The following is a 72,089-nucleotide window of genomic DNA, read 5'->3' as shown; positions in this document are numbered from 1 at the left end:
GGCAAAATCAACCTGGTTTTGCCATGTAAATGATTGTCACTTAAAAAAACCCAGGAGAAATCTCCCCAAATCTCTAACTTTCTGATTCTTACACCCTATTACATTCCCTAATGTACACCGAGTGAAAAATATTACTACATAATAGTCAGATAATACGGAGATCTTAGTTGCGTATATCTGCAGATATAGGGTTAAGACCCCAGGCCGATCGACAAGGCTTCTCCGTCACTGGGGGTCCCTAATACTAGGTATGGGTCCGGGGTGCAGGACCCCACGATGTCGGCACAGGTCGGCCACCCCAGGTCAGCACACAGGTGAAAATTAATAGGGGTTAAAAAGAAGCACAGAAGTGCTATGTAAGTGGTGTGATTAAAATAATATATACAAAGTGATAGGGAAAATCATAAGTGTTAATAAAGTGTTAGGGTGTGCCGACCAGAAGCAGCCCAGCCATACCGACACAGGGGCCACCGCACCCCACACCCACCCCATGAATAATTACAAATATGTCTGGGTTAAATTCCCAGTGTAAGGCCACATGGTAATGGCTCCTACAGCATCTGAGAGCCAGCTTACCTGGGGATACCCCTGGCTTCCCCTATGGCACTCGGGAGTCAGCAATCCCTCCTAATGCTGACCCATCTATGCCTCTCTAAATACAATACACAAAATGGAAAGCTGCTCAATCAGATTGTAATGTCACTCAGGTGCTAAAAGGGAGGGGTAATTCTGTGTAGGAAAAAACTGTGTTCCCTAATGCACACCGAGTGAAAAATATTACTACATAATAGTCAGATAATATGGAGATCTTAGTTGCGTATATCTGCAGATATAGGGTTAAGCCCCCAGGCCGATCGACAAGGCTTCTCCGTCACTGGGGGTCCCTAATACTAGGTATGGGTCCGGGGTGCAGGACCCCACAATGTCGGCACAGGTCGGCCACCCCAGGTCAGCACACAGGTGAAAATTAAAAAGGGTTAATAAGAAGCACAGAAGTGCTATGTAAGTGGTGTGATTAAAATAATACAGGTTGAGTATCCCATATCCAAATATTCCGAAATACGGAATATTCCGAAATACGGACTTTATTGAGTGAGACTGAGATAGTGAAACCTTTGTTTTTTGATGGCTCAGTGTACACAAACTTTGTTTAATACTCAAAGTTATTAAAAATATTGTATTAAATGAACTTCAGACTGTGTGTATAAGGTGTATATGAAACATAAATGAATTCTGTGAATGTACACACACTTTGTTTAATGCACAAAGTTATAAAAAATATTGGCTAAAATTACCTTCAGGCTGTGTGTATAAGGTGTATATGAAACATAAATGCATTCTGTGCTTAGATTTAGATCCCATCACCATAATATCTCGTTATGGTATGCAATTATTCCAAAATACAGAAAAATCCGATATCCAAAATTCCTCTGGTCCCAAGCATTTTGGATAAGGGATACTCAACCTGTATATACAAAGTGATAGGGAAAATCATAAGTGTTAATAAAGTGTTAGGGTGTGCCGACCTGAAGCAGCCCAGCCATACCGACACAGGGGCCACCGCACCCCACACCCACCCCATGAATAATTACAAATATGTCTGGGTTAAATTCCCAGTGTAAGGCCACATGGTAATGGCTCCTACAGCATCTGAGAGCCAGCTTACCTGGGGATACCCCTGGCTTCCCCTATGGCACTCGGGAGTCAGAAATCCCTCCTAATGCTGACCCATCTATGCCTCTCTAAATACAATACACAAAATGGAAAGCTGCTCAATCAGATTGTAATGTCACTTAGGTGCTAAAAGGGAGGGGTAATTCTGTGTAGGAAAAAACTGTGTTCCCTAATGCACACCGAGTGAAAAATATTACTACATAATAGTCAGATAATACGGAGATCTTAGTTATGTAGTAATATTTTTCACTCGGTGTGCATTAGGGAACACAGTTTTTTCCTACACAGAATTACCCCTCCCTTTTAGCACCTGAGTGACATTACAATCTGATTGAGTAGCTTTCCATTTTGTGTATTGTATTTAGAGAGGCATAGATGGGTCAGCATTAGGAGGGATTGCTGACTCCCGAGTGCCATAGGGGAAGCCAGGGGTATCCCCAGGTAAGCTGACTCTAAGATGCTGTAGGAGCCATTACCATGTGGCCTTACACTGGGAATTTAACTTAGACATATTTGTAATTAGTCATGGGGTGGGTGTGGGGTGCGGTGGCCCCTGTGTCGGTATGGCTGGGCTGCTTCAGGTCGGCACACCCTAACACTTTATTAACACTTATGATTTTCCCTATCACTTTGTATATATTATTTTAATCACACCACTTACATAGCACTTCTGTGCTTCTTATTAACCCCTATTAATTTTCACCTGTGTGCTGACCTGGGGTGGCCGACCTGTGCCGACATCGTGGGGTCCTGCACCCCGGACCCATACCTAGTATTAGGGACCCCCAGTGACTGAGAAGCCTTGTCGATCGGCCTGGGGGCTTAACCCTATATCTGCAGATATACGCAACTAAGATCTCCGTATTATCTGACTATTATGTAGTAATATTTTTCACTCGGTGTGCATTAGGGAACACAGTTTTTTCCTACACAGAATTACCCCTCCCTTTTAGCACCTGAGTGACATTACAATCTGATTGAGCAGCTTTCCATTTTGTGTATTGTATGTAGAGAGGCATAGATGGGTCAGCATTAGGAGGGATTGCTGACTCCCGAGTGCCATAGGGGAAGCCAGGGGTATCCCCAGGTAAGCTGGCTCTCAGATGCTGTAGGAGCCATTACCATGTGGCCTTACACTGGGAATTTAACCCAGACATATTTGTAATTATTCATGGGGTGGGTGTGGGGTGCGGTGGCCCCTGTGTCGGTATAGCTGGGCTGCTTCAGGTCAGCATACCCTAACACTTTATTAACACTTATGATTTTCCCTATCACTTTGTATATATTATTTTAATCACACCACTTACATAGCACTTCTGTGCTTCTTATTAACCCCTATTAATTTTCACCTGTGTGCTGACCTGGGGTGGCCGACCTGTGCCGACATCGTGGGGTCCTGCACCCCGGACCCATAACTAGTATTAGGGACCCCCAGTGATGGAGAAGCCTTGTCGATCGGCCTGGGGGCTTAACCCTATATCTGCAGATATACGCAACTAAGATCTCCGTATTATCTGACTATTATGTAGTAATATTTTTCACTCGGTGTGCATTAGGGAACACAGTTTTTTCCTACACAGAATTACCCCTCCCTTTTAGCACCTGAGTGACATTACAATCTGATTGAGCAGCTTTCCATTTTGTGTACCCTATTACATTCCCCGCGAGTCGTCTGTTGTTACGACAGTGATACAGTGCATCCGGAAAGTATTCACAGCGCTGCTCTTTTTCCACATTTTATTATGTTACAGCCTTATTCCAAAATAGAATAAATTATTTTTTCCCCTCAAAATTCTACACACACTACCCCATGAAAATTTTTTTTTTGAGATTTTTGCAAATTTATTAAAAATAAAAAACCAAGAAATCACATGTACATAAGTATTCACAGCCTTTGCTCAGTACTTTGTTGATGCACCTTTGGAAGCAATTACAGCCTCAATCTTTTTGAATATGATTCCACAAGCTTGGTACACCTATCTTTGGGCAGTTTTGCCCATTTCTCTTTGCAGAACATCTCAAGCTTCATCAGGGTGGATGGGAAGTGTCGGTGCACAGCCATTTGCAAATCTCTCCAGAGATGTTCAATCGGATTCAAGTCTGGGCTCTGGCTGGGCTACTCAAGGACATTCACAGAGTTGTTCTGAAGCCACTCCTTTGATATCTTGGCTGTGTGCTTAGGGTCGTTGTCCTGTTGAAATATGAACCGTCGCCCCAGTCTGAGGACAGGAGCACTCTGGAGCAGGTTTTCATCCAGGATGTCTCTGTACATTGCTGCATTCATCTTTCCATCTATCCTGACTAGTCTCCCAGTTCCTGCCGCTGAAAAACATCCCCACAGCATGATGCTGCCACCACCATGCTTCACTGTAGGGATGGTATTGGCCTGGTGGTGAGCAGCACCTGGTTTCCGCCAAACATGATATCAGGCATTCATGCAAAACAGATCAATCTTTGTCTCATCAGACCAGAGAATTTTGTTTCTCGTGGTCTGGGAGTCCTGCAGGTGCATTTTGGCAAACTCAGGGCAGGGTGCCATGTGCTTTTTTACTAAGGAGTATCTTCCGTCTGGCCACTCTACAATACAGGCCTGATTGGTGGATTGCTGCAGAGATGGTTGTCCTTCTGGAAGGTTCTCCCCTCTCCACAGAGGAATGCTGTAGCTCTGACAGAGTGACCATCAGGTTCTTGGTTACCTCCCTGACTAGGGCTATTCTCCCCGAATCGGTCAGTTTAGACGGCCGACTAGCTTTAGGAAGAGTCCTGGTGGTTCCGAACTTCTCCATTTACGGATGATGGAGGCCACTGTGCTCATTGGGACCTTCAAAGCAGCAGATATTTTTCTGCACCCTTCCCCAGATTTGTGCCTCGAGACAATCCTGTCTCGGAGGTCTACAGACAATTCCTTTGACTTCATGCTTGGTTTGTGCTCAGATATGTACGGTCAAGTGTGGGACCTTATATAGACAGGTGTGTGCCTTTCCAAATCATGTCCGATCAACTGAATTTACCACAGGTGTACTCCAATTAAGCTGTGGGAACATCTCATTGATGATCAGTGGAAACAGGATGCACCTGAGCTCAATTTTGAGTTTCATGGAAAAGGGTGTGAATACTTATCCCTGCAGTGGGGCGAGTGGTATGAGTCCCCTTGCGGGCTAGCTGTGCTCGCCACGCTGCGGCATGGTAACTTGCTGCGCTTGCCACAGAATCTATTCCCATTTTATGGGTGTTGTAGACACTCACGAGTGGGACTAGACCCTGTGAGCTGGTATTTCAGCTGGCAGCATTGCCGGCTGTCAGGATTCTGGCATCGGTATCCTGACTGCAGGGATCCCGACAGCCGACAAATTGATTGTCTCCCATAGGCATAATGTATATTGCCATCTCCCAATATGTCATGGCTGGTAATAATTTTTGGAACCCCCCCCCCACCCCCACCCCAAAAGAAAACAAACAAGGTTCACAGGATTTGATTTGTGGTAACTTAGAGAACATATGTTATTTCTAGGAGATAATAATTGTGATTGTGTCATGTTCTGAAATTGTTGTTATTCCAATATTATTCTAATATTTGTCTTAACATTTACTGAACATCACTCCTCACAATATGACTGTTAAAACAATTTGTGCTAAAGAAGAAAAACAAAAGTGAACTTTACCTTCCTGGTAGTCATGGGACAGACGTCATTTGCCCCAAAATACTGTCCTAACATATAAAAATGTAACCTATGACCTAGAGAATATTAGTGCTTACAGGTTACGTTCAAGATCCCAGCTGCTAGTATCCCAGCAGCTGAAATACCAACACCCATCAGAACACTGATGCCAGAATCCTGAAAATGGCAGGATCCTGACCTTGGAATCCCAGGGAGTAAGAATGCTTAACTCACCCCTGTCAGGATCTTAAGCATCGGGACGAAGGCATCGGTATTCTGACCACCGGCATTCCATCCGCCAGGATCTCCTACCCAACCCGTGCTAACAGCTTCTTCCTACACACAAGGGTTCTTATCATTTTCTTATAATATAGATTGCGGATGACACTGTGTTCTATATGGGGAGGTAAAATGTTTAGAGAGAGTTAGATTTGGGTGGGTTATATTGTTTCTGTGCAGGGTAAATACTGGCTGCTTAATTTCTACACTGCCCCACCTGCAGTGCAATATGGTTTTGCCCAATTGCTTACTTTTTTGGTTTGCGAACAACCCTGAATAAGAGTGCATTAACAGCTACAGTAATTTAATGTACAGCAACTCAAAAAAAGAATTTCTGGAGACCTCCCGTTGTCAGCTGCTAGTTACCTATGGGCTGATCCAGAGAGTGTTCCATGTCAGCTTGCATAGCTTAAATTGCATGATTGTGCTCTATGTAGGACAAGAAACATTAGCGAAAGCATCTGTGTGCAAGCATATTTGCATGACTCAGCCACTTGCATCTGCACAGGCGGGACGGGGATGTAATTACGTAGCCCGAGTGAATGGTGCAACAGGATGTTCGGGATGATTTTGATGACTGTCAATCCACTACCAAACTGTTTGTGATTGGCTGTTTGCAAATGCTCCACTGATGCTGAATGATCCTTTATTTGTCACTTTGGCATGTTGTATGCTGTTTAATGCATTTTGAGCAAAATCTTTTTTTATCTGTACACAACACAGGCAGTTTTTCCTGATTTATGCCACCTAGGTTATGATCAATCTTCTCAACTATGAGGCACAGCCCACTGGGGGTAATTCTGAGTTGATCGCAGCAGAAATTCTGTTAGCAACTGGGCAAAACCATGGTGGTCATTCCGAGTTGTTCGCTCTGTAATTTTCTTCGCATCGCAGCGATTTTCCGCTAACTGCGCATGCGCAATGTTCGCACTGCGACTGCGCCAAGTAAATTTGCTATGCAGTTAGGTATTTTACTCATGGCATTACGAGGTTTTTTCTTCGTTCTGGTGATCGTAATGTGATTGACAGGAAGTGGGTGTTTCTGGGCGGAAACTGGCCGTTTTATGGGAGTGTGTGAAAAAACGCTACCGTTTCTGGGAAAAACGCGGGAGTGGCTGGAGAAACGGAGGAGTGTCTGGGCGAACGCTGGATGTGTTTGTGACGTCAAACCAGGAACGACGAGCACTGAACTGATCGCACTGGAAGAGTAAGTCTCGAGCTACTCAGAAACTGCACAGAGAAGTCTTTTCGCAATATTGCAAATCTTTCGTTCGCAATTTTGATAAGCTAAGATTCACTCCCAGTAGGCGGCGGCTTAGCGTGTGCAAAGCTGCTAAAAGCAGCTTGCGAGCGAACAACTCGGAATGAGGGCCCATATGCACTGCAGGGGAGGCAGATATAACAAGTGCAGAGAGAGTTAGATTTGGGTGTGGTGTGTTCAATCTGCAATCTAATTTGCAGTGTAAAAATAAAGCAGCCAGTATTACCCTGCACAGAAATAAAATAACCCACCCAAATCTAACTCTCTCTGCACATGTTATATCTGCCTCCCCTGCAGTGCACATGGTTTTTCCTAGTTGCCAACAGAATTCCTGCTGCGATCAACTTGGAATTACCCCCACTAAACGGTGCTTACCTTCAGTTGTGCTACTTTTAATATCCAGTTCAGTATGTGGAAAAACTCGCTAAGAACCATAGAAAATAAAAACACTACTTTTACATGGGGTATAGTTGTCCTCTACATACTTTAATGATACAGTGTAATGAATTTAGATTCATCAGAGGAAGGGTGAATTTTTTTAGGCACCAATTAAAAAAATAGGATTCTAGTATGTTCACAAAGAGAAATGTGAAATAAAACATGGTACTAAAATCTAGCAACAAGTCCTTCGTTTTTTCTATATTTATCAATGTTTAAGACCTCAGTGACTCACACTAGGAACTCTCAGAGACTGCTACATTCATGCAGACCCACACAGGCAGTTTCACATTTCAGGTCAATAAAATCTCAGTATTAATATGTCTATTTGCAGTGACTAAGTTTGCTAAAAATGTGTCCTTGAAAATCAGCTTATAATAACATTATGAGGTATGAAAACAGAGCACTCGACTTTAAGCAAATTAATTTATTTGCAACCATTACACTACAACATATATTATTTCTTTTTAATATTTCATGGTTTGTAAAAACAATTTAAGTTGATATCACATAAAATATAGGATTGAGGAATTGACGTCGCTGTATCATGTTACGTGGCTACTGTAATGTTCCTGACAAATGTAGTATAATGCTACAATTATGCTATTGTGGTTGGGCGGCATTCAGTAATGCGCTATTTTATCATAGGCTCAGTGTATCATTACGCTACACTGTTTGCAGTTGTAATGTAAGAAAGGAAATGTATCTGAGCCACCAAAAAAACATAATGGAATAGAAAAGAAGGGGAATATGAGATAGGAAGCGCAAGCTTATGTTTAAACCATTGTTTGACAGCACTAAGTACCAAAGGCTGTTTATTGTGGAGCTTAATAATATACATATTACTGTATAACTGGGTTGTTCACATATACGAGAAAATGATTCTCTGATGCTGGTAAATTGATTGGAAAAAGTATACAGTAGGGGTGTGGTATGATTTGTTAGCAGTTATGATGTTCAGGAGACATTAAGGGTGGGATGATATTTACTAACACACTACCGCCGCGTTTTCGACGTCCAGGGTATCGCCATCTCTGAATGGTGATACCCTATAGAAGCCTATGGGCTTCTTATCGCCGACTGCCGCAACCCGCCGACACTGCCAACATCGCTGCAGACGCCTCCCCCCCTCCCCCCCTGCTTACCTTCCTCCAGGCTGCCCTGGACCCGGAAGGTAGTCTCCTCCTCTCCCTAGCAATGCAGCCGGACGTCCTTCCGGCTGCAGGGGGGAGGAGGAGACGCCGGGGACAGCCTGCTGCTGCTTCCCAGCGCCTAGCCAGTGTGGGGTCCCCTGGGAGGGGACGGAGACCCCCCGCAGACCACCTAACAGGTATCGTGGGGGGCCTCCGTCACCGCATCGCGATGTTGATCGCATATGTTAGTACATATGCGATTAACATCGCTGCGGTAACCGGCAAGGGGCAGCGATGTATCTTAATACATCCCGCCTGTCTACATGGATGATATGTCAACATGATAAACTGTCAACAAATCGTCCCTGGTAGTCTAGTGGTCTCTTTCCTTCTACCGGTGGAAGCAGTTGCTCCAGGTTCTTCTACCGAATTCCATTGTGTGCGATGCAGTCCTGGTTCCAACCTCCGATGCTCCAGAGTTCCAGTGAGTAGTAAATCCCATAACCCTAATCCCTACCCCTAATCCTAACCCCTAACCATCCCCATAGTTCCTAACCCAAATTCCCCCCCCCCCTCCCCCATCCCAAAGCCTTACCCTATCCTCCCCTTGCAGCCAATCCCTAACCCTCCCGGCGGCACCTACCCCTAGTTGTCAGCATCCTGAGAATGTTGACATTTCACTGGGTGATATTTCAGATGTCAACACTGTGAACATGGCCACATTCAGAATATGTCAACATGGAGACTGTCAACATTTTGTCTTCATTCTAGTGTCAACATTGTGTTACTGACATTATGAATGTCAACATGGTCACTGACTGGATACCAAACTATACTCTACCTCTATGAAATGGACACTGCAACTAAATGAACCCTTACTCTTCCATATCTGGGGCTCTATTCACAATGCAGTGAAAAAAGTGTGGAGAAGTGACCAATTGGAGAAGTTGCCCATGGAAACCAAACAGCTGCTATGTATGCTTTTATAGAATGCATTTTATAAATGTTACCTCAACACTGATTGGTTGCCATGGGCAACTTCTTTTCATTGCTTCATGAATAGACCCCCTGAAAAGCTACTAAAGGATAATCCAGTAAATGTATCACAGTTCGATGGTTTCTATATAGCGATGGGAAAAAAACCCATATAGTTCTTATACAAATCATATTATTTCATTTATAAGTGGCATCAAAATAACAAGTGTGGTATTGAAGGTCGACTACACTTAGGTCAACAGTGTCTAGGCCGACCACTAATGGTCGACAGTAACTAGGTCGACAGAGTCTCTAGGTCATCATGGTCTAGACCGACAGGTCAAAAGGTCGACATGAGTTTTTAACCTTTTTTGGTGTTGTTTTTGCCGTACAGTGACCGGGAACCCCAATTAGTGCACCGCTTCGTTTGCCATGCTTCGGGCAAGGTGCCTCGCTCTGCTACCGCTGCGCTCAGCACAGGTTACCGTTCCCAATCATAGTCCACGTGGATGGTAAAGTATGAAAAAGTAAAAAAAAAAGAAAAAAAAATGTGAAAAACTCATGTCGTCCTTTTGACCTAGAACATGTCGACCTAGAGACCCTGTCGACCTAAAAAAACCCTGTTGACCAATAGTGGTCGACCTATACACTGTCAACCTAAGTCTTGTCGACCTAGAGACCGGATACCCAAAATAACATACCATTCCTGTCACGGATAAACAAATTAAAAAAATATTCATAATACCACTAGTTCAGACAGACAATTGGTACTATAAAAGCAATAATTCTGAACCAACCAAATAAAAGTATAAAAAACATGAAATATAAATTTCTCTTACGTCCTAGAGGATGCTGGAGTCCACATTAGTACCATGGCGTATAGACAGGTCCACTAGGAGCCAGTGGCACTTTAAGAGTTTAACAGTGTGGGCTGGCTCCTCCCTCTATGCCCCTCCTACCAGACTCAGTTTAGAAAATGTGCCCAGAGGAGCCGATCACAGCTAGGGGAGCTCCATAGGAGTTTCTCTGTTTTTTTTTTGTTTTTTTTAGAGATAGGCACAGGGAGGCTGCTGGCAACAGCCTCCCTGCTTCGTGGACCTATCTTCGCTGACAGGACACTGAGCTCCTGAGGGGAATGATCGTTCGCCGCCACAGGTGATCGCTCACCCCCGCAGCATGCCGCCACCCCCTTACAGAGCCAGAAGAGCAAAGTGGCGAGTGAGTCACCGACCCCCCTAGCAAGCGTGGGGCCGATGTGAAGATGGCGGCAACAGGGTGGGAGTGCAGTACTAACTGCACTCTGAAGGCTCAGCGGTACTTTGTTCAGCGCTGTGAGGGGCGCCCTGAGCCAGCGCCGCACCCTACACTGGTCATAAAGTCTGTCTGGGACCCTTGAGGCCTCTGCCAGCAAAATCCTCAGGCCAATATAAAAGAACAGGGAGCGGGAAGCAGCGCCATGAAAGGGGGCGGAGCTTCTCCTCAGAGCGGATCCAGCAGCGTTCAGCACCATTTTTCCTGCCTGCAGATCACAGTGGAGATGCTGACAGGGAGAGCTGTCCCTCCTATTCAACTCCAGCTATCTTGTATGGTACCAGGTGGTTGTAGAAGGCAGGGAGGCTGTGTAACTGCTGTGTAACCTGTCAAGGTGCACAGTAAGCGCTGGGTAGTGATTTCACTCTGCCCAAATAGTGCTGCGTGTGGGTTGGCTCCAATCTCTGTGGCTCTCTTGGTATTCTTGGGGGGGGGGAACTGTGTCTGTCATTCCCCTGTGTGTGTGTGTGTGTGTGGAGTGTTTGCTGTTTCCAAGCGCCATGTCTACGGACTCTGTGGCATATGATGCAGAGGATAATTCCTCTCAGGATGATCCCATTCCATGTAATCAGGATTGATCTGTGTTATCACAGATCCCTGCAAGGGAGCCTGAGTGGTTAGCCTCCATTAAGGGTATGATTTCTCAGATTTTTTCTAGGGTAGCAAAGACTGAGACTGCTACTCAGGTTTTACAAAACTCTATGGCGGTTTGGTACGGTGCTGTCCCTTCAGGGTCCCCTAGCGTACACTCTTAAAAGCGCGCTCTTGCCCAAATTATGCAGGATGACACGGATACCGATTCTGACACGGCAGACGGTGATGGGGATGTGCTACGGGGGGAGGCATCTCTTGCTAAAGGGGTGCAGTTGATGATTGAGGCCATTAGAGATGTGTTGAATATTGCTGACACAACTCCTGAGCAGGTTGAGGAGGCTTTCTTCACAGATAATAAGAAAGCCTCGCTAACCTTCCCTGCATCTAAGGAATTAAATGCTATATTTGAAAAATCCTGGGAAAACCCAGAGAAAAAATTCCAGATCCCAGGAAAGGTTCTGATAGCTTTTCCCTTCCCTCAGGAAGACAGAAAGAGATGGGAAACCCCACCCATAGTTGACGCATCTGTTTCCAGACTGTCAAAGAAGGTGGTTTTACCTGTCCCGGGTTCTACCGCGTTATACTAACGGGTTCTACTCCCGTTATATAAATCACTAGTGAGGCCATACCTTGAATACTGTGTACAATTCTGGGCACCGTACTACAAAAAGGATATCCTGGAGCTAGAAAAGGTTCAGAGGAGGGCTACCAAACTAATTAAGGGCATGGAGACGATGGAATACAAGGAAAGGCTTGAAAGACTAGGCATGTTTACATTGGAAAAGCGGAGACTAAGAGGGGATATGATCAACATCTACAAATATATAAGGGGACAACACAAAGAGCTTGCGCAGGACCTGTTTTTGGTTAGATCAACACAGAGGACTCGTGGACACTCGCTCAGGTTAGAGGAGAGGAGATTCCGCACAATACAGCGTAAAGGCTTTTTCACGGTAAGGACAATACGTGTTTGGAATTCCCTGCCTGAGGGAGTTGTAATGGCGGAATCTGTGAACACCTTTAAGAATGGGTTAGATAAATTCCTAATGGATAAGGATATCCAGGGGTATGGTGCATAGTCATGCATTATAGTTACTATAAATAGGGATGAAATGCAACGGCTGACATCAGCATCAGTCAGAAATTTTAGTCAAATCATCATGCATAGGAGACCACAAATAGGTTGAACTCGATGGACAATTGCCTTTTTTCAACCTCAGATACTATGTTACTATATTACGATGTAAAAGAACCGGCAGATCGCAAGGTTGACAATACGCTCAAATCCATTTACACAGCTTCAGGGGCGATACTGCGGCCTACTATTGCCTGTGCATGGATTTTTAAAGCTATAGTAAAGTGGTCAGGCACGTTACTAGAGGACTTGGGTTCAATGGAGAAAAGTGACGTTGAATTGTTTTTACGTAACATACAGGATTCGGCAGGATTTATGGTTGAATCCATGAAGGACCTGGGTTCAATGGCTGTGGGGATATCTTCCATGTCTGTCTCGGCTCGCAGGGGTCTTGGCTCCGCCAATGGTCTGCAGACGCGGAATCCAGGAGAAGTGTGGAGAACCTACCCTACCCAGGTAAGCGTTGGATGCGTGGATTTCCACGGCAACTGCGGGTAAGTCACCTTTTCTTCCTCAGCTGCACCTGCTATGAAGAAATCCTTTTCTCCAGCTGCGTCACAGTCCTTTCGGACAGCTAAAGCAAGAAAGAACAAGCTGTCTAACACCTTCTTTAGAGGAGGTCGGGCAAAATAAAAAAAACCTGCTACGGCAGTTTCCCAGGACCAGAAGTCTGATTCTGGTGCATCAAATTCCTCAGCATGATGGTGGACTGCACGCCTGGAGGAGGGGCCAGTGGGGGCGAGGCTCAGACGGTTCAGCCACGTATGGGTGTCATCCGGCCTGGACCCCTAGGTACAGGATATTGTGTCCCAGGGGTACAGGCTGGAGTTTCAAGAACTCCCGCTTCACCGGTTCTTCAAATCAGGCTTATCAGCTTTGCTGGCAGACAGTGCTATCCTACAGGTAGCCATCCAAAAATTTGAAAGGTCACTGGTCATTGTACCAGTTCCACCTCATCAGCAAAACAAGGGTTACTATTCAAACCTTTTTGTGGTACCGAAGCCGGATGGGTCGGTCAGGCCAATTTTGAACTTGAAATCATTAAACCCTTATCTCAGGGAGTTCAAATTCAAAATGGAGTCTCTGAGGGCGGTGATCTCAGGTTTGGAGGAGGTGGAGTTTCTGGTGTCCCTAGACATCAAGGATGCGTACCTCCACATTCCCATTTGGCCGCTGCATCAGGCTTATCTCTGTTATGATTCCAGTACTCCTGACCGGAGGAGATCTTATGACAATGGCCAGAGTACTGGAAGGTGAATGCTGGTTACGGGAGCAGGAAAGACTAGTTGCCCCTGGCGCCCTAACTCTATTGTCTCACCCGTGCTATCGGAAATCCCTTGCGAGACTATGGTTTCTTGAGCCCCTGGCAGCCACGTTTGAAAGGCGGATTATGTCTGCCAAACTCCGGTGCCCCCCGGTCTTAGTGAGAGACAAAGGGAAATCCGAGGCAGAATGATGACAAGAGGACCTCTGACTAACAACAGGCCAAGGGCAACAAGCTAACTAACCAAACCTGAAGTATGTGCGGAAAAACCGCCAGGTAAAAGGACAACCAAAATCCACTAGTCCATAACTCCTACCCAGCACCGCTGGATACCAGAGTGGATCTGTGGGAGCGGAATCCTCCGCAAAATGCTCCGAAACACAAATAATAAGTAATAAATAATTAAGCGGCCAAGCCACAACACACGGCAACGCCGCGACTCACGAACACCACTGGATGTTTAAACGGTGCTCAGTCAGGACTCCAGGAACAAGATGACGACTTCCGAGTGCAGGACAACTGAGGACTTGAACGACCGGATACAGCAAGACTGGAAACACTCTCAGCAAACAGAGACAGCATGCAGGAAGCTATTACCGGCGTCTGTGTGAGGCACTGCCAGAGCATATAAACTGAAGCCCTCCAATCAACTGCTGACAGGGCTAATTGCATGGATGCCGTGCAGCTGCCTTGCTGCACGGCCAGGAAACAGGTGCCCTACTTAATTTAAATGGACCCAGCAACGGGGAACGCGGTCCGCCAGTGGTGTCCCCGTTGCTAGGGTCCGTGCGGCTCCGTGCACCCGGCATCTAGCGTTGCCAGGGAGCCGGCGGCTGTACGCGTACGGCGTCCCTGGTTGCTAGGCACCGGGCCGCACCAACGAGCGGACCCCGGCGCCTAACAGTACCCCCCCCTTGAGGAGGGGTCAAGGAACCCCTAAAGCCAGGTTTCTGAGGAAATTCCCGAAAAAATGCCCTCTTGAGCCTCGGGGCATGGAGATCCTTATCCAGGACCCAAGACCTTTCCTCTGGACCATAGCCTCTCCAGTGCACCAGAAAATAAAGCCGACCCCGGGACAATTTGGAATCGAGAACCTTCTCCACCAAGAACTCCTGTTGTCCCTGTACATCTACTGGAGATTTCCCCTGAGAGATCTTCCGAGGAAATCTACTGGAAGAAACGTATGGTTTCAACAGGGAACAATGGAACGTATTTCCGATCCGGAGAGCTCTTGGTAAACGTAACCGGAAAGCAACTGGGTTGATTTTTTTAATAATATGAAATGGTCCAATAAATTTGGGGCCCAATCTAGCTGAGGATTGTCGAAGTCTAATGTTACGAGTCGACAACCATACCCTATCTCCCACCTTAAAAGTGCAAGGACGTCGGAGCCTGTCAGAAATTTTTTTCTCTCGAAAGGCCGCTTTTCTGAGAGCAAGGTGCACTTTTTTCCAAATGACTCTGAGATGAGAGGTTAAGGTTAGCGAGGAAACTGAAGAATGTTGAAAAAAAGAATTAGCTCTGGGGTGAAAACCAAAAACTGAAAAGAATGGAGACACATTAGTGGAGGAATGACAAGAATTATTGCAAGCAAACTCCGCCAAAGGGAGAAACTCGGACCAATCATTCTGGAGTTTGGCTGAGTACAAACGCAAATACTGTTTCAATGATTGGTTAACTCGCTCGGTTTGCCCGTTGGACTGGGGATGGTAGCCGGATGTTAAAGACAATTTCATCTTTAATGAAGCACAAAAAGACCTCCAGAATTGTGCAATGAATTGTGGACCCCGATCAGAAACAATATCAGTGGGCAACCCATGAAGTCTGAAAACATGGCGGAGAAACAAAACAGCCAATCCCTGGGCAGATGGCAGTCGGGGAAGAGCAATGAAATGAGCCATCTTGCTAAAACGGTCCACTACCACCCATATGACTCGGAATCCGGCTGACAGAGGGAGGTCTACCACAAAATCCATGGAAATATGAGACCATGGCCTGAGAGGAACATTTAAGGGCATAAGTTGCCCGATAGGCAAGGAACGGGGAACCTTATGCTGTGCACAGACCTGACAAGAAAAAACAAACTCCTTAATGTCTTTAGAAAGACCAGGCCACCATACTGAGCGGGAGACTAATTCCAAAGTCTTAGAGATCCCCGGATGCCCGGCAACTTTGCTATCATGAAACTCAGTCAAAACAGTAGCTCTCAAAAACTCAGGGACGCAAAGACGACCAGCAGGAGTATTTCCAGGAGCTTGATGTTGAAGCTGCTTTAACTGGGTAAATAAATCTTGTGTGAGGCCTGCCCGAATGACTGAAGACGGAAGTATGGGAGTAACAGGACTGTTATTATGAACTGGAAGAAAACTGCGTGACAGGGCATCCGCCTTGGTATTCTTGGAACCTGGCCTGAAAGTGATAATAAACTTGAAACGAGTAAAAAATAAAATAAAAACACAAATGAGATTTCTGCGCACTGATCGAGGGTACAAGGCACTTAAAAATCAATGAAATAAATACCCCTTCCAGGTATTGACGTTTAAAATAAATCTGGTGAACAAAAGAGTCTCAATAAAGTCAATTGTCAAAAAATACTGTGGTTAGTCTTTGTATTGATCTCTCTTAATGATAGTAGATCAGACCAAAAATTAGAAATAATGTCCCAATAAGATGATTTTTCCAACAAAGTCAGACATAAAGTCTTTTATCTGGTCTCGTTCTTGGTCCTCCAATCATCTAAAAACTTGAATGTGATAAAACTTGAATTCAGTCAGCCCCACCGTTATTCAATTCTTTGTCTCTGTCCTCAAGCAATGGTACATGAAAGACAAATGACGGGGGATCATAGTGCAGACTTATAAAAAGTTTATTTAAACACGTATACAATTAAAAAGACTTAGCATGCGTACCCTCAGTGACCTTCGGTGGAAGGCACAATTTTAGGCGTATAGGGGTAATAAAGAAGCTTCCCCTATTAAGCTTTACCTTCACCGAGTCCTGGGCCGCAGGAAACACCAACGCGTTTCACACGGTATGGTCTTTATCAAGATGTGTAAGGTGCATGGAGGACCAGATATTTAAAGGAAAACATAACCACACCCATTTCCTGTTGTAATGGGCGGGACTAGTGGGTGAAATGTGTGAAACCAAAAATACAATGATATCCCTTCATATATTGTGGTGGGATGAATATCCACAATGGTTAAAGTTAGCCAGTTATCTATAAATTGGGCTTTACGGACTTAAAATTGAATAAAATCACTGAAAAACGCCATGCGTTCCAACCCCTGGAACGCATGGCGTCATTTCCGGTTCCGCCGGAAATGTCGCGGCGGCTCATACGTTCCACCCGCTGATCTATGTGGCGTCACTTCCGGTTCCACCGGGAGTGACATCGCGGGTGGCTAGCGGTGGGTGGGAGTGTAGCACACTCTCTATTTTTACCTAAAACAGTGTGTGGGCACACTTAAAATTGAATAAAATTACTCCGGAACCGGAAATGACGCCATGCGTTCCAGGGGTTGGAACGCATGGCGTTTTTCAGTGATTTTATTCAATTTTAAGTCCGTAAAGCCCAATTTATAGATAACTGGCTAACTTTAACCATTGTGGATATTCATCCCACCACAATATATGAAGGGATATCATTGTATTCTTGGTTTCACACATTTCACCCACTAGTCCCGCCCATTACAACAGGAAATGGGTGTGGTTATGTTTTCCTTTAAATATCTGGTCCTCCATGCACCTTACACACCTTGATAAAGACCATACCGGTTGAAACGCGTTGGTGTTTCCTGCGGCCCAGGACTCGGTGAAGGTAAAGCTTAATAGGGGAAGCTTCTTTATTACCCCTATACGCCTAAAATTGTGCCTTCCACCGAAGGTCACTGAGGGTACGCATGCTGTCTTTTTAATTGTATACGTGTTTAAATAAACTTTTTATAAGTCTGCACTATGATCCCCCGTCATTTGTCTTTCATGTACCATTGCTTGAGGACAGAGACAAAGAATTGAATAACGGTGGGGCTGACTGAATTCAAGTTTTATCACATTCAAGTTTTTAGATGATTGGAGGACAAAGAACGAGACCAGATAAAAGACTTTATGTCTGACTTTGTTGGAAAAATCATCTTATTGGGACATTATTTCTAATTTTTGTTCTGATCTACTATCATTAAGAGAGATCAATACAAAGACTAACCACAGTATTTTTTGACAATTGACTTTATTGAGACTCTTTTGTTCACCAGATTTATTTTAAACGTCAATACCTGGAAGGGGTATTTATTTCATTGATTTTTAAGGGCCTTGTACCCTCGATCAGTGCGCAGAAATCTCATTTGTGTTTTTATTGTATTTTGGTGATTGGTGTAAGTCACGTCTGATTTCCGCAGCCTGATTTTAAGTAAGGAGCGCAGGTGATTATTTATTGTTTGAGTAAAAAATAAAGCCCAACGAGCCTGCCGGGCATTCAGCCGCTTAGCTGATTCGATGTACTGAAGATTTTTGTGGTCAGTCAATACTGAAATGGTATGTGTTGCTCCCTCAAGCCAATGCCTCCACTCCTCGAAAGCCCATTTAATAGCCAGTAACTCCCGGTTACCAACATCGTAGTTGGATTCAGCGGATGAGAATTTCCTGGACATAAAGGCACAAGGATGTAGTACCAGAGACTCCGGATCCTTTTGAGATAGGATAGCCCCCACTCCAACCTCCGAGGCATCAACCTCAACAACGAAGGGCAATTCTGGGTTGGGATGTCTGAGGACTGGAGCTGAGACAAAAGCTTGTTTCAAGGCCTGAAAGGATAACTCAGCTTCACGTGACCAGTTGGTAGGATCCGCTGCCTTCTTAGTCAGTGCCACAAGGGGAGCAACCAGGTCGGAAAAAGAATGAATAAATCTTCTATAATAATTCGCAAACCCTAAAAAGCGCTGAATTGCTTTTAAATTGGTGGGTTGCGCCCAACTAAGGATGGCTTGGAGCTTCTTAGGTTCCATGCAGAATCCCCGAGGGGAAATAATGTACCCTAAAAAGGATACCTCCGTGACATGAAACTCACACTTCTCCAGCTTGGCATATAGATGATTTTCACGTAATTTTTGAAGAACCTGACGCACCTGGGTAACATGTTGTTCAATTGAGTCAGAAAAAATCAGGATGTCGTCTAAGTAAACGACCACGAATCTTCCTAGGAAGTCACGGAGCACATCGTTAATGAGATCCTGGAAAACTGCTGGAGCGTTAGACAAGCCGAACGGCATCACCAGATACTCGTAGTGACCCGACTGAGTACTGAATGCCGTCTTCCACTCATCTCCAGACTTGATTCGGATGAGGTTATACGCTCCCCTTAGGTCAATTTTAGAAAAAATCACAGCCGAACGCAGCTGATCAAAGAGGACAGAAATCAGCGGCAGAGGATAAGTATTTTTAACTGAGATCTTATTCAGGGCTCTAAAGTCAATGCAAGGTCTGAGTGATCCATCTTTTTTTTCCACAAAGAAGAAGCCTGCACTTAAAGGGGATTTAGATGGCCTAATAAATCCTTTCCCTAGGCTCTCCTTAACATACTCATTCATGGCCGCAGTTTCTGGCCCGGATAAAGCATATAACCTTCCCTTTGGCAATGTGGCACCAGGAATTAGCTCAATAGCACAATCATAAGGCCGATGGGGAGGCAGAATGTCCGCATTGCCCTTGGAAAACACATCAACAAAGTCCTGGTATTCCACGGGAATGAGTTCAGGAATGGCAGTTGCTATTCTGACGGGAAACGTAATACATTCCTTATTACAGATGGTACCCCATTGTGAAATCTCCCCCGACCGCCAATCAATGGTGGGATTATGAAAGGCCAGCCAAGGGTGACCCAGAACCACTGGAACTGCTGGGCAATGGGTAAGGAAGAACTCGATCTTTTCGGAATGAAGAGCTCCTACCGTAAGTAGTACAGGGGGTGTACAGAGGGAAATAACCCCATTGGACAAAGGACTCCCATCTAAACCATGCATGGTGACACACCTACCCAAGGCTAACTGAGTAATGCCTAAGGCCTTGGCCCAAGTTAAGTCCATAAAGTTCCCTGCAGCTCCACTGTCAACAAAAGCCGACACCGAAGAACTGAGGCTGCCAAAGGAAACTTTAGCTGGGACTAAAAGGGAGTTATTCGAGGAGATAAGCTGCAGACCGAAGTGAACCCCCTCACAATTCACTTGGTCGAGGCGTTTCCCGACTTTTTCGGACAATTACGGGCAAAATGTCTCTTACCCCCACAGTACAAACAAAGACCAGAGTTTTGCCTTCTGGCTCTTTCTTCTGGAGACAGCCGGGAGAGACCCATCTGCATGGGCTCCTCTACGTCCTCAGGAATGGAATATACACATGGAGTAGACCTGACAGGTGCTCCTTTTTCAGCCCTCCGCTCTCTGAGACGACGATCAATCTTAATAGAAAGCTCCATGAGTTTATTGAGAGTCTCAGGAGCGGGATACTGAAGGAGACTGTCTTTTATAGACTCTGATAAGCCGAGGCGAAACTGACTGCGCAGGGCTGGGTCATTCCAGCCACAGTCGTTCGACCAACGGCGAAACTCCGTACAATAAACCTCTGCAGGATTTCTACCCTGTCTGAGAGCGCGCAACTGACTCTCAGCGGATGCCTCTCTATCAGGGTCATCATACAAAAGCCCTATAGACCCAAAAAAAGCGTCTACTGACAACAACACCAAATGCCCAGGTCTGAGGATCCCCCTGGAGCAAAGAAATAATAATCCCGACCCGCTGAGATTCAGTACCTGAGGAGATCGGTCTTAAACGAAAATAAAGTTTACAGGATTCTTTAAAATTAAAAAACTCTTTCCTATCACCAGAAAAACGGTCAGGCAAGTGCATTTTTGGTTCAGGGACTACCCTCGGGGAAGTTCGTAAAAGATCTTCCTGCAACTTCACCCGAAGGGAAAGATCCTGAACCATCTGAGTAAGTTCTTGAATCTGGCTGACTAGGAGCTGACCAGGATTTGGCCCTAAACCTGTGGGATTCATGAGGCCGATAACTCTTACAAAACTGAATAAGGAAAAAATTAAACCCTGTTTTAATTTTAAGTTTTGGTTTTGGCCGGTAATAATGTTATGATTCCAGTACTCCTGACCGGAGGAGATCTTATGACAATGGCCAGAGTACTGGAAGGGAATGCTGGTTACGGGAGCAGGAAAGACTAGTTGCCCTGGCGCCCTAACTCTATTGTCTCACCCGTGCTATCGGAAATCCCTTGCGAGACTATGGTTTCTTGAGCCCCTGGCAGCCACGTTTGAAAGGCGGATTATGTCTGCCCAACTCCGGTGCCCCCCGGTCTTAGTGAGAGACAAAGGGAAATCCGAGGCAGAATGATGACAAGAGGACCTCTGACTAACAACAGGCCAAGGGCAACAAGCTAACTAACCAAACCTGAAGTATGTGCGGAAAAACCGCCAGGTAAAAGGACAACCAAAATCCACTAGTCCATAACTCCTACCCAGCACAGCTGGATACCAGAGTGGATCTGTGGGAGCGGAATCCTCCGCAAAATGCTCCGAAACACAAATAATAAGTAATAAATAATAAAGCGGCCAAGCCGCAACACACGGCAACGCCGCGACTCACGAACACCACTGGATGTTTAAACGGTGCTCAGTCAGGACTCCAGGAACAAGATGACGACTTCCGAGTGCAGGACAACTGAGGACTGGAACGACCGGATACAGCAAGACTGGAAACACTCTCAGCAAACAGAGACAGCATGCAGGAAGCTATTACCGGCGTCTGTGTGAGGCACTGCAAGAGCATATAAACTGAAGCCCTCCAATCAACTGCTGACAGGGCTAATTGCGTGGATGCCGTGCAGCTGCCTTGCTGCACGGCCAGGAAACAGGTGCCCTACTTAATTTAAATGGACCCAGCAACGGGGAACGCGGTCCGCCAGTGGCGTCCCCGTTGCTAGGGTCCGTGCGGCTCCGTGCGCCCGGCGTCTAGCGTTGCCAGGGAGCCGGCGGCTGTACGCGTACGGCGTCCCTGGTTGCTAGGCGCCGGGCCGCACCGACGAGCGGACCCCGGCGCCTAACAATCTCAGGTTTTCACTGTTAGATGATAACTATCTGTTTCAAGCACTGCCATTCAGTCTCTCCACGGCACCGAGGGTCTCCACCAAGGTGATGGCGGAGATGATGGTTCTCCTCTGCAGGCAGGGAAGAACATAATTCCATATCTGGATGATCTGCTGATAAAGGCATCGTCCAGGGAGAAGTTGTTACAGTCCATTGCTCTCACGACTCATCTGCTCAGGGAGCACGGTTGGATCCTGAATCTTCCAAAGTCACATCTGGAGCCGACAAGGAGACTGTCTTTCCTGGGGATCATCCTCGACACGGAGGTGTAGAGGGTGTTTCTACCGGTGGAGAAAGTGTTGGTGATACAGAAAATGGTCCATCAGGTCTTGAACCCAGCCCGGGTATTGGTTCATCAGTGCACTCGCCTTCTTGGGAAGATGGTTGCCTCCTACGAGGCACTGCAGTATGGAAGGTTTCATGCTCAGTCTTTTCAGCTGGATCTACTAGATCAGTGGGCGGGATCTCACCTACACATGCACCAGAGGATATGTCTGTCGCCGAAAGCAAGGATTTCACTCCTCTGGTGGCTGCAACTGCTTCACCTTCTGGAAGGCCGCAGGTTTTGGGTTCAGGACTGGATCCTTCTAACCACAGATGCAAGTCTCAGAGGTTGGGGAGCAGTCACTGAAGAGAAAACCTTCCAAGGAAGGTGGTCAAGTCAGGAATACCTTCTTCCAATGAACATCCTGGAGCTAAGAGCCATGTACAACGGTCTTCTTTAAGCAGCACACCTTCTGCAAGATCAGGCTGTTCAGCTGCAGTCGGACAACGTAACGGCGGTGGCCTACATAAACCGACAGGGCGGAACAAGAGCAGGGCTGCAATGTCAGAGGTGACAAAAATCCTTCTCTGGGCAGAAAGGCATGCAGTGGTGTTGTCAGCAATCTTCATTCTGGGAGTGGACAACTATTTAGCGGACTTCCTCAGCAGGCACGATCTCCATCCAGGAGAGTGGGGCCTCCACCCGGAGGTGTTCCAGGAGGTGACAAGTCATTGGGGTGTACCTCACATAGACATGATGGCCTCCCGACTCAACAGGAAGCTTTGGAGGTACTGTTCTAGGTTGGGAGACCCACAAGCAGTGGCGGTGGACACACTGGTAACACCGTGGGTGTTCAAGTCAGTGTATGTGTTCCCTCCACTTCCTCTCATTCCAAGAATTCTAAAGCTTGTAAAAAGAACAAGAGTTCAGGTGATCCTCATTGCTCCATACTGGCCAATGAGGGCTTGGTACGCGGATCTGCTGGATCTACTACTGGAAGAACCAAGGCATCTACTTCTTCAGGAGGACCTTCTGCAACAGGGGCCATTCGCTTAACAAGACTTACCATGGCTACGTTTGATGGCATGGCGGCTGAGCACCAGATCTTAGCTCGGAAGGGTATTCCGAGTGTGGTTATTCCTACCCTGATACAGGCTAGGAAGGGAGTAATGTCTACACATTACCATCAAATTTGGAAAAAGTATGTGTCTTGGTGTGAATCCAAAAAGTTTCCTGCGGTGGAGTTTCAACTTGGACGGTTTCTCCTATTCCTGCAAGCAGGAGTGGAGATGGGCCTGCGATTGGGATCCCTAAAGGTCCAGATTTCAGTTTTATCCATTTTCTTCCAGAAACAATTGGCTGCCCTCCCTGAGGTTCAGAACTTTTTGAAAGGGGTTCTGCACATCCAGCATCCCTTTGTGGTGCCAACAGCACTCTGGGATCTTGACATGGTGTTGCATTTCCTGCAATTGGATTGGTTTGAGCCTTTACAGGAGGCTGAGGTCAAGTTTCTCACGTGGAAGGCTGTCACTTTGTTGGCCTTGGCTTCTGCGCGACGTGTGTTGGAATTGGGTACTTTGCCCTGTAAAAGTCCCTATTTGGTCTTCCATGAAGATAGGGAAGAACTCAGGACGTGTCAAAAGTTCCTTCAATAGGTTGTGTCGGCTTTTTATATCAACCAACCTATTGTGGTGCCAGTGGCTACTGACTCAATTGCTTCAAAGTCTTTGGATGTTGTGAGGGCTTTGAAGATCTATGTGAAGAGGACTGCTCATCACAGAAAATCGGACTCTCTGTTTGTCCTTTATGATCTCAAGAAAATTGGGTGTCCTGCTTCTAAGAAGACGATTTCTCGCTGGATCAGGTTTACTGTCCAGCATGGATATTCCAAGGCAGGGTTGCCATGTCCACAATCTTGTGAATTTCCATTTATTTTTAAATAAACATTTCAATGCCAGCATTAATATATACTGCGGATGCAAGGTGCATCTTATTACCATAAACGATAATAGTGCGCTGAATGTTTTCAGCACTATGTCCCTTAAGAGTAAGCAAGCAGTCGCACACATGGTATACTGGGGTCCAACGCTCTGAGGTATATATGTATTTGATATTAAAAGTTATGCATACAAAATAACATATGTACAGTATATCATTCAGTATAACATAAATAAATATAAGATTGGGTTACAGTGTAACAGTTACATAAGAAGCAGTTGCAGCCAGCATACATTGCCCTATCCTCTGTAGATAGACTCAGCATATCTTCCCCACAGCAACTGCAACAGCAACTAACTAACTATGCCATAGAAACTGCATGTATGAAACAGTGGGAGTTAACAGGTTGTTGGTTTACGTCTCCTTCCATTGGCGCAGGAGAGGGAAGTTTCTCATTCATTGTGTGTTATTGGTCAGTTCATATGCAAGCAATGTCCAGTTTCAAGTCTCAGGAAGTCCTTTGTTCACTTAGAATGTGGCTTTATATTCTTACATTTGGTTATAACTAATCGTTGCAATGTGCTACAATTTACCCATAGCTATCAAATTAATCCACACATTCTCCTGACCATTTTGACACTAAGCATGATATAATTAACTTGTTCCTTCCCAATAATACATATATATCTGGTTTTACACTCTATTATATAAATACAATATAATACAAGTCTGGGGCTAAACATGTTTTGTCTGTGTGTAATCTATGTGTTGTATGAATATGTGTTGAATATGTTTTTGTGGTTTCTATGTGCAAATGCGTATGATACCGTATATACTCTAGCCGTGCCTTAATATGCAAGGCGCGCGAACCTGTGCACGCTGCATGTGTGCGCATGCACGGCGGTAATGCACACGAACAGAGGCCACTCTGTTTGTAGTTTGTATGTTGTGTGTATGTAATATTTTTGACTTTGACAATCTGTTAAGGCCCACTCTACTCATAGGGTGGTTCTTCCTGGGCGGCAGCCCGGGGTGTCTCGGCTTTGCAGCTTTGCCGAGCGGCTACTTGGTCTGGGTCGATCACGTTTGCTAAGTTTTACAAGTTCAATACTTTGGCCTCTGAGGACCTCAAGCTTGGTCAAGCAGTTTTGCAGGAATCTGCGTGCTCTCCCTCCCATTCTGGGAGCTTTGGTACATCCCCATGGTACTAATGTGGACCCCAGCATCCTCTAGGACGTAAGAGAAAATAGGATTTTAATTACCTACCGGTAAATCCTTTTCTCGTAGTCCGTAGAGGATGCTGGGCTCCCGCCCAGCGCTTCATTATCCTGCAGTGGTTCTTTTATTCAGTACTGCCTTGTTCTTAGGTATGTTCTGCGTTTCTTTACTGGTTTCAGTACTGTTTCAGCTGTTGCTGAGTTTTTAGGCTTGTTAGCCTGGTTTGTATGAGCTGGTATGAATCTCGCCACTATCTGTGTATTTCCTTCTCTCGAAGTATGTCGTCTCCTCAGGCAGTTTCTAGACTGAGTCTGGTAGGAGGGGCATAGTGGGAGGAGCCAGCTCACACTAATAAACTCTTAAAGTGCCAATGGCTCCTAGTGGACCAGTCTATACCCCATGGTACTAATGTGGACCCCAGCATCCTCTACGGACTACGAGTAAAGGATTTACTGCTAGGTAATTAAAATCCTATTATAAAAAATAAAGCATGAACTTAAAAATGAAAGAAATGTGAAATCTCATTGAAATATAAGATGCATCGCACTTCCTGGCTCCTGGCTGCTTCCTCAGGTAGTGGGGAGTATCAATAGGTTTGGAGCTATTCACCAATAAGAGTGCAGGTAATGGTCTACTGTATACAGAATAACAGCTTGTGCTGGAGATGAAGTTTGGCTGTGCACAGCTCCTAACAAGGTGGTGTGTGATGTAGTCACCACAGAGTACATTGCATTGTCCCCATTCATTCTGTTATTCCATCTCTGCACTACAGCAGAGTTGTGATGCTGTCATGGCTACACGGCATGTTACACAGTACCTCTTGTGCTGCCCATGTTGGGCCACTTCTATAAAAGTTTACATGGCCACTTTTAGTTCCCAATCACCACCTGGTCTTAGACACAACTGCAGCAAAAAAGCAAAGGAAGGCCACAACTGCATAAAATCAGGCACTGTAAGGAGGAATCCCGCCCCCTCAACAGACCCCACCCCCTCATCAGACCGCACACTCATTAGGGCTGCTCCCATAAATTTCCCAGGCTTGTTTTCCCATTCCAGTCAGCTCCTGGGGCTAGTGCCATTTCTTGCGGCGGGCGAGCCGTGCAATCGCACGGGGCGCCTGCCGCGGCACTTTGTGGATCCTTTTATCCCCCTCCTCCCTCTTCACGAGCACTCCTGCTCGGGGGGTGGAGTTTCGCGTCATTCCACGAAACCCCGCCCCCCGAGCAGGCGTACTCAGGAAGAGGCAGGAGGAGCAGACAAGCTGGAAGGAGCCGAGGAGGCGGCCGGTGCGAAGAGCGGGAACATCCTGATTGCTGTTCATGGGTAAGTAGTCACGCTCCCCCCTCCCTCTCCCTTCCTCCCCCCCCCCCACTTGACACTTGCCTGCCATACTGAGTAAAATGGGGACACTTGCCTGCCATAATGGGGACACTTGCCTGCCGTACTGAGTAAAATGGGGACACTTCCCTGCTGTACTGAGTAAAATGGGGACACCTGCCTATGTACTATGTAAATTGGGGACACTTGCCTGCCGTACTGAGTAAAATGGGGACACTTGCCTGCCGTACTGAGTAAAATGTGGACACTTACCTGCCGTACTGAATAAAATGGGTACACTTGCCTGCCGTACTGTGTAAAATGGGGACTCTTGCCTGCCGTACTGTGTAAAATGGGGACTTCTGATATATATTTTTTCCCCTGTGGTGGCCGTGACGATATCAGATGAGGCCATGCCCATTTTAATGAGGTCACGCCCCCTTGCCGGGAGCGCGCGCGCCTGAGGCGCGTGCACAATTTTTCTTTTAATAGCTATGGGGGAAGGGGGCGCATTTTTTTTCATGTCAATGGGGGGGGGGGGGGGGGCATTTTGAAATCTCACACTGGGAGCCAAATTGGCTAGAAACAGCCCAGCCTGGGGCTTATAGTTAGATTTAGGGTTAGGGTTAGAGATAAGCACCATGGTTAGGGATAGGCTGCAGGGGTGGGTTTAGGGTTGTTAGTAGCCCCTAGCCTTCTGTTTGTTTTAGCTAGAGGTCCCCTTGTTATTATCCTGTCTCGGTTCACGCCTTGTCTCAATCTAAGACCTGGGGGCATCGGAGTTGGGCAGACCTAATCCGCCCTTCAAACACGGCTGCCGTGGGCCCAAGAAACCATAGTCACTCAGGCGTGAACGGACCACATGGGTGAAACAACGGAGGTAGGGTGCTAGGGGCTATTTCCACACTACACCTCGTTTCAGCGTCACGTTCTGGTGCTCAGGACTCACTACGCAACATCTCACTTGTTCTGAGCACCAGGAACCTAACAGACTGAGACTGCTACTCAGGTTTTACAAAACTCTATGGCGGTTTTGTCCGGTGCTGTCCCTTCAGGGTCCCCTAGCGTACACTCTCAAAAGCGCGCTCTTGCCCAAATTATGCAGGATGACACGGATACCGATTCTGACACGGCAGACGGTGATGGGGATGTGCTACGGGGGGCGGCATCTCTTGCTAAAGGGGTGCAGTTGATGATTGAGGCCATTAGAGATGTGTTGAATATTGCAGACACAACTCCTGAGCAGGTTGAGGAGGCTTTCTTTACAGATAATAAGAAAGCCTCGCTAAGTCTGATTCTGGTGCATCTAAGGAATTAAATGCTATATTTGAAAAATCCTGAGAAAACCCAGAGAAAAAATTCCAGATCCCAAGAAAGGTTCTGATAGCTTTTCCCTTCCCTCAGGAAGACAGAGATAGATGGGAAACCCCACCCATAGTTGACACATCTGTTTCCAGACTGTCAAAGAAGGTGGTTTTACCTGTCCCGTGTTCTACCACGTTAAAGAACTGGTAGATCGCAAGGTTGACAATATGCTCAAATCCATTTACACAGCTTCAGGGGCGATACTGCGGTCTACTACTGCCTGTGCATGGATTTTTAAAGCTATAGTAAAGTGGTCAGGCACATTACTAGAGGACTTGGGTACAATGGAGAAAAGTGACGTTGAATTGTTTTTACGCAACATACGGGATTCGGCAGGATTTATGGTTGAATCCATGAAGGACCTGGGTTCAATGGCTGTGGGGATATCTTCCATGTCTGTCTCGGCTCGCAGGGGTCTTGGCTCCGCCAATGGTCTGCAGACGCGGAATCCAGGAGAAGTGTGGAGAACCTACCCAACCCAGGTAAGCGTTGGAAGCGTGGATTTCCACGGCAACTGCGGGTAAGTCACCTTTTCTTCCTCAGCTGCACATGCTACGAAGAAACCCTTTTCTACAGCTGCGTCACAGTCCTTTCGGACAGCTAAAGCAAGAAAGAACAAGCCGTCTAACACCTTTAGAGGAGGTCGGGCAAAATAAAAAAAACCTGCTACAGTAGTTTCCCAGGACCAGAAGTCTGATTCTGGTGCATCAAATTCCTCAGCATGATGGTGGACTGCACGCCTGGAGGAGGGGCCAATGGGGGCGAGGCTCAGATGGTTCAGCCACGTTTGGGTGTCGTCCGGCCTGGACCCCTAGGTACAGGATATTGTGTCCCAGGGGTACAGGCTGGAGTTTCAAGAACTCCCGCTTCACCGGTTCTTCAAATCAGGCTTATCAGCTTTGCTGGCAGACAGTGCTATCCTACAGGTAGCCATCCAAAAATTTGAAAGGTCACTGGTCATTGTACCAGTTCCACCTCATCAGCAAAACAAGGGTTACTATTCAAACCTTTTTGTGGTGCCGAAGCCGGATGGGTCGGTCAGGCCAATTTTGAACTTGAAATCATTAAACCCTTATCTCAGGGAGTTCAAATTCAAAATGAAGTCTCTGAGGGCGGTGATCTCAGGTTTGGAGGAGGTGGAGTTTCTGGTGTCCCTAGACATCAAGGATGCGTACCTCCACATTCCCATTTGGCCGCTGCATCAGGCTTATCTCAGGTTTTCACTGTTAGATGATCACTATCTGTTTCAAGCACTGCCATTCTGTCTCTCCGCGGCACCGAGGGTCTCCACCAAGGTGATGGCGGAGATGATGGTTCTCCTCTGCAGGCAGGGGGTGAACATAATTCCATATCTGGAAGATCTGCTGATAAAGGCATCGTCCAGGGAGAAGTTGTTACAGTCCATTGCTCTCACGACTCATCTGCTCAGGGAGCACGGTTGGATCCTGAATCTTCCAAAGTCACATCTGGAGCCGACAAGGAAACTGTCTTTCCTGGGGATGATCCTCGACACGGAGGTGTAGAGGGTGTTTCTACCGGTGGAGAAAGTGTTGGTGATACAGACAATGGTCCGTCAGGTCTTGAACCCTGCCCGGGTATTGGTTCATCAGTGCACTCGCCTTCTTGGGAAGATGGTTGCCTCCTATGAGGCTCTGCAGTATGGAAGGTTTCATGCCCAGTCTTTTCAGCTGGATCTACTAGATCAGTGGGCGGGATCTCACCTACACATGCACCAGAGGATATGTCTGTCACCGAAAGCAAGGATTTCACTCCTCTGGTGGCTGCAACTGCTTCACCTTCTGGAAGGCCGCAGGTTCGGGGTTCAGGACTGGATCCTTCTAACCACGGATGCAAGTCTCAGAGGTTGGGGAGCAGTCACTGAAGAGAAAACCTTCCAAGGAAGGTGGTCAAGTCAGGAATACCTTCTTCCAATGAACATCCTGGAGCTAAGAGCCATGTACAACGGTCTTATTCAAGCAGCACACCTTCTGCAAGATCAGGCTGTTCAGGTGCAGTCAGACAACGTAACGGCGGTGGCCTATATAAACCGACAGGGCGGAACGAAGAGCAGGGCTGCAATGTCAGAGGTGACAAAAATCCTTCTCTGGGCAGAAAGGCACGCAGTGGTGTTGTCAGCAATCTTCATTCTGGGAGTGGACAACTATTTAGCAGACTTCCTCAGCAGGCACGATCTCCATCCAGGAGAGTGGGGCCTCCACCCGGAGGTGTTCCAGGAGGTGACAAGTCATTGGGGTGTACCTCACATAGACATGATTGCCTCCCGCCTCAACAGGAAGCTTCGGAGGTAGTGTTCCAGGTTGGGAGACCCACAAGCAGTGGCGGTGGACGCACTGGTAACACCGTGGGTGTTCAAGTCAGTGTATGTGTTCCCTCCACTTCCTCTCATTCCAAGAATTCTAAAGCTTGTAAAAAGAACAAGAGTTCAGGTGATCCTCATTGCTCCGTACTAGCCAATGAGGGCTTGGTACGTGGATATGCTGGATCTACTACTGGAAGATCAAAGGCATCTACCTCTTCAGGAGGATCTTCTGCAACAGGGGCCAATTGCTTAACAAGACTTACCACGGCTACGTTTGATGGCATGGCGGTTGAGCACCAGATCTTAGCTCGGAAGGGTATTCCGAGTGTGGTTATTCCTACCCTGATACAGGCTAGGAAGGGAGTAACGTCTACACATTACCATCAAATATGGAAAAAGTATGTGTCTTGGTGTGAATCCAAAAAGTTTCCTGCGGTGGAGTTTCAACTTGGACAGTTTCTCCTATTCCTGCAAGCAGGAGTGGAGATGGGCCTGCGATTGGGATCCCTAAATGTCTAGATTTCAGTTTTATCCATTTTCTTCCAGAAACGATTGGCTGCCCTCCCTGAGGTTCAGAACTTTTTGAAAGGGGTTCTGCACATCCAGCCTCCCTTTGTGGTGCCGACGGCACTCTGGGATCTTGACATGGTGTTGCATTTCCTGCAATTGGATTGGTTTAAGCCTTTACAGGAGGCTGAGGTCAAGTTTCTCACGTGGAAGGCTGTCACTTTGTTGGCCTTGGCTTCTGCGCGACGTGTGTCGGAATTGGGGGCTTTGCCCTGTAAAAGTCCCTATTTGGTCTTCCATGAAGATAGGGAAGAACTCAGGACGTGTCAAAAGTTCCTTCAATAGGTTGTGTCGGCTTTTTATATCAACCAACCTATTGTGGTGCCAGTGGCTACTGACTCAATTGCTTCAAAGTCTTTGGATGTTGCGAGGGCTTTGAAGATCTATATGAAGAGGACTGCTCGTCACAGAAAATCGGACTCTCTGTTTGTCCTTTATGATCTCAAGAAAATTGGGTGTCCTGCTTCTAAGCAGATGATTTCTCGCTGGATCAGGTTTACTGTCCAGCATGCATATTCCAAGGCAGGGTTGCCATGTCCAAAATCTTGTGAATTTCCATTTATTTTTAAATAAACATTTCAATGCCAGCATTAATATATACTGCGGATGCAAGGTGCATCTTATTACCATATACGATAATAGTGCGCTGAATGTTTTCAGCACTATGTCCCTTAAGAGTAAGCAAGCAGTCGCACACATGGTATACTGAGGTCCAACGCTCTGAGGTATATATGTATTTGATATTAAAAGTTATGCATACAAAATAACATATGTACAGTATATCATTCAGTATAACATAAATAAATATAAGATTGGGTTACAGTGTAACAGTTACATAAGAAGCAGTTGCAGCCAGCATACATTGCCCTATCCTCTGTAGATAGACTCAGCATATCTTCCCCACAGCAACTGCAACAGCAACTAACTAACTATGCCATAGAAACTGCATACATCAAACAGTGGGAGTTAACATGTTGTTGGTTTACACCTTTGAAAAAGTCACGTGATCGTGACGAAACGCGTCAGGACTCCGCCTCTAACAAGCACACCTGGTCCAGGTGATATATTGCTGTGCAAACCCATATTGGTCTCCATTGCTATCCACTGACCGGATCATCACCATACAGGCTGCCGTCCATCTCACTGCCGCAACTGGTGAGCAATATCGGACTTTGCTGTCCTTCAGCCGGTTGTTGTTGCCATTTCCTCGCGGTGACGAGTGAATAACCATAGGCAGTCTGCAGATCTTTTCCTCCGCTGTGCAACACTTTTGGGCAAAGCAGGATTGTTTTTGGCCGGGGACGCCCGTCTAAATCTATACCAGCCCATTCGGAGAGGTACTATATCTTCACAACGACTTACCTGGTGACGTATACGAGATAACCACTTTTGGGGACTGCACCTCATTGAATTTCTTTCTCTGAATTACAGCATTTGAACTTTTCATATAAATATCCATATGTATCTTTAACCATCAATATAATACCTTTGAGACAGTTACAGGTGTGCTTATATTAATTTTATGTTCACTTTTTTAACTCTATGTAAATTTTATTAAATTTATTACTTATATAGTACACGTTTGCTCTCTTTTTCATTTAACTACTGACACACAGCGCAGCCATCTCTGTTGTTTTAGTTCTTTTTTCCATTTTGCACATAGTGGTCACGGCAAGCGCAGTGTCTCAGCAGTTTTTCATTTTCATTTTATATAACAATTAGGCGCTGCATTAGGAGTGTTTTTGTTGGTTTACGTCTCCTTCCATTGGCGCAGGAGAGGGAAGTTTCTCATTCATTGTGTGTTATTGGTCAGTTCATATGCAAGCAATGTCCAGTTTCAAGTTTCAGGAAGTCCTTTGTTCACTTAGAATGTGGCTTTATATTCATACATTTGGTCATAACTAATCGTTACAATGTGCTACAATTTACCCATAGCTATCAAATTAATCCACACATTCTCCTGACCATTTTGACACTAAGCATGATATAAGGAACTTGTTCCATCCCAATCTCCTATATAATAGCCCAGATCTGTGACTTTGTGACTCATTTGCTAACGCTGGGCGGAGTCACAACACTGGGCGGAGTTAGTCAAATGAGTCACAGATCTTGGCAAATCTATAGGAGACTAGGAGCAGAAGCAGATAGTGTGGGCATGGCACAGGCAGGGGTGCATACCTCCCAGCTTTCTTCAGGCAGACAGGGGTGCATACCTCCCAGCTTTCTTCAGGAAGGAGGGCACACACACACACACACAAAAAAAAAAGGCGAAAAGGGGGCGTGGCCAACAAAATGGGGCGTGGCTTTACGGGAGGGCCCCCGTTTTCATCAGTGAGGGGGCATGCCCAGCGCTCTGTGAGCTGCTGGCATGCCTCCAGGGGTGGATTATGAGTCCGGGGGGCCCAGGGCACTTGAGACAGGGGAGCCCTATCTCATGGCTGTGTCTGCTGTGGGGCTGGGGGCATGGCCTAATCGCGCTCCGCGTGGCCACGCCCCCTTAAGCACATTTCGTTTTTTTTTTTAATATGGAATTTTGGCTCCTCAGCTAGGGCTAAAGCCAGAGGAGGTGGTCGCTTCCCCCTACACACCCGCACAGGCAGAAGAAAGCAGGCAACACCACAGACCTGCCAACACGCAGCAGCGTGTGCTGACTGTAGCACAATGCTGCCGCTGTTGCTGGCAGGACGGGGGAGCTTCTGAGCTGGGACAGAGCTACTCCAGCCGGGGGGCCCCCTAAAACTGTGGGGCCCACGGTACGCACCCCTGCCCCCCCCCCTTCTTAATCCGGCTCTGCTGCCGGAACCCCCGGGACAGTTGGGAGGTATATGGGTGTGTGAGGGGAATGCCATACAGACAGACGGGCACCGGCTCACTGTGTGCTTGACCCCCCACATCAGCATACTCAGCAGGGTCTCTCTGGCGCGGAGGAGCATCACTTTCTAGCACACTCCACGCTTCTTAGCTGCAGTTTTGTGGGGCACCTGCTGCTGTGCAGGTTCCGTACTGCCTCTGTTATCTCCAGCCCCGGCAACCCCACCGCTAGCTGCAGTGCTGTCGCCCGCAGTGAGGTGCGCCCAGCTCCTTCACACACTTTAGCCAGCGGGTAGCGCTGCAGAAGTCCGAGCTGCTTGCAGGCTCCGACCCCCTCCTCCCTCCAGCCGCAGCGTCTCCTGGGAGCTAACCAGTCACTCCCAGTCTCCCCTTACCACAGTGCCCGGCAGCCGCGAGGTCCGCGCCGTGTGCATGCTATGACCCCCTCCTCCCTCCAGTCGCAGCGTCTCCTGGGGGCTAACCAGTCACTCCCAGTCTCCCCTTACCACAGTGCCCGGCAGCGGCGCGAGGTCTGCGGTGTGTGACTGAGGAGGGGGGGAGGGATGCTGACGGGCAGAGGAAGCAGGACTCCAGCCTGAGAGAGTCAGCCATGCCAAGTCTCCACCAGCAGCAGATCCCAACAGGTTGGAGTGGAACAGCAGCAGCCGTGACTCCGGTAAGACACATCTGTCTGTCACCACTGTTTTGTCCCTAATACCAATCTCTCCCGTGCCCTGTGTTCTGTCATGTCCCTGTCACCCCTGGCCTTGCCCTGTCACCCTTATCCTGGCCCTTTCACCCTTATGCTGGCCCTGTTACCCCTATCCTGGCCCTGTCACCCGTGATCTGACCCTGTCACGCCTGTCCTGGCCCTGTTACAGCATGCGCTCCAACTACCTTTTTGGCAGGTACAGTGCCCGCAGCGCCTCCAGACCCCTCCTCAATGCACCACACCTCCGCACCTTCCCCTCCACCACATGCGGCACTCCACCCCTCCCCCACACGCTGTGCCTCCAGACCCCCTACACCACCCGTGGCTCCCACTCCTCCGCCCCTCCACCACCCACAGCACCTCCAGACCCCCTCCACCATCCACCCCCCATATATGTCTCCCCCCACACCTGCCCCCCTCCACCCGCAGCATCTGCAGACACCCTCCTCCATCTGCGGTCCCCCCACCCACCCCTCCCCCACCCATGGCACCCCCGCACCTACCCCTCCACCACCTGCAGCGCCTCCAGACCCCCTTCCCCATCCGCCGCACCACCCGTACCTGCCCCTCCCCTACCCACGGCGCCTTCAGACCGTCGCAAGGGGCTGTGCCTCCTTCACCATCGCACGCCCTTTCATTGTGCAATATTTAACCACTGACAAAGGAATGCAGGTAATACTCCATATAATACATATATTGAACCCCAGAAAGGCATGCAAGGGTTAAGGGGGCGTAGCCCCTTACGACAGTGTGAAGAGCGCCCGTAGGGCGCGATGAAGCACCTAGTAATACATATATATCTGGTTTTACACTCTATTATATAAATACAATATAATACAAGTCTGGGGCTAAACATGTTTTGTCTGTGTGTAATCTATGTGTTGTATGAATATGTGTTGAATATGTCTTTTGTGGTTTCTATGTGCAAATGCGTATGATACCGTATATACTCTAGCCGTGCTTTAATATGCAAGGCGCGCAAACCTGTGTACGCTGCATGTGTGCGCATGCACGGCGGTAATGCACACGAACAGAGGCCAATCTGTTTGTAGTTTGCAAAAGACAAAAACAGAATTGGGCGCTGATATTTGAATTAAACGCTAGCTGCACATTCCTGGGGCCTGGTTTGTAAGCCTCCAATTAATTTAAAACAAGAAAAAACAATCTGGAACAGCGCTTAGCATTTAATAAAAACTTTTTTTATTTTATTGTCTATAAAATTAAATAAAAAATAAAAGATAATAAATAAAAAATAATAATAATATATATATGAAATTGCGGGAATTATGCAATTATACAGTTACCGGCCGGATTTCTTATAATATACATTCAATCCATAAAACAATTAATATGTATATAATACACAACTGTTGCACACAGCAAGAAATTTTAAAATAATTATATATTTAGGCACAACAGAATAAACTCCACTAATAGGAATGACTTTTTATATTGACAGATATAACTTAGCAGGCGTCCCTGCGCTGTATAGTGCCACTTGTATTATCCGTTTAATTTGTTTGGACAAAACTTGTATAATTTATCCTTCCTTTAAGAAGCAAAAATGAAGCAACAGTCTCTATGTGGAATATACGGCAATTCTGATGTAAAACTGTCCATGTATCAGCACAGCGGCATGATAAGAAAACTGTTATATGAACGTGGTAATTTGAGACTCCCTTTAACACCAGATAACGCACCAACCTCTATATAATGATGTTGTATAGCTCAGATGAAGGAGAGTCCTCCTTATTCCCCCTTAGCACTGGGGTCCGGAAAACCGGGGTACTGAGATATGCGGTGTTTAAGAGGCAGTCAGCGTCTCCTGGAGTGAATGAATAAGCCGGCCGGCCGGCTGTAGCTCAGTACCCGGTTTTCCGGACCCCAGTGCTAAGGGGGAATAAGGAGGACTCTCCTTCATCTGAGCTATACAACATCATTATATAGAGGTTGGTGCGTTATCTGGTGTTAAAGGGAGTCTCAAATTACCACGTTCATATAACAGTTTTCTTATCATGCCGCTGTGCTGATACATGGACAGTTTTACATCAGAATTGCCGTATATTCCACATAGAGACTGTTGCTTCATTTTTGCTTCTTAAAGGAAGGATAAATTATACAAGTTTTGTCCAAACAAATTAAACGGATAATACAAGTGGCACTATACAGCGCAGGGACGCCTGCTAAGTTATATCTGTCAATATAAAAAGTCATTCCTATTAGTGGAGTTTATTCTGTTGTGCCTAAATATATAATTATTTTAAAATTTCTTGCTGTGTGCAACAGTTGTGTATTATATACATATTAATTGTTTTATGGATTGAATGTATATTATAAGAAATCCGGCCGGTAACTGTATAATTGCATAATTCCCGCAATTTCATATATATATTATTATTATTTTTTATTTATTATCTTTTATTTTTTATTTAATTTTATAGACAATAAAATAAAAAAAGTTTTTATTAAATGCTAAGCGCTGTTCCAGATTGTTTTTTCCTGTTTGTAGTTTGTATGTTGTGTGTATGTAATATTTTTGACTTTGACAATCTGTTAAGGCCCACTCTACTCATAGGGTGGGTTCTTCCTGGGAAGCTGTCCGGGGTGTCTCGGCTTTGCAGCTTTGCCAAGCGGCTACTTGGTCTGGGTCGATCACGTTTGCTAAGTTTTACAAGTTCAATACTTTGGCCTCTGAGGACCTCAAGCTTGGTCAAGCAGTTTTGCAGGAGCCTGCGTGCTCTCCCTCCCGTTCTGGGAGCTTTGGTACATCCCCATGGTACTAATGTGGACCCCAGCATCCTCTAGGACGTAAGAGAAAATAGGATTTTAATTACCTACCGGTAAATCCTTTTCTCGTAGTCCGTAGAGGATGCTGGGCGCCCGCCCAGCGCTTCATTATCCAGCAGTGTTTCTTTTATTCAGAACTGCCTTGTTCTTAGGTATGTTCTGCGTTTCTTTACTGGTTTCAGTACTGTTTCAGCTGTTGCTGAGTTTTTAGGCTTGTTAGCCTGGTTTGCCTTGTTTGTATGAGCTGGTATGAATCTCGCCACTATCTGTGTATTTCCTTCTCTCGAAGTATGTCGTCTCCTCAGGCACAGTTTCTAGACTGAGTCTGGTAGGAGGGGTATAGTGGGAGGAGCCAGCTCACACTATTAAACTCTTAAAGTGCCAATGGCTCCTAGTGGACCAGTCTATACCCCATGGTACTAATGTGGACCCCAGCATCCTCTACGGACTACGAGAAAAGGATTTACTGCTAGGTAATTAAAATCCTATTATAAAAAATAAAGCATGAACTTAAAAATGAAAGAAATGTGAAATCTCATTGAAATATAAGATGCATCGCACTTCCTGGCTCCTGGCTGCTTCCTCAGGTAGTGGGGAGTATCAATAGGTTTGGAGCTATTCACCAATAAGAGTGCAGGTAATGGTCTACTGTATACAGAATAACAGCTTGTGCTGGTGATGAAGTTTGGCTGTGCACAGCTCCTAACAAGGTGGTGTGTGATGTAGTCACCACAGAGTACATTGCATTGTCCCCATTCATTCTGTTATTCCATCTCTGCACTACAGCAGAGTTGTGATGCTGTCATGGCTACACGGCATGTTATACAGTACCTCTTGTGCTGCCCATGTTGGGCCACTTCTATAAAAGTTTACATGGCCACTTTTAGTTCCCAATCACCACCTGGTCTTAGACACAACTGCAGCAAAAAAGCAAAGGAAGGCCACAACTGCATACAATCAGGCACTGTAAGGAGGAATCCCGCCCCCTCAACAGACCCCACCCCCTCGTCAGACCGCACACTCATTAGGGCTGCTCCCATAAATTTCCCAGGCTTGTTTTCCCATCCCAGTCAGCTCCTGGGGCCAGTGCCATTTCTTGCGGCGGGCGAGCCGTGCAATCGCACGGGGCGCCTGCTGCGGCACTTTGCGGATCCCTTTATCCTCCTCCTCCCTCTTCACGAGCACTCCTGCTCGGGGGGTGGAGTTTTGCGGAATGACGCGGTTGCGTCGTGACGTCATGACGCAATCGCGTCATTCCACGAAACCCCGCCCCCCGAGCAGGCGTACTCAGGAAGAGGCAGGAGGAGCAGACAAGCTGGAAGGAGCCGAGGAGGCGGCCGGTGCGAAGAGCGGGAACATCCTGATTGCTGTTCATGGGTAAGTAGTCTCGCTCCCCCCTCCCTCTCCCTTCTTCCCCCCCCCCCACTTGACACTTGCCTGCCATACTGAGTAAAATGGGGACACTTCCCTGCTGTACTGAGTAAAATGGGGACACCTGCCTACGTACTATGTAAATTGGGGACACTTGCCTGCCGTACTGAGTAAAATGGGGACACTTGCCTGCCGTACTGAGTAAAATGTGGACACTTGCCTGCCGTACTGAATAAAATGGGTACACTTGCCTGCCGTACTGTGTAAAATGGGGACTCTTGCCTGCCGTACTGTGTAAAATGGGGACTTCTGATATATATTTTTTCCCCTGTGGTGGCCGTGACGATATCAGATGAGGCCACGCCCATTTTAATGAGGTCACACACCCTTGCCGGGAGCGCGCGCGCCTGAGGCGCGTGCACAATTTTTCTTTTAATAGCTATGGGGGAAGGGGGCGCATTTTTTTTATGTCAATGGGGGGAGGGCATATTGAAATCTCGCACTGGGAGCCAAATTGGCTAGAAACAGCCCTGCCTGGGGCTTATAGTTAGATTTAGGGTTAGAGATAAGCACCATGGTTAGGGATAGGCTGCAGGGGTGGGTGTGGTTAAGGTAAGGGTTAGGATTCTTACTGGGATCTGCCAGGATTTTGAACATCGGGATTCCGCTGTTGTGATTCTGACAGCCTTTATGCTGAGCACCGGGATATTACACCCTACCTCTGTGATGGATAGCATCAACAAGCCATCTGTGTGTTGGGAGTTTCATATGATTAATAAATAGCCAGCATTTACTACAAGAGTGCTTAGACAACTGGTAATAAAGGCTCTCAGGGACTACAGCTTTCCAAAGTTGTTAGCAATCCATTATTAGAGATTATAGGTTTTAATCAATGGTTAAAATATTTTCATGTTTAACAGTAAATATAACTCTTTAATGATAAGCAAATGGTATGTACTTTTTATTATTTTAGGTCTGTGCTGTCCAGCAACTGTATATTTGATTCTATAATTATAGCTCTGCTGTTTTTAGCCAAAGCAAAGATGAAAAATGCATTAGTACCTGTAGTACTCATTGCAGTAATGTTCCCTATGGTGTAATCAACAATAAAGCAGTGAAAGACATTGAGGTTTACTTAACAATTTAATCATTGGCTTTCAATAAGTTTCCTTTTAGCATGCTAATGTTTTGCTGGCATACAAAGAATAACAAAAAAATAAAAAATAAATAATAAATAAAAAATTTCAGGCTATGCAAAATGATTTATGTTTAGCAGACTTTTAGGGGGCAATTTATTAAAGTCTCTAAAGTCATAAATCCTTTGTAAACTTAAATTTTTAAAGGATTATGGCATAATTAGTTAATTTCATTGATATTAACAAAACCTTCACTAGCTACTGCTGTCCATATAGTTATTTGTGGTGATGATCAACTGGGGCTATCTAACAAGCTCAGCCCAATCTTCACATGTATTTTGAATAACCCCCTAAGGTCAAATATGAATTTACTGTATTTAAAGTCATAGGAGTTATCTATGAAATGCACACAATATGCACCACAAAATGTGTTGGTTTTGCAACAGGGCGCGGGATAATCTGTCCAAAATGCACAGTAGTGCATTTACTGTAGGAAGGCAGTAAAATCCACAGATGCTCGCAGTGGAAAGGTACATATAAGTTCAACCTATTAACCCTTTAGTAATATTGTCTTCAAAATAATATTCTGTGTTTTTTTTTATAAAATACTATGGGGTAAATTTACTAAGCTCCCGATTTTGACCGAGATGCCGTTTTTTCATCAAAGTGTCATCTCGGTAATTTACTAAACACTAATCACGGCAGAGATGAGGGCATTCGTAATTTTTTGCAAGTCAAAGTAAAAAATTACGAATGAATATACCATCGGTCAAAACGCGGCTGTTTAAGTATGAATCTCGGTCATTTACTAAGAAGTGCAAAGCAAAAAACAAACAAACACTGCCGTGAAAAATTACAACTCGTAAAAAAGTGCTAAAAAAAACCAGACCTTTTTTTTTATTCGTGATTGGATAGGCATGCACGGATCCATGAGATCCGTGCATGTATATCAGTGGGAAGGGGTGGGAAAGTGCTTATTTTTTCAAAAAAAATTGCGTGGGGTCCCCCCTCCTAAGCATAACCAGCCTCGGGCACTTTGAGCCGATCCTGGTTGCCGAAATATTGGAAAAAAAATGACAGGGGTTCCCCCATATTTAAGCAACCAGCATCGGGCTCTGCGCCTGGTCCTGGTCCCAAAAATACGGGGGACAAAAAGAGTAGGGGTCCCCCGTATTTTTAAAACCAGCACCGGGCTCCACTAGCTGGACAGATAATGCCACAGCCGGGGGTCACTTTGATATAGTGCCCTGCGGCCGTGGCATCAAAAATCCAACTAGTCACTCCTGGCCGGGGTACCCTGGGGGAGTGGGGACCCCTTCAATCAAGGGGTCCCCCCCCCCAGCCACCCAAGGGCCAGGGGTGAAGCCCGAGGCTGTCCCCCCCATCCAATGGGCTGCGGATGGGGAGGCTGATAGCCTTTGTTGTAAAAGAAAATATATTGTTTTTAGTAGCAGTACTACAAGGCCCAGCAAGCCTCCCCCGCATGCTGGTACTTGGAGAACCACAAGTACCAGCATGCGACGGAAAAACGGGCCCGCTGGTACCTGTAGTACTACTACTAAAAAAATACCCAAAAAAAGACAAGACACACACACCGTGAAAGTATAATTTTATTACATAGATACACACATACATACATACTTACCTTAAGTTCCCACGCAGGTCGGTCCTCTTCTCCAGTAGAATCCAAGGGGTACCTGTTGAAGAAATTATACTCACGAGATCCAGGGGTCCAGGCTCCTCGGGAAATCCAGGGGTAATCCACGTACTTGAAAAAAATAACAAAACGGTGTCCCGACCACGAACTGAAAGGGGACCCATGTTTGCACATGGGTCACCTTTCCACGAATGCCAGAAACCCACTTTGACTTCTGTCTAAGTGGGTTTCTTCAGCCAATCAGGGAGCGCCACGTTGTAGCACTCTCCTGATCAGCTGTGTGCTCCTGTCCTCACTGACAGGCAGCACACGGCAGTGTTACAATGTAGCGCCTATGCGCTACATTGTAACCAATGCTGGGAACTTTATGCCCTGCGGTTGACCTAAAGTGACGTCACCGCTGAGCAAGAAAGTTCCCAGCATTGGTTACAATGGAGCGCATAGGCGCTACATTGTAACACTGCCGTGTGCCGCCTGTCACTCAGTACAGGAGCACACAGCCGATCAGGAGAGTGCTACAACGTGGCACTCCCTGATTGGCTGAAGAAACCCACTTAGACATCAGTCAGAGTGGGTTTCTGGCAGTCGGGAAAAGGGGATCCATGTGCAAACATGGGTCCCCTTTTAGTGCGTGGCTCGAGTGTCCGTTTTGTTATTTTTTTCAAGTACGTGGATTACACCTGGATTCCCCGAGGAGCCTGGACCCCTGGATCTCGTGAGTATAATTTCTTCAACAGGTACCCCTTGGATTCTACTGGAGAAGAGGACCGACCTGCGTGGGAACATAAGGTAAGTATGTATGTATGTGTGTATGTATGTAATAAAATTATACTTTCACGGTGTGTGTGTCTTGTGTTTTTTGGGGTATTTTTTTAGTAGTAGTACTACAGGTACCAGCGGGCCCGTTTTTCCGTCGCATGCTGGTACTTGTGGTTCTCCAAGTACCAGCATGCGGGGGAGGCTTGCTGGGCCTTGTAGTACTGCTACTAAAAACAATATCTTTTCTTTTACAACAAAGGCTATCAGCCTCCCCATCCGCAGCCCATTGGATGGGGGGGGACAGCCTCGGGCTTCACCCCTGGCCCTTGGGTGGCTGGGGGGGGGGGACCCCTTGATTGAAGGGGTCCCCACTCCCCCAGGGTACCCCGGCCAGGGGTGACTAGATGGATTTTTGATGCCACGGCCGCAGGGCACTATATAAAAGTGACCCCCGGCTGTGGCATTATCTGTCCAGCTAGTGGAGCCCGGTGCTGGTTTTAAAAATACGGGGGACCCCTACTCTTTTTGTACCCCGTATTTTTGGAACCAGGACCAGGCGCAGAGCCCGATGCTGGTTGCTTAAATATGGGGGAACCCCTGTCATTTTTTCCCCCATATTTCTGCAACCAGGATCGGCTCAAAGAGCCCGAGGCTGGTTATGCTTAGGAGGGGGGACTCCACGCAATTTTTTTTTAAAATTTTACAGTTTTTAATTAAAAAAAAAAAAAAAAATAGAACCCCAGCACGGATCACACAGATCCGGCCGAGATTAATTGTAAAAAAGTCGGCAGTGTTTTGCTAATCACTGCCGTAAAAAACACAAAAAAAACACGAATGACATCGACATCGGAAGAAAAGAAAAACCCGAATACGACAGCTTAGTAAATCCATCGTATCAAATTCAAAAAGTTGCAGTTTTACACTTTCGATGTCATTCGTGATTGAACTTTGACCTGAAACGGGAAAATACGAATCTTAGTAAATTTACCCCTATGTATACAGGAGAGTCACACAGGAACTATGAATGGGGCACTCAAGGCAGATGTATTAAGCCTGGAGATGGCATAAAGAAGTGATAAACCAGTGATAAATGTAAAGTGATAACGCACCAGCCAATCAGCTCCTAACTGTTAATTTACATATTGGAGATGATTGGCTGGTGCATTTATCACCTTGCACTTTTCACTGGTTTATCACTTCCTTTTGCCGTCTCCAGGTTTACTACATCTGCCCCTCAGTGCTTTAAAACAACTTTTATTGGCATTGATAATAAAATGCATGGCACTTCAGCATGCAGATACAACAAAGAATTACAATTTATATGTGCAATATGACCCAATCACAGATCACATGATTAGCCGATAATGATAAGGGACATGTTCTGCCAATATGTGGTACTGTACATGTAATAAGATAGCTAATTGAGCTGTAATTGTACAGTTGATAACTTTACAGATAACCACAATTATATTTCTAAATACACATTGTTTGCCCCAGGCACATAGCCTACTATGGAGGGTATCCAATTAGCCTTAATAATGCATTAATCTGTGCCCACGACATCTTTGGAACACTATTGGCAGTACAGCTTGTCTGGTGCAAAGCCAAAGTGCCGACCGGCTATGCAGTAGTGACATTAGCTGCAGGGTGCCAAATGTCAAAGTCGAAAAATATAGCGACCTATGATGCCTTGTACTAACCCCAATGCACGTGCCCACTGCTCGCGCACCGACTCCCCCGTGCATACGCATCCCCTCAGGTTGCGTAGGGAACGCTCTGACGTCGCCTGCGCATGGAGATGGGTATTTAGGGCGGTGTTTGTGTGCGACTAGCGAGCGACTCGATCGCTACATATTTAACCAATATAATGCGTTTTACAGTTAATATTCCCCTTCATAATGTCAGCAAGTATGGTAAGTTTAAAATGGCTCTTGGACCTGAGAGATTCCTCTTTGCATGCTGGGAGGGCTCAGACAAAGGTTGGAGGGTAGTGTATGGTGTCCAGCTGTGGGGTATTGAAGGGATGTTGTGCCTATGATAATTGGGAGGGACTCGCATAGTTCCTGCTCATGGTTATGCACAGAAATAGAAAATAAGATTAATTGCATTCCGAATAAATTACACATAAATGCAGGGTGGGTGAATGGAATTCAGTCACTTCTTTCCCACAGACTGAAAACAATAGCCTTATTTACACTAAGCTTTGAGATTCTATGAAGAGGGCTTACACCTTTGTTTATGAATAGGTCCTGGTTTCTCTCCAGATGAATGAGTGCTGAGGTGTCATTGTCTCAACCGAAGGAGGGTGACGGTGGGGTAAACAAAGCCCAGAGACAGAGTTTGTTTGGAAGATCCAAACAATAGCTTTCCTCAATATAACAAGACAAAGAGGAATTTAGAATACTAACTAGTCCTAGCCATCGCCCACTTCTTGAACTAACCAATGATCCCAAGTGCAGTACATGTCCCACCCACTAACCAATGGAAAGAGGGCACACAGTATCTATTGTAGTATGTCTTGAGCTAGTAAATAAATATAGTTTGCAATAGGCTTGGGGACACAAGACTCTACTCTCCACAAGGTTTTCATCACTGATTAACTGAGAGCTGGATTTCCAGATTGTGCCTGCGATTCATTCCCAGTGTGTAAGTTTTTCTCTGTAACCAACTAATTCTCTGATTGTATTTGCCATACTCTCTCTCTCTGTTATTGTTAAACTGTTGTATATTGTATATGTGTAGTTATCATGTTTAGGTATTGATGTTAGTCTGTAGTGTGTAAGATGTTAACTGTATTTTCCCTTTTTGCATAACTAAATCTCGTTAGTAAAGGTTTTGGAACCTTAGCAAGGTATTGTGTGTTTATTACATTGCTGAGGGTATTTGGAGCGTCTCAATCGCTCAAGCAGCTTTTATATTAACAAGGTTAAGAAGGTCTATAAGCAGTACATTATTACAGTGTTACAGTACCAAGGTATACAGAGTGAACATATTCTGTGTTTAAAGTTCATAAAGGTTGCTGTCTGTGTGTACGCTCGCTGTGTGTATTCCGTACACCCAGCGTAGCGTGTGTACGTAATTTGCGTACCACGTGCGAGGCCTTCATACGCAAATAGCGTACGGAGGGCGTAGCACGTGCACGTGGTTTAGCGGCTATTACGGTATTATATATAGCTAATGTTAAAAGGTAGATAACTGACTCTATCACAAAAGACTAAATGCACAGGTAGTGAGGGTCCCGAACCCAGGGCACTTTGCGCTGTGCGATAACACCAAGTGCACCACCCATCATAGGGCCCTGATAAAACAGGTACAGCCATACTCACTGTTATAAACACTAGTAGATGGAACAGAGCTTGCACTGAGAAGCGTGTCATACAGCTCACCAGCTGGTGAGTGTATGAATGTACTGGATAACAGTGCTAGATGCTGGAACAGCTTCTAAAACAACAGGTAATACCAGGTCTCATTTATATTAGTAAACACACATATGTAGAAGCAAAAGACGAGAAAATCTGCAACAGAACAAAATGCTTCTGGTTTCCCTTGTGTGCAGTGAATTGGGAAAAACAAACACATGACTTAACTTGAAGAACCATTTCATCCCCTGGTAGCCCTACCCATTGGCGGAGGCTCCTCCCCCTTTCTAACCAGTCTGCTCTGCAGTTTCACAGTGACAGCATATTGCTGCTTAGAAGGCATAGTGCCCTTTACAAAGTTGGGTGCCGCTGGGACTATCCAGCTAATCTGAGCATGGGCACTTGGTCTGCAATGCATACCACTCAGGTCAGCACATTCAGCTTCCACTGCTCCAAACGCCGGATGCCTTGGTCTGACATTGCTGACTGTATGTCACCCCACTGCCGGGAGTTGTAGCATTTGTAAGTGGGCATGGATGCTACTGTATTCTTCTGTATGCCCCATTCAAACCCTTCCCCATGGATTTGCCACTGTACAATGGTTCCCAACTCCTAAAATACCACCAACAGGTCATGTTTTGTGGATTTCTTTATTCATGCAGAAGTCATTTATTTCAATGGAGTTGGGAACCACAATCATAGCAGATGGAATATAGGGACTGATTCTGAGTAGGACGCTATGCTGATATTCACAAAAACGGCTGAAGGTTTTCTGCTCATGCCTCTGAGTTGCATCGTGCATACTTTTTCATAGTTTTTGTACAGAGATGCAGTACAATTTTGTATATACACAAATAACTATATAGTCAGTGTGTGGGGCATTCCTGGGCAATGGTCTGGGAGGTAGTGTCTTATTGGAGTGTCACAGGCATGTCACTGAAGGTGGTTTCATATAGAGAAGCTTAGCCTTTCACATAGGAGGCCATACTCAGAAGGAAGAATTGCACCTGCCATAGGGCTGGTGCAAGTTTTAATATTGCAACCGATGTTGGTGTTTAAGGACGCACCGATCAGAATTCTGCATGCAGGGGCGCTAAACGTGGGTTCTCCAATCCTTGCACATTCATCAGAATGGAAGTGCCCTGGTGAAGCAGTTTGTAGCGGTATTTCAATAAACTGGCAGATGGACGACATCCAATAGACGCTGCGGTGTGCACTTTTGTATGTGACACAATCAGCTCCTTTAGATGCACAACGGTCTTGATTTAGATGTGGTTGGTGCTATCAATTCCTTGGAAGCAGCAATAATAGCGCTGTATGGTGATGTAGCAGGAGGCACCTATTACCAGCAGACGCTGCCTGCTGCAGTAGTGATCCGACCTGTGTCCTAAGATGCAGCATCTGATCACTGGACTCAGGGCTGTTTCTAGTCAATTTGGCTCCCGGTGCGAGATTTAAAAATGCGCCCCCCCATGACATTAAAAAAATGTGCCCCCTCCCCCCACACACCTAGATAAAAAACAACAACTTGCGCGCGCACCCGGCAAGGGGGCGTGGCCTCATCTAAATGGGTGTGGCCTCATTTAAATGGGCATGGCCTCGTCTGAAAAGACTAACTCACAATCCAGTTTTTGACCCTGCTCCAACAGATCACGACCACCACAGAAAAAAAAAATTCTACCATATTAAGCCCCACACAGTAATGCCCCCTGCACCATATTATGCCACACACCGCAATGCCCTTGATACATTAAATCCCCACACTACGGCAGGCAAGAGTCCACATTTCACACATTACAGCAGGTGTCCCCAGAGAGAGAGAGAGAGAGAATACTTACAGAGGCGATTACCGCTCTTTGGGCCGCCTCACCAGTCGCTCCTCGCGCCGGCCTTTCCCTGTTCCTAACTTGGATCCCCCTCAGTACTCCGCTCGGGGGGGGGGGGGGAGTTTCACGGAGTGATGGGGTTGCATTGTGACGTAACGACGCAACCGCGTCATTCCGTGAAACTCCGCCCCCGGGCGGGTTACTCGGGGAGAAATAGAAGGGGGAAGCAGGGAGTCACAGTTAGTGCCGCTGCAGGCGCCTAGTGCGGTTGCACTGCTCGCCTGCCCCAAGAAACGGCCCTGACTGGACTCATCATCCAGCGGTTTGCAGCACCTATGGTTCCATGCCCATTGCAGCGGCTAGGAAATCTCTGTGCAACCACCGAGATCCCTGGCCTCTTCCCTCCCCCTAAACAGTGGCGACATGCCCCCATTTGGAGAAACAGAAGTCGTCACCAACTCCTCCCTGCCTCCATATGGCATCAGGCTGTCAATCACTAACAGTATGGTGCCGGACTGTGTGCTACATTGCAGGACCCATGGCACATGCGCAGAACAGGTACTGTGCAGTGGTGGAACTACCACCAGTGCAAGCGGTTCCTTGCACTGGGGTCCACCGCTATCAAGAGGCCCAAAGCCAGCGGCATGTAATGAGTCAAACTGTCACTGTGTGCTGCAGGCCGATGAAGAGGATAGGAGCAGAGCGCAGGGACGTAGCCATGGGGAGAAGGAGGAGGAGGGAGAGGGACTCGGGAGCCACAGCAGTGCACTGTAATTGGTGGCGGCGACACTGCAGCAGTCCCTCTCCTTCCACATAGGCTGTCCACCACTGCTGTGAATGCTGAGATCCCCGTCCCTCCTCCCCCTCCCCTGCCCGGGATCTGCCTGACTGCCTGCATTGAGGAGCCTGACTGCCTGAGCCAGTGGAGAGACTGTAAGTATAATCTAGTCTGTCTATCTATCTATCTATCTATCTATCTATCTATCTATCTATCTATCTATCTATCTATCTCTATCTATTTATCTATCTAATGTGTAAAAAGGGGGACTGGCTGCCGTAATGTGTAAAAAGGGGGACTGGCTGCTGTAATGTGTAAAATGGGGGACGCTGTCTGCCGTACTGTGTAAAAAGGGGACACTGTCAGCCATAATGTGTAAAATATGGACACTTTCTGCCGTAATGTGTAAAAAGGGGGACTGTCTGCCGTAATGCGTAAAAAAGGGGACTGTCTGCCATAATGTGTAAAATGGGGACGCTGTCTGCCGTAATGTGTTAAAGGTGGACTCTGCCGTAATGTGTAAAAAGGGGACGCTGTCTGCCGTAATTTGTGTAAAAAGGGGGACTAGCTATCGTAATGTGTAAAAAGGGGGATGCTGTCTGCTGTAACATGTAAAAAGGGGACGCTGTCTGCTGTAATGTGTAAAAAGGGGACGCAGTCTGCCGTAATGTGTAAAAGGTGGACTCTGTCTGCAGTAATGTGTAAAAAGGGAACACTGTCTGCTGTAACATGTAAAAAGGGGACGCTGTCTGCCGTAATGTGTAAAAAGGGGACGCTGTCTGCCGTAATGTGTAAAAAGTGGAATCTGTCTGCCGTAATGTGTGAAAGGAGCTCTACCTGGTGTAGTGGCGCTACTGTGCAGTGTAATTTGAATAATGGAGACTACTGTGCACCGTAATATGAATTGGTATTATTTTGTGGCCACACCCCTTACCCATGAAGCCATGCCCTTATATGTTTTACGTGCACCTACTGCGCACACTGCCCCTATTTTACATAAAGGAGGGCGCCGATGCCGTTTCTTGCACACAGCGCTAAAATGTCTAGTTATGGCACTGTTGCTAGGTATCCATTTCTCTGGCCTTGAGCAGGTCCCCCTCACCAGATCCTCTCCAGCACAGGGCCCCCATTGAATCCAAATAATCACCCCCCTTTCCTCATCCTAAATCCAGGACACATCCTAAACCTGAATAGATCCCATCTGTATGTGTATCTCTACCCTGTTATGTCATACTGTACTTTGCACCCCTGAGTGCTGCTGAATATTGTGTGTGTGTATACACACACACACACACACACACACACACACACACACACACACACACACATATATATGTACTGCTCAAAAAAAAGGGAACACTAAAAGAACACATCCTAGATCTGAATGAATGAAATATTCTTATGAAATACTTTGTTCTTTACATAGCAGAATGTGCTGACAACAAAATCACACAAAAATTATCAATGGAAATCAAATTTATTAACCCATGGAGGTCTGGATTTTGTTAGGCGCCGGGGTCCGCTCGTCGCTGCGGCCCGGCGCCTAGCAACCAGGGACGCCGTGCGCGTACAGCCGCCGGCTCCCTGGCAACGCTAGACGCCGGGCGCACGGAGCCGCACGGACCCTAGCAACGGGGACGCCACTTGCGGACTGCGTTTCCCCGTTGCTGGGTTCAATTGAATTAATTAGATATCTGTTTTCCTGGCCATGCAGCTTGGCAGCTGTATGGCATCTAATCCAATCAGCCTCCAAACAGCTGATTGGAGGACTCCCTGTTAAATACACTTCCTGGGCTTCTCACAGACGCCGGTAATAGCTTCCTGCATGCTGAATCTGTTTGCTGAGAGTGTTTCCAGTCCTGCTGTATCCGGTCGTTCCTGTTCTCAGTTGTCCTGTACTCGGAAGTCGTCATCTGTTCCTGGAGTCCTGACTGAGCACCTTTGAACATCCAGTGGTGTTCGTGAGTCACGGCGTAGCCGTGTGTTGCGGCTTGGGCCGCTTTATTATTTATCATTTATTATTTGTGTTTCGGAGCTTTTGCGGAGGATTCCGCTCCCACAGATCCACTCTGGTATCCAGCGGTGCTGGGTAGGAGTACGGACTAGTGGATTTTGGTTGTCCTTTTCCCTGGCGGGTTACCGCACATACCTCAGGTTTAGTCAGTTAGCTTGTAGCCCCTGGCCTGGTTGTTTAGTCAGAGGGCCCCTTGTTATCACCCTGTCTCGGATTTCCCTTTGTCTCCCATTAAGACCTGAGGGGGCATCGGAGTTGGGCAGACATAATCCGCCCTTCAAACGCTGCTGCCATGGACTCAAGCAACCATAGTCTCGCAGGGGATTTCTGACAACACGGGCGAGACAACGGAGTTAGGGCGCCAGGGGCTACTTTCTATTCCCGCTCCCTTCCCCAGCATTCCGTTCCAGAGCTCCGGTCCTTGCCATAGGACCACCTCAGACCAGAGTGCTGGAATTGTAACATTATTACCGGCCATACCAAAACTTAAAATTAAACAGGGTTTGATTTTTTCCCTTATTCAGTTTTGTAAGATTTGTCGGCCTCATGAATCCCACTGGTTTAGGGCCAAATCCTGGCCAGCTTCTAGTTAGCCAGATTCAAGAACTAACTCAAATGGTTCAGGATCTTTCCCTTCGGGTGAAGTTGCAGGAAGATCTTTTACGAACTTCCCCGAGGGTAGTCCCTGAACCAAAAATGCACTTGCCTGACCGTTTTTCTGGTGATAGGAAGCAGTTTTTTAATTTTAAAGAGTCCTGTAAACTTTATTTTCGTTTAAGACCAATCTCCTCAGGTACTTAATCTCAGCGGGTCGGAATTATTATTTCTTTGCTCCAGGGGGATCCCAAGACCTGGGCTTTTGGTTTAAAAGCAGAGGATCCAGCATTGTTGTCAGTAGACGCCTTTCTGGGGTCTTTAGGGCTTTTGTATGATGACCCTGATAGAGAGGCATCCGCCGAGAGTCAGTTACGCGCTCTCAGACAAGGTAGAAATCCTGCAGAGGTTTATTGCTCAGAGTTTCGCCGTTGGTCGAACGACTGTGGCTGGAATGACCCAGCCCTGCGCAGTCAGTTTCGCCTCGGCTTATCTGAGTCTATAAAAGACAGTCTCCTTCAGTATCCCGCTTCTGAGACTCTCGATAAACTCATGGAGCTTTCTATTAAGATTGATCGTCGTCTCAGAGAGCGGAGGGCTGAAAAAGGAGCACCTGTCAGGTCTACTCCTTGTGTATTTTCCATTCCTGAGGACATAGAGGAGCCCATGCAGATGGGTCTCTCCAGGCTGTCTCCAGAAGAAAGAGCCAGAAGGCAAAACTCTGGTCTTTGTTTGTACTGTGGGGGTAAGGGACATTTTGCCCGTAATTGTCCGAACAAGTCGGGAAACGCCTCGACCAAGTGAATTGTGAGGGGGTTCACTTTGGTCTGCAGCTTATCTCCTCGAATAACTCCCTGTTAGTCCCAGCTAAAGTTTCCTTTGGCAGCCTCAGTTCTTCGGTGTCGGCTTTTGTTGACAGTGGAGCTGCAGGGAACTTTATGGACTTAACATGGGCCAAGGCCTTAGGTATTCCTCAGTTAACCTTGGGTAGGTGTATCACCATGCATGGTTTAGATGGGAGTCCCTTGTCCAATGGGGTTATTTCCCTCTGTACACCCCCTGTACTACTTACGGTAGGAGCTCTTCATTCCGAAAAGATTGAGTTTTTCCTTACCCATTGCCCAGCAGTTCCAGTGGTTCTGGGTCACCCTTGGCTGGCCTTTCATAATCCCATCATTGATTGGCAGTCGGGGGAGATCTCACAATGGGGTACCATCTGTAATAAGGAATGTATTACGTTTCCCGTCAGAATAGCTGCTGCCATTCCCGAACCCATTCCCGTGGAATACCAGGACTTTGTTGATGTATTTTCCAAGGGCAATGCGGACATTCTGCCTCCCCATCGGCCTTATGATTGTGCTATTGAGCTAATTCCTGGTGCCACATTGCCAAAGGGAAGGTTATATGCATTGTCCGGACCAGAAACTGCGGCCATGAATGAGTATGTTAAGGAGAGCCTAGGGAAAGGATTTATCAGGCCATCTAAATCCCCTTTAAGTGCAGGCTTCTTCTTTGTGGAGAAGAAAGATGGATCACTCAGACCTTGCATTGACTTTAGAGCCCTGAATAAGATCTCAGTTAAAAATACTTACCCTCTGCCGCTGATTTCTGTCCTCTTTGATCAGCTGCGTTCGGCTGTGATTTTTTCTAAGATTGACCTGAGGGGAGCGTATAACCTCATCCGAATCAAGTCAGGAGATGAGTGGAAAACGGCGTTCAGTACTCAGTCGGGTCACTACGAGTATCTGGTGATGCCGTTCGGCTTGTCTAACCATCCGGCAGTTTTCCAGGATCTCATTAACGATGTGCTCCGTGATTTTCTTGGAAGATTCGTGGTCGTTTACTTAGACGATATCCTGATCTATTCTGACTCTATTGAACAACATGTTACCCAGGTGCGTCAGGTTCTTCAAAAATTACGTGAAAATCACCTATATGCCAAGCTGGAGAAGTGTGAGTTTCATGTCACGGAGGTATCCTTTTTAGGGTACATTATTTCCCCTCTGGGATTCTGTATGGAACCAAAGAAGCTCCAAGCCATCCTTAGTTGGGCGCAACCCACCAACTTAAAAGCAATTCAGCGCTTTTTAGGGTTTGCGAATTATTATAGAAGATTTATTCATTCTTTTTCCGACCTGGTTGCTCCCATTGTGGCACTGACTAAGAAGGGAGCGGATCCTACCAACTGGTCACGTGAAGCTGAGTTATCCTTTCAGGCCTTGAAACAAGCTTTCATCTCAGCCCCAGTCCTCAGACATCCCAACCCAGAATTGCCCTTCATTGTTGAGGTTGATGCCTCGGAGGTTGGAGTGGGGGCTATCCTATCTCAGAAGGATCCGGACTCTCTAGAATTACATCCTTGTGCCTTTATGTCCAGGAAATTCTCATCCGCTGAATCCAACTACGATGTTGGTAACCGGGAGTTACTGGCTATTAAATGGGCTTTCGAGGAGTGGAGGCATTGGCTTGAGGGAGCAACACATACCATTTCAGTATTGACTGACCACAAAAATCTTCAGTACATCGAATCAGCTAAACGGCTGAATGCCCGGCAGGCTCGTTGGGCTTTATTTTTTACTCGTTTCAAGTTTATTATCACCTTCAGGCCAGGTTCCAAGAATACCAAGGCGGATGCCCTGTCATGCAGTTTTCTTCCAGTTCATAATAACAGTCCTGTTACTCCCATACTTCCGTCTTCAGTCATTTGGGCAGGCCTCACACAAGATTTATTTACCCAGTTAAAGCAGCTTCAACATCAAGCTCCTGGAAATACTCCTGCTGGTTGTCTTTATGTCCCTGAGTTTTTGAGAGCTACTGTTTTGACTGAGTTTCATGATAGCAAAGTTGCCGGGCATCCGGGGATCTCTAAGACTTTGGAATTAGTCTCCCGCTCAGTATGGTGGCCTGGTCTTTCTAAAGACATTAAGGAGTTTGTTTTTTCTTGTCATGTCTGTGCACAGCATAAAGTTCCCCGTTCCTTGCCTATCGGGCAACTTATGCCCTTAAATGTTCCTCTCAGGCCATGGTCTCATATTTCCATGGATTTTGTGGTAGACCTCCCTCTGTCAGCCGGATTCCGAGTCATATGGGTGGTAGTGGACCGTTTTAGCAAGATGGCCCATTTCATTGCTCTTCCCCGACTGCCATCTGCCCAGGGATTGGCAGTTTTGTTTCTCCGCCATGTTTTCAGACTTCATGGGTTACCCACTGATATTGTTTCTGATCGGGGTCCACAATTCATTGCACAATTTTGGAAGTCTTTTTGTGCCTCATTAAAGATGAAATTGTCTTTAACGTCCGGCTACCATCCCCAATCCAACGGGCAGACCGAGCGAGTTAATCAATCATTAAAACAGTATTTGCGTTTGTACTCAGCCAAACTCCAGAATGATTGGTCCGAGTTTCTTCCTTTGGCGGAGTTTGCTTACAACAATTCTTGTCATTCCTCCACTAATGTGTCTCCATTCTTTTCAGTTTTTGGTTTTCACCCCAGAGCTAATTCTTTTTTTCAACATTCCTCTGTCTCCTCGCTAACCTTAACCTCTCATCTCAGACTCATTTGGAGAAAAGTGCACCTTGCTCTCAGAAAAGCGGCATTTCGAGAGAAAATTTTTTCTGACAGGCTCCGGCGGCCTTGCACTTTTAAGGTGGGAGATAGGGTATGGTTGTCGACTCGTAACATTAAACTTCGACAAACCTCAGCTAGATTGGGCCCCAAATTTATTGGACCATTTCATATTATTAAAAAAATCAATCCAGTTGCTTTCCGGTTACGTTTACCAAGAGCTCTCCGGATCGGAAATACGTTCCGTTGCTCCTTGTTGAAACCATACGTTTCTTCCAGTAGATTTCCTCGGAAGATCTCTCAGGGGAAATCACCAGTAGATGTACAGGGTCATCAGGAGTTCTTGGTGGAGAAGGTTCTCGATTCCAAATTGTCCCGGGGTCGGCTTTATTTTCTGGTGCACTGGAGAGGCTATGGTCCAGAAGAAAGGTCTTGGGTCCTGGATAAGGATCTCCATGCCCCGAGGCTCAAGAGGGCATTTTTTCGGGAAGTTCCTCGGAAACCTGGCTTTAGGGGTTCCTTGACCCCTCCTCAAGGGGGAGGGTACTGTTAGGCGCCGGGGTCCGCTCGTCGCTGCGGCCCGGCGCCTAGCAACCAGGGACGCCGTGCGCGTACAGCCGCCGGCTCCCTGGCAACGCTAGACGCCGGGCGCACGGAGCCGCACGGACCCTAGCAACGGGGACGCCACTTGTGGACTGCGTTTCCCCGTTGCTGGGTTCAATTGAATTAATTAGATATCTGTTTTCCTGGCCATGCAGCTTGGCAGCTGTATGGCATCTAATCCAATCAGCCTCCAAACAGCTGATTGGAGGACTCCCTGTTAAATACACTTCCTGGGCTTCTCACAGACGCCGGTAATAGCTTCCTGCATGCTGAATCTGTTTGCTGAGAGTGTTTCCAGTCCTGCTGTATCCGGTCGTTCCTGTTCTCAGTTGTCCTGTACTCGGAAGTCGTCATCAGTTCCTGGAGTCCTGACTGAGCACCTTTGAACATCCAGTGGTGTTCGTGAGTCACGGCGTAGCCGTGTGTTGCGGCTTGGGCCGGTTTATTATTTATCATTTATTATTTGTGTTTCGGAGCTTTTGCGGAGGATTCCGCTCCCACAGATCCACTCTGGTATCCAGCGGTGCTGGGTAGGAGTACGGACTAGTGGATTTTGGTTGTCCTTTTCCCTGGCGGGTTACCGCACATACCTCAGGTTTAGTCAGTTAGCTTGTAGCCCCTGGCCTGGTTGTTTAGTCAGAGGGCCCCTTGTTATCACCCTGTCTCGGATTTCCCTTTGTCTCCCATTAAGACCTGAGGGGGCATCGGAGTTGGGCAGACATAATCCGCCCTTCAAACGCGGCTGCCATGGGCTCAAGCAACCATAGTCTCGCAGGGGATTTCTGACAACACGGGCGAGACAACGGAGTTAGGGCGCCAGGGGCTACTTTCTATTCCCGCTCCCTTCCCCAGCATTCCGTTCCAGTGCTCCGGTCCTTGCCATAGGACCACCTCAGACCAGAGTGCTGGAATTGTAACAGATTTGGAGTCACACTCAAAATTAAAGTGGAAATGTAATGATGTAATGTTCTTAAAACGGGTGGTCTTCTGTATGCCGGCGGTCGGGCTCCCGGCGCTCAGTATACCGGCGCCGGGAGCCCGACAGCCGGCATACTGACACTTATTTTCCCTCGTGGGGGTCCACGACCCCCATAGAGGGAGAATAAAATAGTGTGGCGCGCGTAGCGCGCCACCGTGCCCGTAGCGTGGCGAGCGCAGCGAGCCCGCAAGGGGCTCATTTGCGCTCACCACGCTGTCGGTAAGCCGGCGGTCGGGCTCCCGGCGCCGGGATGCTGGTCGCCGGGAGCCCGACCGCCGGCCAGCCGTAGTGAACCCCCTTAAAACAAGTCACACTAAAATTATCAATGGAAATCAAATTTATTAACCCATGGAGGTCTGGATTTGGGCATCTGATAACGCTTTGCTATCTTCTTATAGCCTTCTCCTGCTTTGTGAGCGTCAACTATTCTCAATTTCAGTGTTCTACACAACTGCTTAGAGGAACCCATGGTGCTGATTGTTGGAGCAAGGTCAGATGAGTCTGAGCTTTTAAAACCTTTGAGATTGACATCACCTGGTCTTTCCAGATGATGATTGAGAACAATCCATGACACTGCCAGGTCTCAGCTGTCCAAAGCGGGCAGTACAAGATATTAACTCTGCAGGGTGCCCAAACTTTTGCAGATGCTATTTTTTGTTTTCTGTTCTTTTGAAAGTGTAAATGATGGAAATAAAATCAAACTTTTTTTGACATGTTATAAGAATGTCTAATCTGTAATTTGATGCCTTTTGGAGATTTGTCCATCTTTCCTTGGCTTCTTTTTGCACATTAAAATGAATTTTTGCCTTGGGTGCCCAAACTTTCGATCTCCACTGTATCTCAAAAAAATCTTCTGACGGTGGTCTTGGAGCTTATAGAAATTTTTTTTTGGAGCAGTGTATATACACATACATATATATACATACAGACATACACCTGTGTGGCCAGCAATCCCTTTTTAAAATAATATATCAATATCTATACTATATATATATATATATATATATATATATATATATAATACGGGAGCATGCAAAGAATCCCTAATTTGGAGATGGGGGTGAGGGGATGGACTTGGACGGAATGAGAGGGGGGTCCAAAGCATTTTGTTGCACCTGGGCCCGCCGCTCGCTAGTACCGCCACTGGTACTGTGCATGCACAAAGTGCTAATAATCTGTACTTTGTGGTGCAGGGCACACCTCCGTCCACATCTGAATCAGGCTCAGGAACCTTATAAGCACTTGATACATAGCAAGATTTAACTTTTTGTGGCTCCTTCTTATTACATGGACTGTGATGTTTGCAAACCTCCAAACATAACCACAGAGGGATATGTATAATCCTGTAAAGTTACACACTTTCTCTTGTGTTTCTTCACTCATGTTTACTACTTGGCAGACTTTTTTGTCCAACTTGTCAAAAACGATATCTTATTAGAAACCAAAACAAACTCCCACAGCTACAGTAATACCCAGCTATTACATTTTTGGATCCAGATCATCCGGAGACACAATTTAAGGATAATTTGGATGGAGAGAGGATTTCAGCTTTCTAAGAAGGCTCCTCAGGAAGTATACTTACTGAAGTGAGAATACTGCCAATATATTTGTGGGTGTAATTAGATTACCTAATGATTTACTTACCCACTACACTTAGGGGGTCATTCCGAATGATCGATCGCTGGCTAGTTTTAGCATCCGTGCAAACGATATGCCGCCGCCCACTGGGGAGTGAATTTTAGCTTAGCAGAAGTGCGAACGCATGTGCAGCCGAGCTCTGCAAAAACAGTCTGGGCAGTATCTGAGTAGCTCTGAACCTACTCAGCTTTTGCGATCACTTCAGCTTATTCGTGTCCGGATTTGACGTCATACACCCGCACAGCGAACGCTCTCCCTGAAAACGGTCAGTTGACACCCAGAAATGCCCCCTTTCTGTCAATCTTCTTGCGAACGTCAGTGCGACTGAAAACTTCGCTAGAACCTTTGCTCAACCACAACGGGCTTTGTACCCGTACGTCGTGCGTGCGCATTGCGGGGCATACGCATGCACAGAAATGCCGTTTTTTAGCCTTTATTGCTGCACTGCGAACAACAGCAGCTAGCGATCAACTCAGAATGACCCCCTTAGTGCATCTTGCAAATCATTGAGTTCACCAAAATAACTAATTGGCTATAGAGGAGATAATTGCGAGCTGTATTTATATAGCATCAACATATTGTGCTGTACTTTTTAGACGTATTGTTTAATCACTCACATCAGAATAAAATCTCTACCAAACAGCCAGGGTCAATTCTGTACAAGGCCAAGTACCGCCAAATGTATTTTAGTCTAAGGAAGGAAATTGAAGCATCTAAAAGAAACCTATTTGAACAATCAAACCCATAATCCCCACGCTGTGAAATATCAATGCTCAGAGCCGGCCTTAGTCATAGGCAAGCTAGGCAAATGCCTAGTGTATTTGGTATGCCTAGGGCACAAGCAGCTTCTTCTGATTAAATTGATTTGTAGCATGCCTATATTCTGTGAGTGACTGCGGCTGTATCTGCATACGAAATGCTATGTTACAGTGGATTCCTGGAAATCACTGTAACATAGCATTTTATATGCAGATACAGTCACAGTCGCACACAGAATATAGGCATGCTACAAATCAATTTAATCAGAAGAAGCTGCTTGTGCATCCTGGCCACATAGTAATACAAATAAGACACATTTTCCTAAAAAAAAACACACCCAACGTTAGCAGAGCTGCCAGCTGATGCACGCCAGGCATCTCCTGCTGCATGGCGCAAGATGTATGAGGACACATCTGTATCCAAGCAGAGGCAGAGGTCACAGTGTTAGCGGCCATGTGAGTGCTGTGTTCAGGTGGGTTGGTTGTGCAGTAGTGTTCTGCATATGTGTAAGGGGCACTATGTGTGTCATTATGTGTATAAGTGCACTAATAATGTGCAGCATATGTAAAAGGGACATTGTGTGTCATTATGTGTATAAGGGCATTAATAATGTGCGACATATGTGTAAGGGACATTATGTGTATAAGGGCATTAATAAAGGTTGGCATAATGTGTAAGGCGCATTATGTTTATAAGGACATTAATAACGTGTGTCATATGTGTAAGGGGCATTGCTGTGTGCTATTATGTGTATACATGCATTACTAATGTGTGGCATTATGTGTATAAGGTGCTCTACTGTGTGGCGTAACGTATAGAAAGGGCACTACTGTGTGGTCTAATATGAATAAAGAGCAATATGGTGTGGTGTAATGGGAATAAGGAGCTATTCAATGTGATGTAATGTGAATAAGGGGCACTACTGTGAGGAGTAACGTTTATGAGGTAAAGTGGTACTACTGTACGATGTAACATGAATTAAGGACTAGAGATGAGCGCCTGAAATTTTTCGGGTTTTGTGTTTTGGTTTTGGGTTCGGTTCCGCGGCCGTGTTTTGGGTTCGAACGCGTTTTGGCAAAACCTCACCGAATTTTTTTTGTCGGATTCGGGTGTGTTTTGGATTCGGGTGTTTTTTTCCAAAAACCCTAAAAAACAGCTTAAATCATAGAATTTGGGGGTCATTTTGATCCCAAAGTATTATTAACCTCAAAAACCATAATTTACACTCATTTTCAGTCTATTCTGAATACCTCACACCTCACAATATTATTTTTAGTCCTAAAATTTGCACCGAGGTCGCTGTGTGAGTAAGATAAGCGACCCTAGTGGCCGACACAAACACCGGGCCCATCTAGGAGTGGCACTGCAGTGTCACGCAGGATGTCCCTTCCAAAAAACCCTCCCCAAACAGCACATGACGCAAAGAAAAAAAGAGGCGCAATGAGGTAGCTGACTGTGTGAGTAAGATTAGCGACCCTAGTGGCCGACACAAACACCGGGCCCATCTAGGAGTGGCACTGCAGTGTCACGCAGGATGTCCCTTCCAAAAAACCCTCCCCAAACAGCACATGACGCAAAGAAAAAAAGAGGCGCAATGAGGTAGCTGACTGTGTGAGTAAGATTAGCGACCCTAGTGGCCGACACAAACACCGGGCCCATCTAGGAGTGGCACTGCAGTGTCACGCAGGATGTCCCTTCCAAAAAACCCTCCCCAAACAGCACATGACGCAAAGAAAAAAAGAGGCGCAATGAGGTAGCTGACTGTGTGAGTAAGATTAGCGACCCTAGTGGCCGACACAAACACCGGGCCCATCTAGGAGTGGCACTGCAGTGTCACGCAGGATGTCCCTTCCAAAAAACCCTCCCCAATCAGCACATGATGCAAAGAAAAAGAAAAGAAAAAAGAGGTGCAAGATGGAATTGTCCTTGGGCCCTCCCACCCACCCTTATGTTGTATAAACAAAACAGGACATGCACACTTTAACCAACCCATCATTTCAGTGACAGGGTCTGCCACACGACTGTGACTGATATGACGGGTTGGTTTGGACCCCCCCCAAAAAAGAAGCAATTAATCTCTCCTTGCACAAACTGGCTCTACAGAGGCAAGATGTCCACCTCATCTTCACCCTCCGATATATCACCGTGTACATCCCCCTCCTCACAGATTATCAATTCGTCCCCACTGGAATCCACCATCTCAGCTCCCTGTGTACTTTGTGGAGGCAATTGCTGCTGGTCAATGTCTCCGCGGAGGAATTGATTATAATTCATTTTAATGAACATCATCTTCTCCACATTTTCTGGATGTAACCTCGTACGCCGATTGCTGACAAGGTGAGCGGCGGCACTAAACACTCTTTCGGAGTACACACTTGTGGGAGGGCAACTTAGGTAGAATAAAGCCAGTTTGTGCAAGGGCCTCCAAATTGCCTCTTTTTCCTGCCAGTATAAGTACGGACTGTGTGACGTGCCTACTTGGATGCGGTCACTCATATAATCCTCCACCATTCTATCAATGTTGAGAGAATCATATGCAGTGACAGTAGACGACATGTCCGTAATCGTTGTCAGGTCCTTCAGTCCGGACCAGATGTCAGCATCAGCAGTCGCTCCAGACTGCCCTGCATCACCGCCAGCGGGTGGGCTCGGAATTCTGAGCCTTTTCCTCGCACCCCCAGTTGCGGGAGAATGTGAAGGAGGAGATGTTGACAGGTCGCGTTCCGCTTGACTTGACAATTTTGTCACCAGCAGGTCTTTCAACCCCAGCAGACCTGTGTCTGCCGGAAAGAGAGATCCAAGGTAGGCTTTAAATCTAGGATCGAGCACGGTGGCCAAAATGTAGTGCTCTGATTTCAACAGATTGACCACCCGTGAATCCTTGTTAAGCGAATTAAGGGCTGCATCCACAAGTCCCACATGCCTAGCGGAATCGCTCCGTGTTAGCTCCTCCTTCAATGCCTCCAGCTTCTTCTGCAAAAGCCTGATGAGGGGAATGACCTGACTCAGGCTGGCAGTGTCTGAACTGACTTCACGTGTGGCAAGTTCAAAGGGCATCAGAACCTTGCACAACGTTGAAATCATTCTCCACTGCACTTGAGACAGGTGCATTCCACCTACTATATCGTGCTCAATTGTATAGGCTTGAATGGCCTTTTGCTGCTCCTCCAACCTCTGAAGCATATAGAGGGTTGAATTCCACCTCGTTACCACTTCTTGCTTCAGATGATGGCAGGGCAGGTTCAGTAGTTTTTGGTGGTGCTCCAGTTTTCTGTACGTGGTGCCTGTACGCCGAAAGTGTCCCGCAATTCTTCTGGCCACCGACAGCATCTCTTGCACGCCCCTGTCGTTTTTTAAAAAATTCTGCACCACCAAATTCAAGGTATGTGCAAAACATGGGACGTGCTGGAATTGGCCCAGATTTAATGCACACACAATATTGCTGGCGTTGTCCGATGCCACAAATCCACAGGAGAGTCCAATTGGGGTAAGCCATTCCGCGATGATCTTCCTCAGTTGCCGTAAGAGGTTTTCAGCTGTGTGCGTATTCTGGAAAGCGGTGATACAAAGCGTAGCCTGCCTAGGAAAGAGTTGGCGTTTGCGAGATGCTGCTACTGGTGCCGCCGCTGCTGTTCTTGCGGCGGGAGTCCATACATCTACCCAGTGGGCTGTCACAGTCATATAGTCCTGACCCTGCCCTGCTCCACTTGTCCACATGTCCGTGGTTAAGTGGACATTGGGTACAGCTGCATTTTTTAGGACACTGGTGACTCTTTTTCTGAGGTCTGTGTACATTTTCGGTATCGCCTGCCTAGAGAAATGGAACCTAGATGGTATTTGGTACCGGGGACACAGTACCTCCAACAAGTCTCTAGTTGGCTCTGCAGTAATGATGGATACCGGAACCACGTTTCTCACCACCCAGGATGCCAAGGCCTCAGTTATCCGCTTTGCAGTAGGATGACTGCTGTGATATTTCATCTTCCTCGCAAAGGACTGTTGAACAGTCAATTGCTTACTGGAAGTAGTACAAGTGGGCTTACGACTTCCCCTCTGGGATGACCATCGACTCCCAGCGGCAACAACAGCAGCGCCAGCAGCAGTAGGCGTTACACGCAAGGATGCATCAGAGGAATCCCAGGCAGGAGAGGACTCGTCAGAATTGCCAGTGACATGGCCTGCAGGACTATTGGCATTCCTGGGGAAGGAGGAAATTGACACTGAGGGAGTTGGTGGTGTGGTTTGCGTGAGCTTGGTTACAAGAGGAAGGGATTTACTGGTCAGTGGACTGCTTCCGCTGTCACCCAAAGTTTTTGAACTTGTCACTGACTTATTATGAATGCGCTGCAGGTGACGTATAAGGGAGGATGTTCCGAGGTGGTTAACGTCCTTACCCCTACTTATTACAGCTTGACAAAGGGAACACACGGCTTGACACCTGTTGTCCGCATTTCTGGTGAAATACCTCCACACCGAAGAGCTGATTTTTTTGGTATTTTCACCTGGCATGTCAACGGCCATATTCCTCCCACGGACAACAGGTGTCTCCCCGGGTGCCTGACTTAAACAAACCACCTCACCATCAGAATCCTCCTGGTCAATTTCCTCCCCAGCGCCAGCAACACCCATATCCTCCTCATCCTGGTGTACTTCAACACTGACATCTTCAATCTGACTATCAGGAACTGGACTGCGGGTGCTCCTTCCAGCACTTGCAGGGGGCGTGCAAATGGTGGAAGGCGCATGCTCTTCACGTCCAGTGTTGGGAAGGTCAGGCATCGCAACCGACACAATTGGACTCTCCTTGTGGATTTGGGATTTCAAAGAACGCACAGTTCTTTGCGGTGCTTTTGCCAGCTTGAGTCTTTTCAGTTTTCTAGCGAGAGGCTGAGTGCTTCCATCCTCATGTGAAGCTGAACCACTAGCCATGAACATAGGCCAGGGCCTCAGCCGTTCCTTGCCACTCCGTGTGGTAAATGGCATATTGGCAAGTTTACGCTTCTCCTCCGACAATTTTATTTTAGGTTTTGGAGTCCTTTTTTTACTGATATTTGGTGTTTTGGTTTTGACATGCTCTGTACTATGCCATTGGGCATCGGCCATGGCAGACGACGTTGCTGGCATTTCATCGTCTCGGCCATGACTAGTGGCAGCAGCTTCAGCACGAGGTGGAAGTGGATCTTGATCTTTCCCTAATTTTGGAACCTCAACATTTTTGTTCTCCATATTTTAATAGGCACAACTAAAAGGCACCTCAGGTAAACAATGGAGATGGATGGATTGGATACTAGTATACAATTATGGACGGGCTGCCGAGTGCCGACACAGAGGTAGCCACAGCCGTGAACTACCGCACTGTACTGTGTCTGCTGCTAATATATAGACTGGTTGATAAAGAGATAGTATACTCGTAACTAGTATGTATGTATAAAGAAAGAAAAAAAACCACGGTTAGGTGGTATATACAATTATGGACGGGCTGCCGAGTGCCGACACAGAGGTAGCCACAGCCGTGAACTACCGCACTGTACTGTGTCTGCTGCTAATATATAGACTGGTTGATAAAGAGATAGTATACTCGTAACTAGTATGTATGTATAAAGAAAGAAAAAAAAAACCACGGTTAGGTGGTATATACAATTATGGACGGGCTGCCGAGTGCCGACACAGAGGTAGCCACAGCCGTGAACTACCGCACTGTACTGTGTCTGCTGCTAATATATAGACTGGTTGATAAAGAGATAGTATACTCGTAACTAGTATGTATGTATAAAGAAAGAAAAAAAAACCACGGTTAGGTGGTATATACAATTATGGACGGGCTGCCGAGTGCCGACACAGAGGTAGCCACAGCCGTGAACTACCGCACTGTACTGTGTCTGCTGCTAATATATAGACTGGTTGATAAAGAGATAGTATACTCGTAACTAGTATGTATGTATAAAGAAAGAAAAAAAAAACACGGTTAGGTGGTATATACAATTATGGACGGGCTGCCGAGTGCCGACACAGAGGTAGCCACAGCCGTGAACTACCGCACTGTACTGTGTCTGCTGCTAATATATAGACTGGTTGATAAAGAGATAGTATACTCGTAACTAGTATGTATGTATAAAGAAAGAAAAAAAAACCACGGTTAGGTGGTATATACAATTATGGACGGGCTGCCGAGTGCCGACACAGAGGTAGCCACAGCCGTGAACTACCGCACTGTACTGTGTCTGCTGCTAATATATAGACTGGTTGATAAAGAGATAGTATACTCGTAACTAGTATGTATGTATAAAGAAAGAAAAAAAAACCACGGTTAGGTGGTATATACAATTATGGACGGGCTGCCGAGTGCCGACACAGAGGTAGCCACAGCCGTGAACTACCGCACTGTACTGTGTCTGCTGCTAATATATAGACTGGTTGATAAAGAGATAGTATACTCGTAACTAGTATGTATGTATAAAGAAAGAAAAAAAAACCACGGTTAGGTGGTATATACAATTATGGACGGGCTGCCGAGTGCCGACACAGAGGTAGCCACAGCCGTGAACTACCGCACTGTACTGTGTCTGCTGCTAATATATAGACTGGTTGATAAAGAGATAGTATACTCGTAACTAGTATGTATGTATAAAGAAAGAAAAAAAAACCACGGTTAGGTGGTATATACAATTATGGACGGGCTGCCGAGTGCCGACACAGAGGTAGCCACAGCCGTGAACTACCGCACTGTACTGTGTCTGCTGCTAATATATAGACTGGTTGATAAAGAGATAGTATACTCGTAACTAGTATGTATGTATAAAGAAAGAAAAAAAAACCACGGTTAGGTCACTGGTATATACAATTATGGACGGGCTGCCGAGTGCCGACACAGAGGTAGCCACAGCCGTGAACTACCGCACTGTACTGTGTCTGCTGCTAATATAGACTGGTTGATAAAGAGATAGTATACTACTAATATTATATACTGGTGGTCAGGTCACTGGTCACTAGTCACACTGGCAGTGGCACTCCTGCAGCAAAAGTGTGCACTGTTTAATTTTAATATAATATTATGTACTCCTGGCTCCTGCTATAACCTATAACTGGCACTGCAGTAGTGCTCCCCAGTCTCCCCCACAATTATAAGCTGTGTGAGCTGAGCAGTCAGACAGATATATAATATATATAGATGATGCAGCACACTGGCCTGAGCCTGAGCAGTGCACACAGATATGGTATGTGACTGAGTCACTGTGTGCTGTGTATCGCTTTTTTCAGGCAGAGAACGGATTATAAATAAAAGTGGTGGTCACTGGTCACTATCAGCAAAACTCTGCACTGTACACTACTGAGTACTCCTAATGCTCCCCAAAATTAGTAAATCAAGTGTCTCTCTAATCTATTCTAATTCTAAACGGAGAGGACGCCAGCCACGTCCTCTCCCTATCAATCTCAATGCACGTGTGAAAATGGCGGCGAGTCTGAATCCGAGCCTCGCGAGAATCCGACAGCGTCATGATGACGTTCGGGCGCGCTCGGGTTAACCGAGCAAGGCGGGAAGATCCGAGTCGCTCGGACCCGTGAAAAAAAACATGAAGTTCTGGCGGGTTCGGATTCAGAGAAACCGAACCCGCTCATCTCTATTAAGGACACTATTGCATGATAAAATGTGGGCTGTGCGCTGAATATGCACACTGTTCCTATCTAAAATATAGGGGGTAGGAACACCAAAATGAGAACTACTATTGGTGAGGGGTGATGGTGCTGGGTAAGGGGTGCAGGGTCAGAGGCGGAACTAGTGGTGGTGCTAGGTGGCACTAGAGATGAGCGCCTGAAATTTTTCGGGTTTTGTGTTTTGGTTTTGGGTTCGGTTCCGCGGCCGTGTTTTGGGTTCGAACGCGTTTTGGCAAAACCTCACCGAATTATTTTTGTCGGATTCGGGTGTGTTTTGGATTCGGGTGTTTTTTTCAAAAAACCCTAAAAAACAGCTTAAATCATAGAATTTGGGGGTAATTTTGATCCCAAAGTATTATTAACCTCAAAAAACATAATTTACACTCATTTTCAGCCTATTCTGAACACATCACACCTCACAATATTATTTTTAGTCCTAAAATTTGCACCGAGGTCGCTGTGTGAGTAAGATAAGCGACCCTAGTGGCCGACACAAACACCGGGCCCATCTAGGAGTGGCACTGCAGTGTCACGCAGGATGTCCCTTCCAAAAAACCCTCCCCAAACAGCACATGACGCAAAGAAAAAAAGAGGCGCAATGAGGTAGCTGTGTGAGTAAGATTAGCGACCCTAGTGGCCGACACAAACACCGGGCCCATCTAGGAGTGGCACTGCAGTGTCACGCAGGATGGCCCTTCCAAAAAACCCTCCCCAAACAGCACATGACGCAAAGAAAAAAAGAGGCGCAATGAGGTAGCTGTGTGAGTAAGATTAGCGACCCTAGTGGCCGACACAAACACCGGGCCCATCTAGGAGTGGCACTGCAGTGTCACGCAGGATGGCCCTTCCAAAAAACCCTCCCCAAACAGCACATGACGCAAAGAAAAAAAGAGGCGCAATGAGGTAGCTGACTGTGTGAGTAAGATTAGCGACCCTAGTGGCCGACACAAACACCGGGCACATCTAGGAGTGGCACTGCAGTGTCACGCAGGATGTCCCTTCCAAAAAACCCTCCCCAAACAGCACATGACGCAAAGAAAAAAAGAGGCGCAATGAGGTAGCTGTGTGAGTAAGATTAGCGACCCTAGTGGCCGACACAAACACCGGGCCCATCTAGGAGTGGCACTGCAGTGTCACGCAGGATGTCCCTTCCAAAAAACCCTCCCCAATCAGCACATGATGCAAAGAAAAAGAAAAGAAAAAAGAGGTGCAAGATGGAATTATCCTTGGGCCCTCCCACCCACCCTTATGTTGTATAAACAAAACAGGACATGCACACTTTAACCAACCCATCATTTCAGTGACAGGGTCTGCCACACGACTGTGACTGATATGACGGGTTGGTTTGGACCCCCCCCAAAAAAGAAGCAATTAATCTCTCCTTGCACAAACTGGCTCTACAGAGGCAAGATGTCCACCTCATCTTCACCCTCCGATATATCACCGTGTACATCCCCCTCCTCACAGATTATCAATTCGTCCCCACTGGAATCCACCATCTCAGCTCCCTGTGTACTTTGTGGAGGCAATTGCTGCTGGTCAATGTCTCCGCGGAGGAATTGATTATAATTAATTTTAATGAACATCATCTTCTCCACATTTTCTGGATGTAACCTCGTACGCCGATTGCTGACAAGGTGAGCGGCGGCACTAAACACTCTTTCGGAGTACACACTTGTGGGAGGGCAACTTAGGTAGAATAAAGCCAGTTTGTGCAAGGGCCTCCAAATTGCCTCTTTTTCCTGCCAGTATAAGTACGGACTGTGTGACGTGCCTACTTGGATGCGGTCACTCATATAATCCTCCACCATTCTATCAATGTTGAGAGAATCATATGCAGTGACAGTAGACGACATGTCCGTAATCGTTGTCAGGTCCTTCAGTCCGGACCAGATGTCAGCATCAGCAGTCGCTCCAGACTGCCCTGCATCACCGCCAGCGGGTGGGCTCGGAATTCTGAGCCTTTTCCTCGCACCCCCAGTTGCGGGAGAATGTGAAGGAGGAGATGTTGACAGGTCGCGTTCCGCTTGACTTGACAATTTTGTCACCAGCAGGTCTTTCAACCCCAGCAGACCTGTGTCTGCCGGAAAGAGAGATCCAAGGTAGGCTTTAAATCTAGGATCGAGCACGGTGGCCAAAATGTAGTGCTCTGATTTCAACAGATTGACCACCCGTGAATCCTTGTTAAGCGAATTAAGGGCTGCATCCACAAGTCCCACATGCCTAGCGGAATCGCTCCGTGTTAGCTCCTTCTTCAATGCCTCCAGCTTCTTCTGCAAAAGCCTGATGAGGGGAATGACCTGACTCAGGCTGGCAGTGTCTGAACTGACTTCACGTGTGGCAAGTTCAAAGGGCATCAGAACCTTGCACAACGTTGAAATCATTCTCCACTGCACTTGAGACAGGTGCATTCCATCTCCTATATCGTGCTCAATTGTATAGGCTTGAATGGCCTTTTGCTGCTCCTCCAACCTCTGAAGCATATAGAGGGTTGAATTCCACCTCGTTACCACTTCTTGCTTCAGATGATGGCAGGGCAGGTTCAGTAGTTTTTGGTGGTGCTCCAGTCTTCTGTACGTGGTGCCTGTACGCCGAAAGTGTCCCGCAATTTTTCTGGCCACCGACAGCATCTCTTGCACGCCCCTGTCGTTTTTTAAAAAATTCTGCACCACCAAATTCAAGGTATGTGCAAAACATGGGACGTGCTGGAATTTGCCCATATTTAATGCACACACAATATTGCTGGCGTTGTCCGATGCCACAAATCCACAGGAGAGTCCAATTGGGGTAAGCCATTCCGCGATGATCTTCCTCAGTTGCCGTAAGAGGTTTTCAGCTGTGTGCGTATTCTGGAAAGCGGTGATACAAAGCGTAGCCTGCCTAGGAAAGAGTTGGCGTTTGCGAGATGCTGCTACTGGTGCCGCCGCTGCTGTTCTTGCGGCGGGAGTCCATACATCTACCCAGTGGGCTGTCACAGTCATATAGTCCTGACCCTGCCCTGCTCCACTTGTCCACATGTCCGTGGTTAAGTGGACATTGGGTACAACTGCATTTTTTAGGACACTGGTGAGTCTTTTTCTGACGTCCGTGTACATTCTCGGTATCGCCTGCCTAGAGAAGTGGAACCTAGATGGTATTTGGTAACGGGGGCACACTGCCTCAATAAATTGTCTAGTTCCCTGTGAACTAACGGCGGATACCGGACGCACGTCTAACACCAACATAGTTGTCAAGGACTCAGTTATCCGCTTTGCAGTAGGATGACTGCTGTGATATTTCATCTTCCTCGCAAAGGACTGTTGAACAGTCAATTGCTTACTGGAAGTAGTACAAGTGGGCTTACGACTTCCCCTCTGGGATGACCATCGACTCCCAGCGGCAACAACAGCAGCGCCAGCAGCAGTAGGCGTTACACGCAAGGATGCATCGGAGGAATCCCAGGCAGGAAAGGACTCGTCAGACTTGCCAGTGACATGGCCTGCAGGACTATTGGCATTCCTGGGGAAGGAGGAAATTGACACTGAGGGAGTTGGTGGGGTGGTTTGCGTGAGCTTGGTTACAAGAGGAAGGGATTTACTGGTCAGTGGACTGCTTCCGCTGTCACCCAAAGTTTTTGAACTTGTCACTGACTTATTATGAATGCGCTGCAGGTGACGTATAAGGGAGGATGTTCCGAGGTGGTTAACGTCCTTACCCCTACTTATTACAGCTTGACAAAGGGAACACACGGCTTGACACCTGTTGTCCGCATTTCTGGTGAAATACCTCCACACCGAAGAGCTGATTTTTTTGGTATTTTCACCTGGCATGTCAACGGCCATATTCCTCCCACGGACAACAGGTGTCTCCCCGGGTGCCTGACTTAAACAAACCACCTCACCATCAGAATCCTCCTGGTCAATTTCCTCCCCAGCGCCAGCAACACCCATATCCTCCTCATCCTGGTGTACTTCAACACTGACATCTTCAATCTGACTATCAGGAACTGGACTGCGGGTGCTCCTTCCAGCACTTGCAGGGGGCATGCAAATAGTGGAAGGCGCATGCTCTTCACGTCCAGTGTTGGGAAGGTCAGGCATCGCAAACGACACAATTGGACTCTCCTTGTGGATTTGGGATTTCAAAGAACGCACAGTTCTTTGCGGTGCTTTTGCCAGCTTGAGTCTTTTCAGTTTTCTAGCGAGAGGCTGAGTGCTTCCATCCTCATGTGAAGCTGAACCACTAGCCATGAACATAGGCCAGGGCCTCAGCCGTTCCTTGCCACTCCGTGTGGTAAATGGCATATTGGCAAGTTTACGCTTCTCCTCCGACAATTTTATTTTAGGTTTTGGAGTCCTTTTTTTTCTGATATTTGGTGTTTTGGATTTGACATGCTCTGTACTATGACATTGGGCATCGGCCTTGGCAGACGACGTTGCTGGCATTTCATCGTCTCGGCCATGACTAGTGGCAGCAGCTTCAGCACGAGGTGGAAGTGGATCTTGATCTTTCCCTAATTTTGGAACCTCAACTTTTTTGTTCTCCATATTTTATAGGCAGAACTAAAAGGCACCTCAGGTAAACAATGGAGATGGATGGATTGGATAGTTTACTAGTATACAATTATGGACGGACTGCCACGGTTAGGTGGTATAAAAAAACCACGGTTAGGTGGTATATATTATAATAATAATACAATTATGGATGGACGGACTGCCTGCCGACTGCCGACACAGAGGTAGCCACAGCCGTGAACTACCGCACTGTACACTGGTTGATAAAGAGATAGTAGTATACTCGTAACAACTAGTATGACACTATGACGACGGTATAAAGAATGCAAAAAAAACCACGGTTAGGTGGTATATATTATAATAATAATACAATTATGGATGGACGGACTGCCTGCCGACTGCCGACACAGAGGTAGCCACAGCCGTGAACTACCGCACTGTACACTGGTTGATAAAGAGATAGTAGTATACTCGTAACAACTAGTATGACACTATGACGACGGTATAAAGAATGGAAAAAAAACCACGGTTAGGTGGTATATATTATAATAATAATACAATTATGGATGGACGGACTGCCTGCCGACTGCCGACACAGAGGTAGCCACAGCCGTGAACTACCGCACTGTACACTGGTTGATAAAGAGATAGTAGTATACTCGTAACAACTAGTATGACACTATGACGACGGTATAAAGAATGCAAAAAAAACCACGGTTAGGTGGTATATATTATAATAATAATACAATTATGGATGGACGGACTGCCTGCCGACTGCCGACACAGAGGTAGCCACAGCCGTGAACTACCGCACTGTACACTGGTTGATAAAGAGATAGTAGTATACTCGTAACAACTAGTATGACACTATGACGACGGTATAAAGAATGAAAAAAAAACCACGGTTAGGTGGTATATATTATAATAATAATACAATTATGGATGGACGGACTGCCTGCCGACTGCCGACACAGAGGTAGCCACAGCCGTGAACTACCGCACTGTACACTGGTTGATAAAGAGATAGTAGTATACTCGTAACAATTAGGATGACACTATGACGGTATAAAGAATGAAAAAAAAACCACGGTTAGGTGGTAGGTATATAATAATAAATAATACAATTCTGGTCGGACGGACTGCCTGCCGTGTGCCGACACAGAGGTAGCCACAGCCGTGAACTACCGCACTGTACACTGGTTGATAAAGAGATAGTAGTATACTCGTAACAATTAGGATGACACTATGACGGTATAAAGAATGAAAAAAAAACCACGGTTAGGTGGTAGGTATATAATAATAAATAATACAATTCTGGTCGGACGGACTGCCTGCCATGTGCCGACACAGAGGTAGCCACAGCCGTGAACTACCGCACTGTACACTGGTTGATAAAGAGATAGTAGTATACTCGTAACAATTAGGATGACACTATGACGGTATAAAGAATGAAAAAAAAACCACGGTTAGGTGGTAGGTATATAATAATAAATAATACAATTCTGGTCGGATGGACTGCCTGCCGTGTGCCGACACAGAGGTAGCCACAGCCGTGAACTACCGCACTGTACACTGGTTGATAAAGAGATAGTAGTATACTCGTAACAATTAGGATGACACTATGACGGTATAAAGAATGAAAAAAAAACCACGGTTAGGTGGTAGGTATATAATAATAAATAATACAATTCTGGTCGGACGGACTGCCTGCCGTGTGCCGACACAGAGGTAGCCACAG

This window comes from Pseudophryne corroboree, chromosome 10 (assembly GCF_028390025.1).
Source record: "Pseudophryne corroboree isolate aPseCor3 chromosome 10, aPseCor3.hap2, whole genome shotgun sequence".
Taxonomy (NCBI): domain Eukaryota; kingdom Metazoa; phylum Chordata; class Amphibia; order Anura; family Myobatrachidae; genus Pseudophryne; species Pseudophryne corroboree.
The sequence above is the reverse complement of the archived record's forward strand: the minus strand, read 5'-3'. Positions refer to the sequence as shown.